At 37.9% G+C, this 72,089-nt stretch overlaps 1 protein-coding gene and 2 long non-coding RNA genes across 7 annotated transcripts; all 3 read left to right on the top strand.

Annotated features, from left to right (window-relative positions):
* The first annotated feature begins 20,283 nt into the window (after window positions 1-20,283).
* Window positions 20,284-22,671, top strand: LOC128077959 (uncharacterized). The gene is made up of 3 exons (XR_008205236.1): window positions 20,284-21,193; window positions 21,740-21,867; window positions 22,220-22,671. It is a non-coding gene; the product is annotated as an uncharacterized LOC128077959 (long non-coding RNA).
* A 1,044-nt stretch (window positions 22,672-23,715) lies between these two features.
* LOC128077954 (uncharacterized) lies at window positions 23,716-37,464 on the top strand. The gene is made up of 3 exons (XR_008205229.1): window positions 23,716-23,821; window positions 29,267-29,346; window positions 34,224-37,464. It is a non-coding gene; the product is annotated as an uncharacterized LOC128077954 (long non-coding RNA).
* Window positions 37,465-53,094: 15,630 nt separating this feature from the next.
* SFTPD (surfactant protein D) lies at window positions 53,095-62,715 on the top strand. Of its 5 annotated transcripts, XM_052677626.1 has the most exons (8): window positions 53,095-53,209; window positions 53,729-53,792; window positions 54,737-54,868; window positions 55,640-55,740; window positions 57,300-57,508; window positions 60,255-60,362; window positions 60,971-61,060; window positions 61,937-62,715. In XM_052677626.1, the coding sequence occupies exons 5-8, from the start codon at window positions 57,304-57,306 to the stop codon at window positions 62,308-62,310; spliced, it is 777 nt and encodes a 258-aa protein (XP_052533586.1). In that variant the 5' UTR covers window positions 53,095-53,209; window positions 53,729-53,792; window positions 54,737-54,868; window positions 55,640-55,740; window positions 57,300-57,303; the 3' UTR covers window positions 62,311-62,715. The 5 variants fall into 5 exon arrangements, with proteins under 5 accessions (XP_052533586.1, XP_052533587.1, XP_052533591.1 ...); XM_052677627.1 differs by lacking the exons at window positions 53,095-53,209; window positions 53,729-53,792 and adding an exon at window positions 56,082-56,189 and having other exon boundaries at window positions 54,659-54,868; XM_052677629.1 differs by lacking the exons at window positions 53,095-53,209; window positions 53,729-53,792 and having other exon boundaries at window positions 54,661-54,856.
* The last annotated feature ends 9,374 nt before the right edge of the window (window positions 62,716-72,089 follow it).

Here is a 72,089-nt window from a genome sequence, read left to right as displayed (position 1 = left end):
GGAAAAAAAAAAAGGCACAGATATTAGCTCTGCTTTCAAAGCATGCAGCAGTTTTTCAGGAAAGCCTCTGCAACAGTAACTCCAGAGACTTTGCTGCAAAACCTTATTTAAAACATGAACCAGCCTTTCAAGTTTTTGCTCTGCCTTTGTTCTTTGTTCATAAAGCTGAAGGAAAGGCTTAGAGCTCAGAATATGTATTTCTAATCTCTGCTCTATTATTGCCTTTCTGCTGACTGCAAACTCATTCAGAGGTGGACCCAACAACTGGCTTCATTAAAGTCCCACTCTCCAGATTTCTATTAGTTACTGTTACCCTGGCTTGGATTTGTATGGATGGCTCAGGTGGAAATTTTTCTAATCTCTCCCTTCTCTGAAAGAAAACTTGAAAACATCAAGTTCTTCCAGCTCAAAAGCATACTGGTGATGTTCTAACTGGAGTCAGACATAAGAAAGTTATGGAAAAGATGGAGAGCTGCAGAAGAGAAATACTAAGCCTCTGATGTTGTTTAAGGTACAATGAATTACATATACATGTCTTTTAAAGTCTGCTTCTGGTGCATATCTGGTACCTGTTCACTGACTTGGACTCATCTTTGAAGCTGTGCTGCAAAGTAAGAAGCATCTGGTAGCATCAGTCCCATTAAAAGAGTAGGAGGGTTGTTTTTTTTTTTTTTTTTTTTTGATAATGCCTTCATTTTCCATGATTTCTGCCTTGCAGTATGGTAACTTTTCTGTGGCTGAGTTGTTAGTGAGAGGGAGGGGCACACGTAGCACACAGGCCAGTCTGTAGGGCAGCTGCAACGTTCCCAGGCTGTTTCTCTTTGAATTTGTATATTGTTCAGTGGGTGTAAACTGACAGCAAGTACTATTTCTGGAGGAAATCAAAGTCAAATTACATAATACACAGATGTATAGCAACCTTCAAAAAAATATGTTAATTTCTTTCAAAACAAGAGAGTTGTACATGTGTTTAAACCTTCCACCTATTCAGACTGGTTGTGGCTCTGGGCAGCCTGATTGGTGGTTGGTGATCCTGCCCACAGCAGGGGGTTGGAACTGGGTAATCTTTGAGGCCCTTTTCAATCCAGGCCATTCTATGATTCTATGTGTGCTATTGTTCTTATGAAGGTGGACTAACCAGTGGTATTTAAAAGAAAGAGAGGTCGTTTAAAATCTGATTTCATAGCTCAAAAGGAACAAATTGTTAATTTGATCCATTTCCCTGTGGTGATGGTGGTCTTGCCCTTACACCACTGCAGCTTTTACTGTTCTGTTCAGTCTGATTGTCTGTTAATTTTTCTAAAGATATGTTTCTGAGGTTGTAAATGGGACACCTTTCAAAGCCCAAAGAGTTTAGTGACTGTTCAGTCAGTGGGTCAAATGAAAATGCTTCAGATAGCGAAGAGGAGATGATAAGGAAGAGCTGCAGACGTAATTTTTTTGGCAGGAAAGTTGTTCTGAAGCATCTTGTAGGTGGAATTTGTTTGCAAGAGGGGAGATTGAGAGCAAATCTAGTATGAGGTGGAGATCTCTAAGAAAGGGATGGAGATGGGGACAGGAGCAGGAGGCACAAACGTGTATTGTTTCACTCCAGTGTGAGAGACCCTCTATTGAGTTGTGTCTCTGCATGTGTGTAAGGTTTTTGAGTGTGTGGGTGTATGTGTATTTTATATGTACTCTATAGAAAGAGTACTAGCTCATTTCAGTCTATCAATATATAAATGTATATTTCAATATACAAATGTATATTTCAATGTATGAGTTTGCTTAAAAAATAAAAATTGAAATTAAAGATGGGAAACTCCTTATTAGGGTCGAAATATGTGTTACTTGTTAAACATTTCTCCAAGATACTTCTCTGGGCATCAATTTTTTTCTTAGCTGGTAATTTGTTTATGAATATTGACATTTTTATGTTACCAATCCACTGACAAGGAAGAAAAAGGAAGATCTTAAGGTATACTTTTATATCCCTGGGGCTTACAAATAATTCTTACTGAAAAGATTCGAGGGCGTTTGAAGGGATTTGATTCCACCTAGGGAAGGGAGACCATCCATTCTTCCATCAATCTGATAGATTAATTTTCATAAGGGGCCTGTGGGAGCTCCTCTGCATCTCTCTCCAGCGTATCAATTATGTGAAGGAACTGATCTTGCTAAATGAACTGGCAGCAGTCCTTTTTCACATGATCTGTCACACTGAAGTTCACTAGTGAAGTTGTATCTTGCAAGATTAAGCCTTCTGCCAGTGTTGTATAAGTCAAGGGGGAAAAAAAAATACTGAAAAGGAAAAGAAAAATGAAGTTTTAATTTGCTACTTTGCTAGTTCCATCTGCAGTGGAGTAGAGGCCATCTATCTAATTTTCAAAGAATTAGGAGGCAAAGTTTTGCCTAACACTTGTCTTAGAAGTCCCATTTGTGAGTAATTCCCCTTTTCTAACCAGGCAGTCTGGTATGTACAGGCACTTCATGTCTATCCACCCACACTTTGCCCTTTCTGTCTTCCTCAGAAATACACCACTCTGGGGCTCCACAATACAAAATTGATGAACAAATAATATGCTACATGTGGGAAAATACACTGCTGAGTACATGGGTTGGTTGCTGCTTCTTTCCAAATGCTGGAGCTGTATCCAGAGCTCTTAAAACCAGAGATTTTCAGTATCCTTTCTTTAAATATTTATCAGCTCTATTTGTTAAACACTAAGTACTCTCATTCAAGATAAAGTATTGGCATGGTAAAATAGTTTTATTCTGTTATTCTGAGAAAAATGGAAAACCTGTTACCAGTACATTATTAAAAATAAAACACAGACTTCACTGTTGCTGGAAGTGTTCAGCTTTCACCATCTATGCTGCAGTCTTAATCATAAAACACATTTGTGCGAGTGTTAATTATACATTTTGTTTTCTTGGCAGTTACCAGAGATTGGAAGATCATATAGTCTTAGATAGATCCTGATTAACAGCTGAGATATATCTCTGCCCAAGGCACATACCTCGTGTCTTTGGGCAATGACCTAATGAGTCAAACAGGAAAAATGTGGCACTCATTGCTAATGACGGTTGTTACAGCATGGCTATAGTTGGGTGTCCAAAGTTACCCTTTGCTATCACAGAATCACAGAATCACAGAATTGTAGGGGTTGGAAGGGACCTCCAGAGATCATCGAGTCCAACCCCCCGGATAATGATTTGCTATCATTAGTGACTTTATAAACACAGTTGTTACTCAGTGATATAGAGTCAGGCAGTTTCCTGATGCTGTAGGTACAGCAGAGGAAGGAGATCCATGTAATTGAGGTCGGGATAGGCTTTTCTGTGTTTCTGTGTGCTAAGTTTGTATTTGAAAACTATGGCAATTTTTTAGCTTAGTGATTAATTCGAGCCTCTAGTATGATTAGAAGTGGAAGCAGGAGACAGAAGGAAGGCTGGTGTGCTGAGGTTACTGAGGGAGGCATGTTTCAGTGCAGTGACAAAAATGGAAATCTGATGTTTCCAAGAATAGGTGAGGAAGAGAGGAGCGTTAGGGAAGTTAGGGAGGAACAGGTAACTTCAATCAAAATGGAAAATAGGCCTGGTCGAGAGGAGATGTCAGTGACAGATATGAGATCATTTATATTCTGAGTGATATTAATCATTCTGCATATTACATTATTGGAAACAGAGTCTCAGATGACCTCAGAGAGTTCCTGACCTCCCGTCTCCTTCCTTTTCCTACTTATTATCCCTCCTGAAGCAATTCTACTTGCTTAGCTGTTTTCTTCCACCTCTTTTTTGCAAAGTATTCCAATAGTCCCCAACTTAAGTGCCTTTATAGAGAAGAAAGCTATTGTGTGAATTGGCTGACACGCCTGAAGGCTGTGTTGCCATTCAGCAAGACCTTGGATAGGCTGGAGAGCTGGGCAGAAAAAAACCGGATGAGGTTTAACAAAAGCAAGTGTAGAGTCTTGCATCTGGGGAGGAATAATTCCATGCACCAGTACAGGTTGGGGGATGACCTGCTGGAGGGGAGCTCTGCAGAAAGGGACCTGGGTGTCCTGGTGGATGACAGGTTGGCCATGAGCCAGCAGTGTGCCCTTGTGGCCAAAAAGGCCAATGGCTTACTGGGGTGCATTAAAAAGAGTGTGTCCAGCAGGTCGAAGGAGGTGATCCTCCCCCTCTACTCTGCCCTGGTAAGACCTCATCTGGAGTACTGTGTCCAGTTCTGGGCTCCCCAGTACAAAAAAGACAAGGATCTCTTGGAAAGAGTCCAGCGGAGGGCCACGAAGATGGTGAAGGGCCTGGAGCATCTCTCCTATGAGGAAAGGCTGAGTGAACTGGGTCTGTTTAGCCTTGAGAAAAGGAGACTGAGAGGGGACCTGATCCAGGTCTATAAATATCTAAGGTGTGGGGGCCAGAATGGCGAGGCCAGACTGTTTTCAGTGGTGAGTGGAGACAGGACAAGGGGAAACGGCTGGAAACTGCAGCATAGGAAGTTCCGCACAAATGTGCGCAAGAACTTCTTTACAGTGAGGTGGCGGAGCACTGGAACAGGCTGCCCAGGGAGGTGGTGGAGTCTCCTTCTCTGGAGATGTTCAAGACCTGCCTGGATGCCTACCTGTGCGACCTGCTGTAGGGAACCTGCTTTGGCAGGGGGGTTGGACTCGATGATCTCTGGAGGTCCCTTCCAACCCCTACAATTCTGTGATTCTGTGATTCTGTAATACCCCCCAGCATCTGGGCCAGTTGTCAAAATTCACCGACAGATGGATGTTGTTTATCAAGCCTTTATTTCTTGTTTTTAGAATACTTCTTGTAATATAAAGGAGGCCAAATGAAATTCCCCAGGGAGGTCAAATGCTGCTTCCAGTTTATCTGGGTAGTCCCTGCAGAGATTACAGCTGGTTTTCGCACGGTACTCAGAGAGGAAAACCTGTTCCCAAAGCTGAAAAAACCTCCAAAGCTGAGAAATAAGTAGAATTAAGAGTTTTCCTAATTAGTATTACCTTCTACAGTCTATTTTAAGCTGTTTTCCTTCAGCCTTAACCATTTGATAGTTTCCCAAAATGTAATTTAATCATATCTGATTGCTTGCTGGAATCTGTAATTAACTTAGGTACAAGTGAATTAACAGTATTTACCAGGTGCTGCATAATTTAGCAGGAGAAACTTGTGACACATATGTGGGAAATATGTTTGCTCTTTGACTTTATTGGCTGCAACACTTGAAGTTTATGATCAGCTAAGTTTTATTACTGTATTTCTGTTCTGGGATGACTCACACGTGAAATACTATGAGAGTATATTTTCCCTATGACCAAACTGTCCCTTGCAATTATGCCACATGGTCATTGTTATTGCAAAAGATACAGAACTACCTGGACTGCTTAGGAAGTTATCATGGAGCTGCAATTGGTTGCTAGGGTGAAATTCAAGTCTGTAGTAATTCTAGACATGATATTGTATAAAGAGCTTAAATGAGCACATGGAAAAATTAATTAGTTCTCATCTCTGAAGATCTTGGAAACCCTTTTTTTTCCAAAATGTAAAAGTAGTTTAGATGTATTATTCTGCATATCTCACACTGCATTATTTACATTGAAACCAGTAAGTAAAATCCTCCCTTCCACTTCTCTGAATATATTTACAGCCTTTTTTTTTTTTGTTTTTACTTTTCATAAAGCCAGTTAATCATTTCACTGAAAAGACTTTAAATTTCCCAAGGAACATTACCTTCCAAGAAAGCTGTTACAGACACCAGAAAGTAAAACATACGAGGAAAATCAGGAAGACTTGGTGGCTGGTGATTAAGTGATCCAGTTGGTGTTGACTCTGTCATAGCAGAGACTTGCAGGTGTTTAGATAAGATGATATTTAAGACTGTAAAAGTAATACTTTCAGCAAGAGCCTTGCTAAATCTAATCCTTTCTGAAGCTTGGTGTACTCCCAGTGCAGTTGGAATTTTTAAAGATGACAAAAGGTTTGTTTATAGTCAGATACAGAGTGAACAGAAGTTATTAAAAGCTTTTTTGAGACTGTGAACTACTAATATCTGCCAACTTTTCTCCCAGAAATGGACTGCCACATGATTTGCACACGAGTGTGTTTGGGGACCCAGAATGGCCCATCTAGAAAGTCACATTTCATGTATTTTGTTTTTCTTCTAAAATCTATACAGTTCAGGGAGCAATTGTCCATAGAAACTTCACTTTGTAACCTTTCTGAAGAACCTGATCCTGACTTCTGAAGTAACCCCAGGAGACTAGAGAGCTGGAACACTGTACAGCAAACTGGTGTTAGTTGTGCATACATTTATGTTGAAAGAATCTTTATTTATGGAAAAGCAAGAAAAAGTAGTTATTCTCATATTTTTCTCTGAGTGTCCTTCCCATTTTTCTACTTTCTGCCTAACTTTACCTTCTCGTGGTTTTTTTTTGTTTGTTTGTTTGTTTTTTCTTGTTCTTTTTGCCTTCTAGTCTGCATGATGTTGCTTTTTTTTTTTTTTTTTTCTCCTCCTTCATTTCATCTCTGTATATTTCTGGTTATTATCACAAATTCAGTACAACGGCATTTTTCTTGACAGGCAGAGTCAGCTTGTTTGGAGGCACCGACTGTGGTGAGTGGTATCCAGAAATACTGACTCAGTGAAGTCTTGGAACGATAATGAAGGTTAACTGTCCAAAGGTAATTAGGAATCTTTCTACTGCTTTATTACCATGGAAATCATGTTCCTGCTGAAGATGTCGAGCTTCAAGGAGACAATTCATTAGTACAACAAGTCATGTATTAGTTTACTCTCAAGTAGAATATAGTAGATCAAAAAGCAGACAGCTCTTAATACCCTGCTTGAAGTAAGAGTTGGAAGACTGTGATCTTGCACCTCATGCAAAATATTAGAAACATTATCTTGTAAAGATGATCACAGAAATCTTAAGGGATGTCTTTTTACATTTGCAGATCCCAGTTTGCTGAAGTTCCTGCAAGTCAGTAAAAAGAACCAAGCGTTTGCTTTGTTAAGAGAAGCTCAGCATATCACAAATAAAAAAAGAAACACTATGCATAATGAAAATCAAGAGCATATATTTCAAATACCTTTATTATGAATTTGAATTCAGTTGCATTTGCAAAGTGTTGATGTATAACTCATTCAGCCAGTGCAACAAAGGATGAGAGAACAGCCTTGTCAGTGACTGAATCTGCTGGGAAACAAATATTGCACTGGGAACTTTGAATTCAGGTTTTCCTGTGAGTTGATACTCAATATGGTTTGTATACCTGTGTCTGCTGATGCAATTTTCCCAGGGTGTTTCAGAAAATTCATCACCATGTATTGTTTCAGATGATTATGTCGAGAACTTACCACCTTTCTTGAATCTCTTTTCTAATTTATTGCTTCGTGTTGGAAGTTGTCAGCATCTTTGGCAACTGCTTAAGATGATCATGAAGGAGCTGCACTTTTCTGGATGTGGTTAATTTTGGAACGGAAAAGGATAATCCCCAAAATATCAAACGAGCAGTGTTAGCATTTGTATTGCAGTGTAAGCAACTAACTTATTGCCAGCTGTCTTTCATCCTCTGTAATACTTCCAAGATAAATGGATACATATTTTTTAAAAAGTGAAGTCCTTCTGGGTCAGGGCAGGTGTGTAGTAATGTGGAACAAGTTCAGCAGTGATTGCGGAGGCTGTTGTGACAAAGATGCATTTTCCAAGAACAACTACCCATGGCTTCAGTACAACAATCTACACATCTCCTTTATATTCTGGGCATGAATTGTTTTGCTTTACATAATACTAACATTCTTGGAAATTGGGCCTTTGTGAAGAATCTTTTAGTAAGAACCATGAATGGGAGGACATGGCACTGTTGTGGTTTAAGAAACAATAATATGGATTTAAAGGAGAATTTCAATTCTGCTACCTCTGGCAAGCTTTCAGTTTAACGCTGATGAAGGGTACCAGCATGTTGTCCAGGGGTCTGAAATAGTGTTGGCTCCAAGGTTGCTGGAGGAGAGATGCCCTCCTGTTTTCTTTCTGTAGATATTAGGACTTTGAACAGTGGTTTGTTTTTACTTACAGTATTTGTTGCTGTGAAACTGACAAGTTAGATAGCTGCTGTAGGGTGAATTATTAGTTTCATCGAAGGTAGAAAGCTGGATTTTTGTTTCGTTTGATCATTTGTTCTTTGCTTTCTTTTTTCTTTTTATTTAAGTATTTTGGAACGAAATTAAATCTTCCAGTTCTTGAACCACGTTTTCATCTGAATAAGAAAATGTATATTGCGGAGTTTTTAGTTTACTCATAGATTTCAGGCAAACTAGAATGTGTTTTAGCAAGTCAATTATTAGATGCTTAAAATAATCAGTGTGGTGAGTTTTTTTTTCATGTTGTTACTGCATTTAAATAGGACTTTAAGTTAAGAATTTGAGTTTTTGTTGCTCAGTTATTCAAAGCCATTGGGATGCTGCATTCAGTTTTTTGTTGGCATTTCTAATACAGTTATTGGTTAGGAAAAATAGGCAGTTGTACATTTTAATGTTCTACACTGCCAGTGTTGAAGGAAGTCTCCCTCATCTTTTTTGTGCAGTTAGATGATTTGAGTGATAACCACTATATAGTTCAGGGACTTACTTCATTGCTTTCTAAATAGAGATTCTGGAGACTATAGATTTGGATTATGATGTGGAATGGCCATTGTGCCTTGGGGAAATACATTCTCATTAATGGACTTGCTAATGATTATCATTGAAGAGACTCTAATAGCATCAGATGTAAACGTTGTCACAGCCCTCTATCTTTATCATACAGATATGGAGATGCGTCATTAATTCACAGAGACTGATTCTCAGAGCTGTGCAAATTATGTCTGAAGGAAATTAAATGTTGTGCACTATCAGTTTAATATCTCAGATTTCTATTTCCAATTAATAGGGTCTAAGACTTCGGAGGAATTGAACCAAGGCAGTAGTATGGGTCATTCAAAAGAGGTCAGTGATACTTATGATGAGCAGATATATAGTTTCTCTGCTGACTGTACTCACTTCTGTTTCTATTTGGAATGTGCTATAAGAATGTTTTCGTGTCTGACTCTGAAACATAAATCAGATACAGCATTAATCTGCTACAAATTCTGAAATCTTGAGAGAATATTAGCAAGAAGTTTTTCAGGAATTGATGAAAGGAAATGCTACAAGTTCAACTTAGAAGAAATCCTATCTCAGTCCATGTGCCCAATACTTCTGCAAGTACAGCTTGCAGAAAGCAAGGTCTTGTAGATCCAGAGAAGATGTAAAAATGAGGGAATTTACACCAGAGACTTAATTTTCTTTCATGCAGGACAGCAACAAGGTAGTCACCTGTGAAAACAGATGATAGAAAATCACTGGCTAGAGCTGTGTTGCCAGCAGCCAGCATGGGAACATTGTTGTGGTAACTGCCCCAGCTGGCATCAGTCAGGAGAAGAGTTAAGTGCCACAGCAATGCTGCTTACTGCTGGCAGAGTGAGTGGGCAGGAGCTAAAATGCATAAAAAGGAAATTATCCTGTGACTCCACAAATACTGCAATGTGCCCAAATTTGGTAGGTTCATTTTGCTCCAGTTAGGAGGTGGGTCACAGCTGCAGTCATCCGCCTGTGTTGTTTAACTACCAAGCAGGCATGACCTTATCAGCTAATTTTCTTCTGAGAAATGATTATTCTCATATATTTTGAGACTTTGAGACAAAATTATTGAAAAATATTTGATGATTGTAAAAATTTGAAGGAATGCCTGTTTCAAACCCCTGAAATGTATCATTGAAGTCTTTTTGTCAAGCTAGAATTTCCTTCATAGAGTCATAGAATGGCCTGGGTTGAAAAGGACCACAATGACCATCTGATTCCAACCCCCTGCTATATGTGCAGGGTCGCCAACCACCAGACCAGGCTGCCCAGAGCCACATCTAGCCTGGGGCATCCACAACCTCCTTGGACAACCTGTTCCAGTGCCAAACCTCCACTGTCTCAGCTTAAAACCATTCCTCCTTGTCCTATTGCTATCATTCATAAATAGCCGTTCCCCCTCCTGTTTGTATGCTCCCTTCAAATATTGGAAGGCCACAATGAGGTCTCCTTGGAAACTTCTTCACTGGAGCTTTCCACGCTTCAAAATTCTTTTCTATTTTCTCAGTCTGAAGCTCCTACGTAAGATTTCAGTCAGTTCTTCTAGTTTCATAACAAAAATCCTGAAGAAAAGCTTTTTCTGCTCTTTCCTCACCACACTGATGTGCACTTGAGAGTCTCACGTTGCTTTTAAGTTATTGACAAATCTACAGAAGGAAATATTCTAGTTGCTTATCTGTAGTGAATAGAAGTGTGCAAATATGTGAGATTGTTCCACTGTCATTACAAAATGCCATTTATTTTTTCAGTGAGCCAATATGTGCTCTTTTTCTGCAGTCTTGTGTATTCCTCTAACATTGGTTCTGCTTTAATATTGTGCTTTCTCCTGAATCCCTGAGACTGAAGAATAATGGTTGCTCACTCTAAACTGTTTGGGCGTTGTCTTTTGTGGGTAGCTGTCAAGCCTTGCAGATTTTTGGCAATGTAGAGAATGCACTGTAAGATCTGTCATGATTACCTGGCTTGCTGCAGAAATTTGGCAAAGAGAAGCATGAGCATTTTTTTTGTGACACATGAACTGTACTTTCCACAAAGATAGTTCTCCTTTTTCTCTCATCTGTACTGATTTGATGTGGCTTTAATGTTGCAATCTGTGAAGCATAAAACTTGCTACCTATTCATCTCTATCTCTCTGTCACACTTCCCATCTGTTTAAATCCCCCCTTCAGGAAGTCGCTTTCTGTCCCCATTGCAAAGTTCTCATTTTATAATCCCAAAGAAGCAGCTCTCTGCACACATCACTTTCTGTGTTGCTACTTCTTGTTAGCATGCGGCATCAAGTTAGCACCTCCAGATAACCTTGATAAATTAAAAATTGGCTTATCAATATTCAATCGACCTCTCTCATTTATCCAAATGTCTGATTTCCTTTCTGTCAGAGCTGAGTTTAAATGGCACTGCAAAAGGAAATGGAATTAAAATTGCATATTTGCCTTTTAAACAGAAATCAAATCAGTTTGCTTCTGATGTGACCTTAAATGCTGTGTTTTGGTGACAGTGAAATAAATAATAAGATACAGTAGCAGCTGTAATGTTCCAAAAGGTTAGTTTTCATTACAGTGTTGTTTTTGGAACATTACATCAACATTAAATTAGCATAATTTGGGAAAGGAGGTTTGATCCAACCAGTTCTTTTCACTGCTATCAAGTGTTGCTGATTGTTCCATGTCACTTTTAAGTGTCCAGCTTTAAGTCTTCCTTTAACATATCAACAGCTGCATAATTTCCTAAATATGATCTCCCTTCGTCTTGTACTTTGTTGCCTTTGCAGTTTAGAAATCCTGAATCATCCCATTGTGTTCCCACAATTGTTATACAGTGATTTTCTGTAATTCTGTATCGCTCAGTCCATCAGACCCTCTTTGAAGCCAAAATGGCTCTTGACTTGAGCTGGGCTTTTTATGCCCATTGCCCATCATCCTGGTTTTGCAAATTACAAGATCTGTGGTTCAGAGGAAATGACAGGATTGCTTTAATGTTGTAACAAAAATAAAACAGTGCATCATGTGAAGGACGTGCTTACAGCAATTCATCTGGCCAAGGTTTTCAGAATTCGTAGTGATTTGGGGTGCCTGTGCAGTGAGGCCATATATAGATTGGATTTTCAGTCGCAGCAAAGGGGCAGCAGTGTTGTTACTCGAGAGGCTTCCTGGGTCTGTTTGCTTGAATACTGCTTTCTTTGATATTTTGGTTATCTGGGGTCCTGAAACATCCTGTGATACGTTCCTAAACACATCCAAGTGTTCATTTCTCCATGGCTTTCTGTTGATGAAAATTGTTTGTATTATTGGTCAACAGAAGGCAAAAAAGAGGCTGATCTTTTGTTACAGTACATAGACCTCATTAGTTTTTATGTGCCACGAACCCTGAAGGCCCTAACCCATAAAACCAAAGTTTCCTGGGTGTTTATCTTGTAGATAAATTTCTTGTGGTAGCAGCTGTCCTGGAAATGGAGGATTTCTGCAGTTCCCTGCCACACTTCTGTTCTCAGTGATTTCTGATTTGGTGGTGAAGATGAATTCCATATGAGGCTCCAAAATTATTGGGGTTTCTGGTTTGCTATCCCTATTGCCAAGCACTTAGCTGACCACTAGCTATTCTACTGAGGTCAATCTGCTGAGGTTTCTACACTAAGATAGTTAGAATTCTTTCAGTCCTGCCAAACGTAACCTAAGATCAAGCTATTTCTCTTTTAATTAATTTAAACAAAGCATTAATACAAAATCATTTGGGATTTTTTGTTTTTAGTTTAAAAACTTTTAAGTTGAAATATCGTTTTAAAAAGAAATAATAAAACAGCAGCCAAAGAATAAAAAATTACATAAAATATTCCTGATACAATTTTGTTTTCAGCAGGAATTTCATTATACCCCCTGCTGTAAGCTTTGCATTTCTCAGATTGAAACATAAAAAAATAAGTAAATGACTTACACAGTTCTGGTGACTTAGCTGAGAAACTGATTCAAGCAGCCAAGCACATTCTGTATCCCTGGTCTCTTCCATCACCTTATCACACAGCCTTACAACCCAACACAATATGGGAGTTGGAGATGATGAAAAGTTATTTTCAAGAAAGTTCTTAGAACATTTGAAAGATTATCTGGAAAATATGCAAAGGAATTACATATTTAATTCTAGAAAACCTAATATTAAAAAAAAGCCAGTTTCTGAATTTTATAGGTTCTTGAGAGTATGGATATTAGAATACTTACGGCTATTTTTTGTTACTTTGTTCTTGCATTGCAACTTGCAAATTGGTGCTTGGTGACTCCTCAATGTGAGTTTAATTAATGTCCCATGCTCTCATTGATTCTTCGGCTGTTCCTGCATTCTGCCTTCCACCTCAGGACAGTTACTTTAAAATTAAATAAGTATAAGAAGGATGTAATTAAATCCTGTCATGATTCAAAGGTTTGTTTTATTTTAAAAGCTGAGTATAATTGTTGCTAATTTTAGGGGTGCAAAAGAAGATGCTTAATGGCACATAAGAACTGTGGAGAAACAAAGCAAGAGGAGATACAGCCAAGAAACTGTAAGTCAAATATCTGCAAGGTGTAGCGTGGTTATTTTAAATAAATGTTCATGTCTATATAATATCTGGGAATGGCAGTAATTTTTTAAATGTGAGAATTGCGAAGCATATTGAATGGCTGGATGGCTGGGCCCAAAGAGTTGTGATCAGTGGAGTTAAATCCAGTTGGCTGCTGGTCCCGAGCCATGTCCCACAGGGCTCGGTACTGGGGCTACTTCTTTAACATCTTTACTAACAATCTTGACGAGGGGATTGAGTGCACTCTCAGTAACTTTGCAGACGACATGAAGTTGGGAGCTGGTGTTCATCTGTCTGAGGGGAGAAAGGCACTACAGAGGGACCTGGATAGACTGGATTGATGGGTTAACTGTATGAGTTTCAATAGGGCCAAGTGTCAGGTCCTGCATTTTGTCACAGCAACCCCAGGCAACCCTACAGGCCTGGGGAAGAGCAGCTGGAAAGCTGCCTGTAGGAAAGGGACCTTGGTGTTCTGATGGAGAGTCGGCTGAATATGAGCCAGCAGTGTGCCCAAGTGGTTGAGAAGGACAATGGCATCCTAGCTTGGATCAGGAATGGAGTGGTGAGCAGGACTATGGAAGTCATCCTGCCCCTGTGCTCGGCATTGGTGAGGCCTCACCTCGAGTACTGTGTTCAGTTTTGGGCACCTCAGTATAGAAAGGACATGGAGGTGCTGGAGCAGGTCCAAAGAAGGGCAGCAAGGCTTGTGAAGGGCATAGAGAATATGGCCTAGGAGGAGAGACTGGAGGAACTGGGGCTGTTTCGACTGGGGAAAAGGAGGCTGAGGGGAGACCTTATTGCTCTCTTTCAATAACTAAAAGGTGCTTACAGAGAGAGCAGGGCTGGTCTTTTCTCACTGGTGACAGGTGAAAGGATGAGGGGAAATGGCCTCAAGTTGCGCCAGGGTAAGTTTAAGTTGGATATCAGGAAACACTTCTTTACAGAAAGTGTTGTTAAACACTGGAATAGGCTCCCCAGGGAGGTGGTTGTGTCACCATCCCTGGATGTTTAAAAACCATTTGGTTGTGGTGCTCAGGGACAAGATGTAGCTGAGGGTTGTTAGGGTACTATGGTTATGCTGTGGTTGGATTTGATGATCTTGAAGGTCTTTTCCAACCTGAGCAGTTCTATGATTCTATGAATAACGGACTAGAATGGAGTGATTGAAAGCAACTGCAATAAACAGCAGGCAAAGAGGGGCTGTGTCCTGGACATTTTGAATAACAGCAGAGAGGAAGAAAAGCCAAATAGCTTTAACAGTGGGTTGAAATAGCCCAACTGGAACTCATCAGATCCAACTGGAACCTGCATTCAGCAGGTAGGAAGCTTTGGTAACCATAGTAAGAGGAGGCAATCTCAGCTGTCAAGTAAGTCATCTTTTAATCAGGCAGCAGGAATTTTAAGAGCAGTGGTTGGTTTTTGTGTTGGTCCCTTAGGAAAGACAAAACAAACTCTAGGGATGGCACTGGCTGGAAAGCTTTTTGTGTATGAATTTTAGCAGAAAACCTCAAGTTTCTGCACAGCTCACTGTCAGCACTCACAGAACTTAACAGTCTGTTTGAAGAAGACTTAAGAGAAGAAATCATTTTGCAGTTTTGTGTTAGCTCCGTTTGTTCTCTGATTCTTAGAGAAATAACTGCTGTTACTTCTTTAATGGTATTGCCTACCGTAAGTATGTGCAGGACTCGCATTCATATGAACACAGTTGGAGAAGGAGATTTTGATGTCTCCAATAGCTGCCAGGCTTGATAAGGTCATGTTAAGGAATGTATTCCATAGTGAACTTCCACGGGATTTCTAGAGTATCCTTTAAGCCTTCAAAGATGCTGAGCATAGTGTAAATTACAAGTGTTGCTTGTTTACAAGTTACAAGTTTTGATACCCAAATATGGTCCTGATAGAGAAATAACTGTGGTATTTGAACGTTACTGGCAATGCAGACTAAGAAAAAAGTAGTGAAGAATTTACGCTCTCCTATTTGTGTAACTAGTGTGTATTTATTCTTAATATTTTTTTATATTTTTAATATTAAAAATATAAAAATATATAAATATATATAAATATAAATATAAAAATATAAAAATATAAAAAATATTTTTATATTTTTAAAATATTCTCTTCTTTTATCTGTAAATTTTCTTCTGTAGAGTTCTTTCAGTGTAAGTGATGATAATGGTGGTCTGTTTTTCACCTTACGCAGTTCTAGGTTTTGTAAATGAATCATCACATTTCCTTGTATAATTACCTTTTCTGTCCTGTACCTCTTGCAATTGCTCTTCTTCTATCCTCATATGATCTGATCTCATTGGAGAAACAGAGAAGTCATTTACTTCAGTCTAGCAACTGATAAGGATTCCTAGGCTTTATTTCAGCCTGACTAAAACTTACAAAAAGATTTCATTGCAGTTTCTGAAGAAAATGGCCTGAGTGGAAGAAGTATTAATTCCTCTTGTACTTCTAACTCCTACTGACATTTATGGAAGCTGATAGAATTGATGTCCAAAAAGAGAGCTCCTAACAGAAGGATGAAATACAGCTTCTGTCTCTTTGCACAGACATAGACACTATCAGCAGGTAGATACGGGTCCTTCACCTTGAAAGCTGTCTTACAGATATAAATTATGTACCATTTTGTTTCTGTTTATAAGTTGCCAAACATTTGGTCATTTTTGTGCTGTATGATGAATCTTCGCTCCACTTCTGAGAAGAAGAACACATGGAGCCAACCATTTCTGTTGGGTAACCACATCTGAAATGATACCAATTAATGAAGTTTCACTGCCTTTCACAGGGAAAGCTGGCTTAAAGGTTTTATTAAGATTCTAATGCTTACTGAAGGAAAGTATTATCTAGTGAGGTAATTGGCACAGATATCTTTTTCTGTGGAATACTGGAAAACCAATACAGATTAATGTTTTGATGTTTTAATTCTTTTTTTTATTATTTTTGGTTGTGGCTGAATTCATATTTAAATGATCTTGCTACTGCTTGAAAGGTACACAAGTGAAAACACTGCATACTAAGCTTCCCTCGTGAAGCTGATTGTATTAGTTTGAATGTCAGACAGCATTAGGTTGGATGTGAGACTTGACTGTGAGGATACTTAGTAATGAATGCGAAGTCAAGCATAACTTTGTAATAAAGTAAGAAAAAGGAAAGCTTTGTTTTTAACACATCAGATTTCTTTTTATGATCATGTAGGCCATAAATCATGCCTGAAATAAAAGGCTTGTGGTTAATGATCTAAAAGGCAGTCATGGGCAAATATGGGAAAGTATGAAGATTTCGGGGGAATGCTCCACCAAAGTGGGATGGCAGTTGTCTTCCTGTCCTCTCTTTTGTATCTGAGCTCTTGCAGTGCCTCTTCTCTCCAGTGTCACTCAGCAGAGACCAGCCCCACAGTAGTGTGTTGCTTTTGGTGGTTAGGCAGTTCTGTGCAGGCTGTGCTGGGTGCTGATGTGCTAAGCCCCAGCATGTGCCTTGGTTCTTGTGCTCCCTGGGTCATCCTCAGTCTATCTCTCAGCAATAAGCATGCACATTTAAACACTCAATGATTTAAACTTTTTAAATACTCACAGTTAAGTACTGAAAAGTCTCTTTAGACCATTAATGTGTTTAGCTAATGTGGCCAGTCCGTGCTGGCACAGATTATTGGTGATTCTTATTTTAAAATCAGAAATCTAATAACTGAAACTTCTTTCTAGAATGAGAAAAACATTTCACTGCCTTAATATTGAATCATACGTATTTTTCCACTTCAGTGATAAGGGTAGCCAAAAAGCATGGAAAAAGGTTATAATTAGTTCCAGCTATACAAGTATAAATCCGTATGCTGGTTAGACTTTAGAAAAAAAGCCATTTGGCTCAAAATTCATTAAGATGTTCCCATTAAAAATTGAGCACCCATGAATTAGTTTGACAGAGAAAAGCTGCTGGAGCATTTGCTTCACTTGGACTTGGTGTGCTTCCGCCCTGCCTTTATTGCAAGCACTGCTGCCAGTTATTTCACCCAGCCACAGCCTTGGAGCCCCCTGTGATTTTGATAAATTATGTAAACTTCAACTATGGCTTGTAGATGAAGTCCCACTGCATTATTACTCCGAGTCTCAGCAGAGTTTGAATATTAAGCCTACTAGGCTGATTAGTTCAGGTCTGAAGCATTCCTTAAAATCAAGTTGGAGGCATCCGTAAAAGGATGGCAGGGTGACGTATAGAAAATACATAGGCTGATAGACTGAGTGATGACAGATGGCAGAAAGTATTGTGAAGTTGCTCAAATTTAAGCAGCACATCAGAAACATTCACAAAGCTGGAAATCAAATTCGGCTTGTGAGACCATTTGTATTCTGAGGTGTCTGAGAATACTGAAACACACTGCTGCTTTTTCTTCTATTTTCACTTGACGATTGCCATAACCAGCAGAACCACAAAGTACAGGCGCCACTGATGCTCAAATGGATGCTGAAATGTGGATAGAATATATACTTATAGCAGCCCTATTCTGCTGAGGCAGAGATCTCCATAATATCATACATTTCCAAGCCTACTTCAGAACCAATAACACCAAACCTAATTTACTGTTAGCTTTGCTTTGAAACAGATTCTACCTTGACTTGGATGATCTGATTAACTGAGTTATCTGCATGTTGGACTCTGCACAATTTGAGTAGGGAGATGCGTACGGTATTGCTCATTTGTCTCTGGGAGATATTCAGTTCTTCTGCTTTTTTTGCTGTTATTTTTAATTGAAGGCAAGCTTAGTCAGAGTTTAAATAATAATAATAATAATAATGAAAAATGCTATAGCATTGAAAAATAGTTATTTTTTTGATTAGTAGTTTTTGATAAATTCTTAACCAGTATTCTACACATCTTTCACATTGTTAATTTTTCTTGGTGTTGGCTAGTACACATTATTATTCTACGTTCTTTTCTCTAAAATTTGAATGCAGTTGAGTGAGAGCTTATGATTACTATCCTGTTCATTATTGCCCAAGCTCAGTTTGATTGAAAAATAAGACAGAAAGGGTAGGCAGGCTAGATTGGAGGGCACAAAAATTGGGTGGTATTGCGATAAATACCTTAAGATTCTTTCAGGAAGCACACAGAAATGAATTACATTACAAAGAATATTGTGTTTCCCGTGTATACTGTGGGTAAGCTCCTACTTTGTTTCCAAATCTATTTATAGTTCCAAGATTATTTGAAGTCTTGATGAAATCGTTTGGTACCCATGGTTAGCAAGCACGCTGCATGAACTAACGCAAATCTAGGGCTGTGATATATCAGCAATTCTGTCCTTTTTTAGCAGTTATTTTTTGTTACAAATCCTCACAGGTATAGACAGTAAAACTGAAGTTTATTTCTCGTCTTTGTAGTAAGCTGTATTTAACATTATTGCTTCTGACTGGCTTTACCTTCCACAAGGTATCGTGGTACTTGGGAAACATAGTCTTCATCTGCATTATATACCTCTGGAAACTGTCAATCTTTAGGACATACTGTTTCTGAGTAGATGAGAAACAGTTTACATGCTGAATGTTTATGGAGATCAAGCAGTGAGGTGGTGGGTGATGCATTTCAGCAGTGGTGACAACAACTAGCTACATTCCAAAAGGCCATGCAGGTTTTTATGACTGATATGCAGGCCCTTGTTCATCACTGGTAAAAATGCACCAGCTGATGGTGGTAACTGTGTTGAAAAAGTGCTTTGTAGCTGAGAATTTTCACTCTGAAGTAGTGCCGTTATGTTTTTTGCATCTGTTGTAGTTACCATGGAAATAAATAGGAGCGACCAACGTAATATTTACGAAGGCTGTTAGATTTATTTGCTCCTACCAATTTTCTTCTAACAATCCTTTCTTGAGTGCTACATATTAATTAAATCAGTTCTTAAAAGCCAACATGACAGCCATATGCATGGTAATTAGCAGGTACAGCCCAATTGCCACCAGAAGCAGTAATGTTTCAGTACTAATGGGCCATTACGGTGAGCGGGTTATGGTCTCAGCATTTCTTTTCTGTAATAACGTTGTCCTGGGCATCAGCTTTTCCTGCTGACAGCAGCTCGAAGTAGAACCACAGCTAAAAACAGGTAACAGTAATCCTCCTGATCCAAATGTGCTTGCTAATGAAAAGCTTTTGGGGGAGAGAAGAATTTGGAGTAGCATTAATATTTCAGACATATGTTTAAATCATCTAGGGCTTGTATTGTTTTCTGCTCTAATCACGCTACTTGTTTTTAAACAAAAGCTTACAGAAATCCATTCAATTCACAGGAGAGCTCTGAAATTGTAATGCTTATGTTCCTATAAAACATTTGTTATATTATTGCAATTCATCTCCCTGTGTTATACAGGAAACACAGCAAATGAAAACGTTTCTGAAATGCCTATTGCTCATGCTTGATTTCTGGACGGGGAAGAAGAAAAGTAAATTGCTCATGTAGAACAGAGACTCTCCTTTCATTTTCTTGTTCTCTCCTAAGCAGCGCACAGAGACTAGTAGGTGCAGTGTTATTATTTATCAGTGGATTAAAAAAACAGTCCTCTGTTCACTCGTGTCTTTTAGGCTGCCATCAGAGACTGGGAGACTGAGGCAAGCAGACTCACATCCTGATGAGAGGGAGCAGTTCCTCTGCTCGCAGCCTGGTCCTTGGCCCACCCCAGTTACTTTGCATGGGCTGTGGAGAGTGGTTTTCCAACACCCACTCGGTGTGTATGGAGTTACTTAGGGACTACTTGATCTTATTATGCTGCAACCCACATTATACCTGGACTAAGTCAAATTTTCCCTTCTCTCTTTAGCTCGGCTATGAGGCTTAACAGATGTGGCAGAACTGAAGCATGGAAAGTCTGTCCACAGGAGAAACGTTCAAGCTATCTTGAGACGTTGGATGCCAACAGCTATGAACCTCGCTTCTCATCTGATACCTGCCTTGGGAAAAGCATGTGAAAGCAGACTAAAGTTTTTAAGGTAAGTGTGTGAAATGCCAAAGTAGAGAGCAGGCAGCTGTTCAGTAAGTGAAACATGGTGAAAATGGGTACATCCAAACGGTGACATGGCGAGCTGCATTCCTCAGCCAACTGTGGCCTTCTTCAAGGAGTAAGCACTCACCAAGCCCATCGAAGAAGCCTCACCAAGGTGTGGTATGAGACTGAGAGGCAGGGATGGTAAACTTCCTCCTCCTTTTTTCTGGGTGCACCTGCATGAAGCTTTTGTCCTATTTCAGTGCAGCTGGGCACCTGAATCCAGCTAACCCCATCCCACGCGGACCTAACACACTAGCACAGGTAGAAACAGAACGTAATTTGAGAAAGTGCTCTTTTCTGTCTCCTGTCTAAATGTTGATTCTTCATGAAAAAAGATTCTAAATCATCCTATGCCTGAGATGCTTGTGTGTGAATTTGGGTGAATGTGTAAGATATGTAAAGCCAAGGCTAAGGTGACGGCGTTCACAATCCAAGTCTTGGTATGCTGTTGCAATCTGATCTCAGCATATATTGTGCGAGATAATTGGTGTAGCTTGGCTTCACATCTAGTGTTAGGCTGAGCAGAAAGATGAAGATACTGAGCAAATGAAGGTAAAGCCAAGAAGATTTCTGTTAATGTCACTGGAAGTACATTTGTGCATAGAATGACCATGCAAATGTGATGTTTCTCTCTGTCAATCATTTACTCTTATTCTTTCTAGGCATTAGAATTTTGTCTTTTGTTTCTTGTGATTCATGAGAAAAATATCTGTCATCAAACAGTTTACAATTACTGGACAATGTTCTCGTCACTGTCATCTGGGACATGGGAGATTACTCCTGTTGTGGACAGAGATGACTGAAAAGTCTTTTAACATTGTTTGATCTGTCTCTCCCAAAGGTAGAGTGAGTTCTTTTAACTGTACTACTATATATAAGCATATATTCAGAGAGCAGTAGAAGAAGGAGTAAGGAAACAACTGCTAGAGAAAACAAATAGGAAGAAAAGTGGATGATGCCCGCTTTGAGTAGGTAATTTTGGATCTATAGTGATTTATAGTTTAAAGTCCATGCAATGTCAGTGTAACCTACAATTGGATAAATTACTAATTGATGTTAAGGACCTGTTTGCCAACTTTAAAAAAAAGTACTGTGAATAACAGCAGGAGCAACTTCTGATGTGCAAAAGTGATATTTTGTATTTTACTAAATTATGTTCATTAGCTAAAATATTAAGTTTCTAGATGTTGTGGTTTTTTACATATATGTGACTTTCTCTTTTGTGAATCATTTCTGTCCGTATGCAGGCTCTACTCAGTAAGGCCTATACACTCTCAAAGTAAAGAGCAATCAATATTGTGGCCCTCGGAATTCTTCAAGCTATTCTTGAGGCCCATGTGCTCATTTGCAATTTCTGCAGTGATAGAATGGTTTGTGAACTACCTGCGAATCTAGTTGACCTTGCTGAATCTTTTTTTTTTTTTCTATAGTAGTCATTCTTTCTCCCTTGCTCTTCCCACTCTCTTTTTGTTCCTCCTCTCTTCCAAAAGAGAATCAATTTTAAAGTTTTTTTCCCAGTTCTACAGTGGGGAGAATGAGTCCTAAGACACTAAGGAGTTTAAACCTACTCTGCGTTATTTCTGGGCTCACTGCAAAGCCCATTTACAGCAGAGACTTTACATCAACTATAACACAGTTCAGACTGGGTATGTATGTTGTAACTGAGCAAAATTCTCATCTTCCCTCCTCCTTTCATCTCACTTTTCAGTCTCTCTCTGTTTTAGACTGAATACTCTTCACTTTGTGTCCATTCTGTCTCCTCCTCCTCAGTAGAGCTGAGGTTCAAGCTGAACTTCAACAAGTAAAATTTGACTGGGTAAATATATTAATTACAATAATGCATTTATTTATTACTAAATTGTTGAAGTAGAAATCTTAGTAACATCTTTTAAAGTGAAATTACCGTTTCTATATCATTCTAAGAGAAACAAAAGTAAAATACCTATAAGCTTGCCCTTGCAGGATTAACTTTGTTATTTTATTTTTGCCTTTTACTAGATTTTCAGTTAAAGGATTATGTATGGAAGTGTGAGATGTTGATCTTGTCAATAAAATCTCACAACCTCTGTGTGCAGCAGAGCATGACTTTGGATATCATCAGCAAAGAATGTGTGCTTCTCCCAAGAGGTGATTTGCTTTCCCACCATGAAAATGCAATGTTGGTAGTAGAAAATGGAAACTGTGAAAAATTACCAAGAATACAGGTGCATTGCAATAAAACCTCAGCAAACAGATGGGAGTTTTAAAAATCCTGATGTTAATGACACTCTTTGTTTCTTTTCATCTGCCAGAGCATCCTTGTGGCGCACCTTTTTAGTTCTATTGCAAATTTTTAACCACTTCTAATTAAGATTAGATTGAATCCCACCAGTTGTAAGTAAATCCTCAAGCTCACTGTCCAAGTGAACTCCATGAAGATGCCAAAACTTCTAGTGGTTAGGATTAATCTAATTGAGGGTGTTTTTGTGTGTTTACATTTATTGTTATTTATTATTGTTTGTGTCTGCGCGTGTGTACAAATGAATGCTTATAGATTAGAAATAAGAATAATTAAGCAGTAAGTAATTTTACTATTTCAGTATGTATGTGTTTTATCCCTCAGTAAAATTATTCTTGCTTTGAAAGCAATAGGAGGTTTGCTTTTGATTTGAATGATACTCAACTCTTTTAATGTCTGGCTTTTGCTATAATCTGGCATGATTTGATGGTCAAGCTTGATGACCTAGAAGGTCTTTTCCAACCTGAATCCTGTGTTTCTATAATTGCATGCTAGAGCTTTGAAAATCAAAGAACAAAGCTGCTGTTATTTTTTTAACTAAAATTTATTACAGAAGTTGCTGGTCAGAAATATTACCCTGTGTGCATCTCTTGTAAGGCTGGTAGATGAAACTTCAGTTGTGGATGCACTGCAGATTTGTGTTTCACTTTCCAGTGCTCTCTGTGAACAGTAGTTTCATTTTTCTTTTCTTTGGGGGTTCAACATGTTCTTTATTTGACAAGTATGATCCATACCTCTTTGTCGTAGTAGACATTGAATTTCTATCTTTCATGTAAGACCTTGGTGATAACACCTTCCAGCATGCTCCTGAGACTATATTACAGGTTTTAAATTAGTTGAATAATTTTTATTATTTTTCTTGTGTTATTGTTTTGTCAGCAGATTGATCAACCCCTTTTCATTGTTGTCCACATCACTGCAGTCATTTATTTAAAACATTTGTGGTCATTCTGCTTGCTGTTGGCACAAAACTGAAGAAATAGTGTTGTGGGATAAGTAGGGATTCGAAAACATTTCATCTTCCTTTTGTGGTAGTTTCCTCAGTCTGTTTAATTTTGTAATTCACATCTTATCACTTGTGCAGGAGATTAGTTGCTATTCTAACAGTATTGTACGGCACTGTCTCGTTATCATAACTCTTTGTGCTGTCAGATGCTAATCTTCCTGTCCTGAAAGCTTCCCACAGTCTGAGACATTAACTGCATGCTTTATGTTCCAGTTATCTTTACATTAACTAAACTCTGTGTATTGTTACAAATCTAGTGGATATTTGCCTCACATCTCTTCTGCCTGCAGAGAACAACACAACAAAGGGGAAGAAGGTATTTCAGTGAGAATGATTGTGGGTTTCTTCTTAATCTTTCTTCTTAAATCTTAAATCTCAATCTGAGATTAGCTATCTCAGAACATGCAAAACCTTTTCCTAAGAGGAAGTCTCACTGAAGAGGACTTCCTCACTTTGTTGCAGTCTCAATTCTTGTTCATCATGTGCTATATCTCCTATATTACACCATCTAAATATTTGACAGCAGAAGGGATTTTATTTTAATGTTTTATTTTTGGCATAAAGCAGTCTTTAATTAATACTGTCTAGCCAGTACAGGAGCAGTGTTTCTTCTGTTACTGCACACACTAGATAATTTCATATCAAGGACCCTCAGAATTACCAAGGAAAGAAACCTAGACTGATGTTAAGGAACAGACTGTCCATCAGCCCTGCCTGGTCAGGGCTGTCTTCAGAGCTGCAGTCTTGGAAGACTGAGCTATGGTGTCCTGAGGTGAGGCAGACCATTGCAGCACTTGGTATAAGCCCAATCTTTGTGAATCCTGGGCTTCGCTTGCTAATTTCTGTCCCTCTGATCTTCTGGCAAACCTGATATTTATCTCTTAGTCAAGAGATCCCTTCCTACATATCGGGAAATTTCAGTATTTGCTGAATCAGTATCGTTCTAATTTTACCACACCAATTTCCTTTTATTTGATTTATCATCTGGTCCTACGATGGGAAGCCTGAAATAAATATCCTCTGATTTATGTTGTACGTTCACTCAATTCTATAGCAGCTCCTTGTATTTTACTCCCCAGTCAGGTGAATCAGTATTTTCTTCTAAAATGAAACTTAAAGTAATTCTGATATAGAATTTGGGATACAGTTTATAGGAGGTGAAGGCTAAGTATATTCACACGCTTTTGTACACATAGATATGTATATATATGTATGCATACTTATCTACTTTATATATTAAAAAATTGATTTGGAAATTCTTTTGTACACTGTTTTCTACATTAAAAAATGTAGAAAATGTAAAAAATGTCCTCTTCCACAGAATTATTTTTCTCTGTATTTATCTTTGGTTTCTTGGAATTTTACTACATAGACTTCTAGTGTCTCATACAGTTTTCATTTCAGGGCCTGTATCTCTTGCAGTAGGCAGCTTGTTTCACACCAGATTGGATCCTTCTTTTCTTCTGCACAACAATTCTATGTTGCTGATTTTGTAAAAAGGCAATCATCTCCAGATGCTGCCAATGCAGGATTACAGCTTCACACCTGAAATAAACAGTAGAAGAGACTGATTGAAGGAATGAAGGTGTTTTCATACGTGTACAAATACTTAAAATGGAAGGGAAAAGAAAGAGAACTGTCCAATTTATTTTCCTGTAGGTGTTCTTTTCTTCTTGGAGCTTATAGCAGTGACTTTAATTCCACCTCAATTGTGGTGAGATATAATATAATCTGGAACGAGTCTGAAAGCATCCCAGACACATGGGCTGTCTAGAGAAAGCCAAGCAAGTGTCAAACTGAAGGTTCCTTTTTAAGAGATAAGGTGATTATATGCTGTTATAGAAGCCCACTGTGCAATTCCTTAACCTTCATAGTCACAGATTATAACTGAAATTCTCACATCTGATAGTATTTGATGAAGCAATTAGCATTTTGAATCACAGTAGACTAATGCAGTTCAGAATGACACCTGAATATTTTAAATGGCTTAGATGCATCTGATGATTTCTTGTCTCAACGTGCTATACTTTTTATTTCTAGAAAATCTAAGGCACTTTAAAAGTGTAGTATTGTGAAAAAAGTTGCTGTAGCAGGTGTTCTTTTTTTTTTTTAATATAAAGTGCTTTCCCTGGGGGCTTTGGCTTTTCTTTCCTGATCATAAAGTATGTATTAGCTCTTTGAAGCAGTAGTGCAGTCCTATTGTGGTGGGCACTGAAAAGCATAAAATCACAGGCAATCACTTTGCCATTGTATTTTGAGATTAAAAAACAGAGCCTAACAAATGAAGCATATCTTGAGCCAGAAGATGAGGTAACATCAAATAATACAGCATGTCTAGCACAGCTTAACTGTGAATAAATTCTTAGCCAGTCATCCCTTTGCCAATCTGTTTGCCAAGGCAAGGCCTTGATTTGCCTTTCAGGTATCACTGGTTTTTGTTTGTTTCCTTGCCTTTTTTATCTTGTTTGTAATATAGAATTTTAATTTAGGTTTCATTACATTCTTCCAGGAATTCACGAGGAGCATGCTGTTCTTCATAAAACTCAACCTGAACATGTACTTCTGTATTTATTCTCTTCACTCTCTTCCTGACACCTGAGTGACTGGATCCTGGCAGCACATATTTTTAGCAGATTATCCATTTTTTTTAATGTAGAAAACAGTGTACAAGGATTTATACAAAGGCCTTGAGATGACTCAACTATTGGCTTGTATCTCTGCAGCAGAAGGCTGTGGTTTCCATTTCCACCTCATGTACTAGGCTCGTACCCAATGCTTGGCACCGTATTTCAGTGACAGGGGGTGTCGCATCGTGGGAGATGTCATCCCAAAGATGACATGATGAACTCATCTCTATTGTTTCTCCATCTGGAAATGAAAACTCCAATACTTCAAAAAAAGCAGGAGTTTACTTTTGAGCCCCACCGGTCGTTCCTACAATTGTTCCCTGACAATGTGTGTGTCAGATGTTGCTCAGTACATGACAACTATGTTTCTGCCTGAAGAGTTTTTGCAGCATCACTGCCTACACCATTTCCATCAGTGTACTGCATCTGTTGTGCCATTTGTAAAACACTGAGATTTCTATTTACAGAGCAGGATTTTTTCTCAAGTGCTAGTAACAGCAATTGTAAGAAGTCAGGTTTGCTGTTGCTTCCTCTCCCTACTTCCGGAGAGGGAAGTTCTTCTGCTGCAGGGAAGGCACTTGGAGAAGTCAGTGTGTGGCACTGCTGGAGCATTTAATGCATCTGACAGAGGAAATGTAGCCAATTGCATATTTTTCAGTGATACAGAGACAGAAAATCTGTAACTATGGTGCTCGATAGAGGCAGTCACAAAGGGGCAGTTTTGACAAATTATAAATGTGTGTAGTGAAGGAGCCAGGGAAAATGGAGGATTTTAGTTCTTTAGTACATTTTGCTTTTAATTTGGACATGAAATAGTAATATTAATAGTAATGCTTTATCTTCTTGAAATCTACATAGTGGAGATTATCCACACCTGTCCTTCTTGCTCCTTGTTACCCCTATCATTTCATTACTTCTCTGCAGTCTTATAACAACTTTTTGCTCTTGTATTCTCTCCTTCCCCAAGAACTTATCTTCAGAAGGACAAAGAAAGGAGAAATGTTTCAAGTCCTTTCCCTTTTGTGTGCTTTTTTTACCCTTGGTTTGAGAAACATAGGACGTGCTTGACACTATCTGTATGTGATTGCAGATTGTGGGCTTCAGTCCTATGTTTTCATTCTCTTCAGCATCTTCTTAATCTGTTGTGATGAATCTGCATGGATCTTATCATAGACCATTAGTAAGCTCATTCTCAACCAGTTAATGGACTAGATTTCAGATGGATTTGGAGTTAGATACATACAAAGAAAATGCCACCTTGTTCAATACTTTTTAGTTTATCCACTTGTTATACAGTGGCATATTTAGTGCAATATGAGTGCATATTGAGTGCAACACACTCAAACAAAACAAACAAAGAAAAAACAACCAGACAGCCTTATCCAACCATGTTTAGAAATACAAGAAGATAACCAGAAACAGTAACTTGTCATCACTGCTGAGATGTACTGCCCACTGCCCCACTATGCTCACATGCACTGGTTGGTCTCCATCAACGTTCCGTCAATTCTGAAAGATTTAGTTGAGAAGTAAAAGATTAGGTATCAGCATGTTATTTTCTGTTGTGTAGATGGTCCTCTTCTCTACAGGTAGTATAACTTTTCAGTAATACCGTACTTGTCCCTGCGGTTCCCCTGACACAAAACTCAGTTGAAAACCCTAAATTAATTTGTCTTACTGTATGTAGAAAAGAGAGCGTACATCTGCAAGAGAGTCTCATGCGTGAGCAGAGCTGCATATAAAATAGGCTGTTGTTAGGGAATTTAAATCATTTTCCTCTTTAAGAAAAAATTGGCAGCTAGATGTTCTGCCAAACTTTTAGTGGGCTAAAACTCAAAGATCTCTATGGAGAACTGGAAAGAAGCCACTTTGGATCATAGTTTTTACCAACAGGGACTAAAAGGAACGATCAAAACAAATTTGAAGTTTTAATAAACAAACAAGTTTCCATCTTCACTACTTACATTACTGCTTCTCTCTCTTATGCTATGCAGGTATCACTAGGTTGCAGAAAGCAGATGGGGTTCTTATACTTGATTAGACTTTAATATCACTTCATATATATTTTAAAATGTATAAAAAGCCTCATGAATTCAAATGTCCACAGCTACAACCACAGTAATGGCTACACAGCTTATAGACAATAGCCAATGCCAGGTGTTAACTCATGAATATTTATGCACATCAGTCATCATGGAAGCAAAATCCAATTTGGACCTGAACTTACTCCCGGTACAGTGGAAAAAAAACACCTGGTACTCGAAGTGATCCTCCAGGGAACATCTTGGGAAAAAAAATAGTCTTCTCCCTCCCATCCCCATGTGTTTCTTTCCCCAGAAATGGGATGGGGAACAGGGATCACAACATAAAAACGTGATACAGTATTTCTTGATTAATTGATAGAGTTCGTAATTAATTGGAATATCTTTTTCCTCTGAAAAAAATAAATGTGAATAAACACTTTTTTACACACATTTTTTCAGTTGTGTCATGACGGTGGAACTTAAGCTCTGAATATTTATGCATTCTAAATTTCATGAGCTAAGGTAATTTTGAAGATGTCTGTGGAAGAAAAGTCTGTGCATAATTTTATTGTGTTTTATTTAAGTCAGTAAAAATTTTCTTCTAGTTTTATATAACTGGATATAACTGGAAGGCAGCAGAAAGCATTTTTATCACTTAAAAAAACAAAACAAAACAAAACAAAACAAAAAAAACAACTCATTTGAGCTTGGAAAGCTTCAATTCCAAAATAAGATTTTTTTTCCTGAGTTCTGGAGAAGAAAAAAAAAAAAAAAAAAAGTATGGAATTGAAATGGAACAAACATTTAATGCATGTTAAGATACGAGCTGCAGGCCAACCTGGCAGTCTGTACTGATCAGGAAAGCAGGACTGAAATCAGACTTCATCTGGAACTTAAATTTTCACTCTTGCCTTACTTCTCAATTTTCCTCCTGAAAACAGAACCCCATAAACTAAAGATTTAGCGTAAGGGTTGGGAGAGAATATTTGTGACAATAAAAATGCACAAAGCCACATAAAAGTGAATGAGATGCATCTTATATCAATTTGAAATTTAGATAAATGCAGTTAATGAAATAACAGAAAGACCCAGATCTGTTCTTCTTCCTAGTGACCATGGATGAGGAAGTCCTACAGTACCCGTGTGTGTACTCCTTTTCCCAGAGATCTGCCATTTTTCTGCACTAGCAGGTAAGATATTAAAGACCTGATGGTTGTACTGATTTTGAAGGAGAATAAGGCAAACATGAGTGATGTAGACAGCTGGCTGTGCTGCAGCTGGTTGAAAAATGTCTGCTTGAAATGTTGCAGTTACTATAAGCCACTGTATGAGAGCTGAGCTTGGCAGCGTACCCAGCATAAATGATTCTGAAGGATGCAGTTCTACATTTTGCTGATATATTTGTAGATTAATTATTCCTCTTTTCAGCTCCCGAGTTTCCTTTATTTTTTTCTCGACATCTACTATTCCTAGACTGCCAGTGGTTGTACTGGGCCAGAAGAATCCTGACAGTGACAATATTCTTTTGCATGGCCTTAGTGCAGGCTGTGCACCTGCATACCCCTCCAGACAGCCTGCCACAGATTGCAGTGTTGTCTACATCATTTCCAGAAAGGCTGAGAGATCCCTGTGTGTGCCAAGCATTGCACTGGGAGACTGGCTTCATAAACAGCATTCTAAGATTTTCATGGAAAAAGAACTACCTTGGGAATTATTTGTGATGTGCAGCAGAGCCAAGAAAATATCACTGAAGCTCAGTTTTAAAGGAAATGTAAGAGGGCATAAGTTAAAAGATGCAGCCAAGCTAGCATCAATTGCACATCTAAGGTTTGCATCAAGTGGCAGCGAGCAGTTAGATGGCTGTTTGCAAACCAAGATCATGATGGATCCTCATCTGGCTTTGGTTATCAAAGCAGAAGCATGCAGTGGCAAAAGCTACAGCCATCATTGCATCACTAGGGAACATTTTTTATATTTGCTCTGTAGCTGTAACAGCTAACAGAAGTCTGCAGTATCTAGAGAAACAGCTCAGAATGTACTTTCTAAGGAATTGCCTTTACAAAGCTCAGTCCATTTTCTATGGACTCAAACAGCAATTCAGACAGATGCAAATAAGTTAAAAACATGTATCTGTACTTGGAAAAAGGATGAGGACTTAGATGTAACAACCTAATACTCAGCTATACGTGCAGTTTGGAGCTTGTGGTATGTAATGTTTAGAATTCTGCAGAAGTATTTCTTATAGGAAAGATGCTAACTCATATCTTCTAATTAATTTTCAACTGAACATGATGGAATAGAGAAAATATCAAGGGGAGAAAGGAGTAGGAGTCATCAGATCTTAGAGCCATAAGAAATATTTTTTCCTCTTTAGTTACAGTTTCATATCTTGGTAATGCTGCAATTGGTAATTTACAGTACAAAAGAGCGCTGGGCTTATGTGGAATGTAGTTAGTCATTCAGATGTAAGATTTTCTTTCAGAGAAGCCATAATGGCCTGACAGAAAGTTTAACCAGAATGTGCCAGCAGTACACTTCACCAGAACTGTGATGCTGGAGACTGGTACATTCCATAGTCCTAAAGCAGATGGATACACATGGGGAAAAGAGCCATGTCCTGTCCCCAGCAGCGTGTTCCAACTCTGAAGTGAGATGTCCATGCCTGCAGTAACAACTTTGCGCCAGCAGCATAACTGCATTTGATGAAACATCGGTTTAAGCAAGACATTACTGTGGGTTGTACCTAATGGTGAGGTTGGAGGGCCCTGTGTGCTTTGGAGCTGTGAAGTCAAAGCACAGGCAGGCTGATCCCAACTCCTTTCCACCCCAAGCAAAGCTCTGCTGTGTCCAATGGTGACTGGAGGCCTGAGGGGCCAGGAAGCTATGGGCACTCAGCAGCTGCATATAAACCCTCATAAATTAGCACGTTAGAAATTCACATGAATGTAATGTGTTCTTGTCTGCACTTTTGCTCCTCTAGTGGCAGCTATGAGATAAATTGTTTCAAAGGGAAAGCATCTTATATTTAATATTAAATATATTTAATATTAAAGAAAAGTATGAAAAAAGAACACTAGAAAAGCATTACAATCTGCCAAAAATGCAAGAGGGTGGAGTGGGAAAATTGTGGAAATGCATGGACAGTATCCCAAAATGGAGATCTGAAAGAACTGCAGAGAATTCAGGCCAGTAAATGAAAAACGTGCTAGAAAAGTTTTGGTGATCTGACTTCACTGTCAGCAACTGCTATTCAGGTTACTTGTTAAGTAGAAATTACAATTTTTCCTTATTTATTCAGCTGTTTATCTAGTTTATGTCTCAGCATGTTTGACTTCAGGTACTACTGGTGGAAAAAAAAAAAAAAAAAAAAGAGGAATATCAACATAATAATTCCCATTTGCTTTTGAAATGTAATTTCCTCCCTATTTTCTCAGTGACCTGGAGCTAGTCCTTTAAACACGTTCGGCTCCAAAATGTAAGACAATTTATTTTTCTGTCGAGATAGTGAGGGATTCAGATATGAAGTAATGCATCCTTACGCTTTGCAGCTAATACCAATTTTCTGCTTTCTGCTGATATTTTGATATCTCTGCTTACCGTGGTCATCTCTGTATGTGAGTTACAAAACACAGAAGCAAAAAAAGACAAATTCTAACAGAGCAATAGCACGTTAGATAGAGCAAGTCACAAAAACAATGCCAGGCTCTGAGAAGTCTCTATTTACAGAGCTTTCCTATGGTCCTTTCTGAAACAATAAACAGATTCTAGGGCAACAGATACAGCTCCTTCCAACTGATACCAGCCCTTCTCTCAGTTATGCAGCCATACTACTTTTATCTGCATATGTGACACTACATGTGCACACACATTTACTTTACTGAACACAACAGAAAGGGGAAATAGGTTCCAAAGACTTTTAAGCAATGTTCAATAGGAAGGAGAAAATGAAGTGCTTCTGAATGTGTGCAATATTGTATTATTATTCCATTATTATTTGAATGTTTCTAGTTGTTGCTTGGCCTTTGAAATTGTACAAAAAAAAAAATTAAAAATCATCAAAGATGGCGAAGAGAACATGTCAGAAAATATATCCATAGGTCTTTGCAGGGTTTGTTAGTATACGTATGTAGGTTGTTTTATATGCAAAGGCATGGAGATGCATTTTCCTTCACTTTTATCTGTGTATCAGTTTTCTAGTTAATGTGTTGCTTTCAATTAAGTATAAAACAATAAGAAGTAGAAGGTGACTTTGTTGTCTAAGTGACAAGAATGATGGCTGAAATCCGGCAGCTGCACCATTTCTTTCTAAACCAATCCCAAATTCAATTAAAATTCTATTCTGGGGGCACAAGTAATAATCTGTGATAATTGCATTACAGTAATTTAAACTACATACTTTTTAATCTCATGTAATTTAAATGCATCCAAGGAAGACAGCTTGAACTACAAATTTTTGTTTCCTAATATTGGAAGTAATGTATGTAAATGGAAACTAAATTATAAAACTTTGCTTCACATTACTTTTATGGCTATGTAATGCTCTCAGATTGTTATTACTTGAACTATACTAAGAATTTATGAAATTGCCATTTAACATGATTAGTACTGTTATTTGTTTGAGTCCTCATAATTCTAGAAACATTTAGGTTTTTATTTTGTCTATCAATTAAAAGAAGAATAATAAATATTAGGGAAAACAGTGCATTTGCAATGAGATCTTGCTCAGGAAGCAGGGAGAATGATATGTTCTCAGGTCACAGACTCCATATTCTCAGTAGGATCACATTGCAAATCAAGGCTAGGACAAGACAGCAGAACGAAATAACTGTATCAAACTGAACATGTTATTTCTGTGATTAAACAAACACAGCACATTAGGAAATGATGAAGAGAATACATACTACAAAGTTGAGTAATTTGACCTTATTGGCTTCTGCTAGATTGCATGCCCTTGGGTAGGGATTGAAGTCAAAAGTACATGGAAGGTCTCCAAGGAAAATGTGGAGTCCAAGACATTCCTCAGTCAGACACTGCTTACCTTAAAATGGCTGTGATCAATTTGTCAGTAAGGAGATCCTGCATAACAATAACAACATAGCAGAGCAGGTCTGTTAGATTTGAGTTTCAAGGAATTGATGCAAGTTATTATTTTCCTTATTTTGTTTCCGTACCCGGCAGGTTGGTTGGTTGGTTTCTCAGATTTCAACAAATGTTAAAATTTTTAACAAATTCTGATCTGTTTGAGTCTCCTTACATCTGAGTAACTGGAAGGCTGATGTGGGGATACAGTATGCACATAGCTGGTTATCTCAGTAGAGTACAGATAAGAATTTCGTAATAGACAAATTATCTGATATTCTTAAATAACTTCTGTTCAGTTTTCCACATACTGTTAAAATTTGTATTGGTAGAGTTATGGTTCTGCTTGGTCTTGATTAAATATGTATGTATACCATAAAAAAAAAAGTCTCCTACAAAATATAAATGCAAGTGCTTACGTAAAAACACCTCTGTGCAGTATGACAGGTACAGGCAGAGCCTTGCTAACAGAGAAATAACTGTTGTTTCCTTTGCATTAGATCATTTACTCCATGACTTGAATTTCAGGGAGCTTAGTAATAACTTTTTCATTTCTTTCCTTGTCAACTAGAAATCCAGTAATTACAATTACATTTTTTGAAACTGACAATATATATTGTCATAAATATTGCACCACTTTACATTTTTTGTATCAAAGTAAAAGGGTTCAAGGGTTTCTGTGTATTCATCTCATCTGCCAACTATACCTCAGAAAGTGCAGGAACTAAAGTTTTTAAATTACTCCCTATGCAAATGTAGAAACATGGAAAATGTTTCACTTAATTTTCTCAGCTAAGGTCAACTTCATTTGGTGAATGCAACAAGTCAGCCTGTAGCAGTAAGCAATCATCTATCAGCTTACTGAAAAGGCAGCTGTATGTCCTTGGCATTTGTGTTAGAGACAACTGAGTTTCCTGCTATTTGTACTGAAAATGTAAACACAAGTCAACAGATTTGAGATATGAGTCCTTTCTTATTTCTGTTTCAGATGTAACATGGTGAAGTCACAAGATTTTGCATTAAGTTTTCTTTAGAGAATTCAACAAGACAGAATTTCTTTTATAAGAGATCTGTGTCAGTGAGTTTCTTCAGTAACTTCCAGACATAAAAACATCTCCTTGATTAAGGAAAAATCTGACTGGTGCGTTGCTTTTTTGTTTGTTTTTCAATTCAAAATCCACAGTTCGTTGATTCTCTGAAAATGTAGACTCAAATTGCAAAGATATTGCATTACATGCACTTCATCCAAATTTCTCAGAGGACAGAATAGAAGCAGACACTACTCATCTGAGATACTATCTTATATATTATTTTGAAACAGGTTTGGTATAAAAAGCAGAAAGATAGGGACGATGTGAAAATTGAGACCCCCGAGTTTGACATTTTCAAATGTTCACAGCTTCCAGTGTGATGTTAAGTTAAATGAATGACACTCGAGTAATCTGGCAGTTTCCAGAGGCCAAGATGAGCATGTGTGAGGACTGATTCTTTATTACACATAACTTCTTTAAGCCTTACTGAAGCAAGCACAGCTCCCTAGTGGTCATCTAGGAGAGTTCATAATAAGAGTGAGTGAAAAGGAAGATATTTTAACTTAATAGTCAAAAAACATTGTGAGAGGGTAGTACAGTAAACCAGAAATCCTCACCTTCTGAACTCCTTGTATAAAGAACTGTAATTGAGGATTGTGTCACACACTGAAGCTCCCCTATGAGTTTGATCATAACTGATACATAATGTGCAGTTTTAGGGAAAAGTTAATTTTAAAATGTTAGAATAGCATGCTCCAAACAGTTGTCTCCATATGTTTGCAGATGTAAATGTATAGAAGAACAGTGGTTCCTTCATCCATGTGCTATGTTATCTACATGTGTATATATAGCTTTAGCATATATGCATCTTTTTATTATCACACTCACTTGTACTTGTGGTACCTATTATGCTGTGTACAGATTTTATCCTCTGTAATCCTTTTATTATCTCTGTGAATTTGTAAACGTTTCCTTTGAAGATTAATCCCATAATTAAAGGGCATATTTAAGTAATGAAACTCTGGATTGCTCGTACTTAAGTGGCGTGTGCAATCTTCAACAATGACAATACATCTAAACATGCATTTTGGTAGAAGTAACCAAGTGCAAGCTGATATTTCCAAAAGAAGGACTTGGAACTGCTGATACACGACACACCAGGTAAGTGTGAATATTTTATTGTTCATTATGCTTTGGTTGGAACAGACTTCGTTTAAGCAGTTACATTTAATTCATGTCTACTGATGTCGTATGACGCCTTTCTTGTGTATTAAACAGAAAAAGGCTCAGTTTTACCAGTACACAAGAGTAATATTCCACAACTGACGGAAGAAGCAACAATATATGCTGAATCAAAGTCTAAATATCCTACATCACAAATTACTCCATTTTCTGTTTCATGCCTTGTCTGCCTGTGGGTAAGCAGGTCATCAGCTCATTCTAGTGGAGTCCTATTTCTTTGGTTACTAATTTGTTCTGAAAGCTACCTTCATTTGTGAAAGCTGTCCCACATTTCCTGCCATAACAAAGTCTTCCTGCTGGCTGAACAAGAATAGACTAAATAATCCTGCCTGCTGCCAGAATTCAACAAGGCACAGATGGAAGTTGCAGTCATCAGATGTTTGAGCAGCAGATTACGCTGCTTCTAGTCATTGGTGCTGAAGTGTTTCACCAGGGGGATAAGTTTGTTCACTTGATCTCTTCAGTTTGGGCTTGAAATGGAACCCCTGGTGGTGACTTACTGTAATTAATGGACCATCATATTAGGATTTCCCTTAATTTGCAATTGTCGGGGGGAAGAAATGGTGTATTAAGATCAAAATATGAATTATTATTATTTTTTTTAACAAAAAGCCACATCTGATAAAGTTTTATAGAAATACTGAGCAAGCTTCTCTGTCCTTCAAGTAAAACCCTGAGGCTAGAACTGACTGGATCATAACAAATGTCTCACTAACTGCCAAAAATATGTATGGGAAGCACAGCCTTGTTGGGTAACTGAGCACATGTAATTTTGAATAAATACAGCAATTGTCATGTATTATTTGAAAAAGATGGAATAGAAAGTTGTAATCTATTGACCTTGTTCAGGTAATGAAGACTAAGGAGTTTCAAGCAAATATGAGGGGGAAAAAGAAAGAACAATGAAGTGTTCTGTAGAAATGTTTTTATTGAGTCTGGGGCCTTGGCTGGGTAAAAGGAGATCACAAGACAGTTAAAAAGCTGCAGGAGATAAAACTGCTGAATGACCAAAGGATTAGAGACCTCACTAAAAGTTCTTCTCCTCAATATCACTTAGTGAGCCAACACTAATGAGATATTTTGCAAGGATGAACATCCATAAAGAAACTTCTGCAGGTGGTGTTCTTTTATCTCTTTCTCTTACTCTACCTGGAAGAAAAAACACCCTTATAGTTGGCCTGTGTAATTATTTTTCTTTTGACAGTCTGTCATAAAGGAAAATAAAGAATTAAGTAACAGCATCCTTTCCATGTGATGAGTAGCAACAGTTCTGTAATCCTTATCTGAAATCTGTTGGCAGTTGGAAGTAGGAAATTTAATGATTTTTTTCTTTGAGTTTTATAAAGGGTACTGGACTGCCAACATTAACATGTGACATTAGCATTTGTTCCTTATAAAATATATATTTCAAGGGAATTCCTGTTAGAGTAAGCTCAGCTTTCTCATTTCCTGATTTCATCTCCAAACTTTCTTTGGACTTTTTTTTCTGTATTGTTAATTTCTTTGTGTGGTACTTTCTTTGCTCGTTGCATAGGCAGAGCTTTTGGTTACTGGCAGCCTTGACAAAATTTTCAGATTGTAGGCATGATTTTTTTAATAACTGCAAATAAAAATGGGTTTTTCAAACCTGTATTTTCTGAATTTGGTCTATGTTTTTTTTGCTGGAGGGGTATTAAATTAATTTGAGTTAAAGCTTCCAAGAATGTATAACCTTACTCTGTATCATATGGTAAACAGCTTTGTCACCCAAAAAAACTCAGTCCAACTTGTGAAAGTTAATAATCAAGCTATGCTTCATCACTCCTTCATGCAAGATAAGTGATTAGTTTTCTCTACAATACAGCGTAGATAACCAGAACTTGGCACATGTGCTTGTCTGATAGCAGTGAAAAACAAACAAGAAGCCAATAACTGAAGTCTGAAAAGATGATGAACAGGAATTTGCATGAAAATTTGTTTGAGGAATATTTTGTCTGATGTATGAATTTTGTATTCTAGATTCCCAGATATTGTAATCAAAGTAATTGCTCTAGTTAATCTACTGCATATGGTGATCTAACTCATTTATTTCAATTCACCACCCCAGTAGCATACTTTTATCTAAATTATACTTTATTCAGTTCAGACTATGAAGAATCCTGTATTTTCTTTTCAAATAACTTTTTTTTTTTTTTTTTTTTTTTTTTTTTTTTTTTTGCTGCTTCACTTTCCAGCTTTTTTGTTTCAGGTAGAGTAGAGATGTTTGTACGATTTTCCAGTAAAAAAGCTCTCTTATTTTAAAGTTAAGTTTGTATGAGTGTATTCAGATTAACCCTTATTTTAAAAAATGTTTTGTACTGAATTTTATGATTTCTTTACAATCTTGACTTCAGTACCTAAAGTAATTTTCAAACAGAGCACCTGGATCTCATAGTATCCCTAGTCTGAGAGGATGCACTAGCATTGGCAACAGTGAGCTCCCTGATCAGTTAGAAAGACTACAGCAAGTCTTTTGCAATGTCACAGTCTAGCTGGGTTCACTTTTCTTAGCTCTTGTACTTGTTTGATCCATGTGTAATCTAGGTTTTATGTGGGAAGGGAATAGCGAAAAAAAAAAAAAAAAAAGAGCTCATTTAAGATGAGAGTAGGAAAAAAACCCCACTATTTTGAAGTACATTGTACTGAGAGTGCTTTTTTTTAGGAGAATCTGTGGCCTTTGGAAATGAATCACCTTTAAAAAGGAATGACCAGGATGACCTGAAGGAGGTGAAGAGGCAGGCAGTCAGCCCAGCTCACTTTTTCCTTCTGTGCAGTGTCATCACAAAACTCTTCGCTATTTTTCATCTGTTGTGACCACAATGTTAAGAAAGGTAGGTGCAAGTCCTACTTATTTTAAAATGGTACAACTGAGAAGCCAATGTTGCTGTCTCTTAACCCATAGAGCAGATGTGTATGTTTAAAGTGCCAGATTCTAATGGAAGGTTTAATATTAAAAAACCTCCAAAACACAGAACCATAGAATTCCTCAGGTTGGAAAAGACCTTAAAGATCATCAGGTCCAACCACAGCCTAACCTTACTATCATGGCCCTGAGCACCACATCCAAATGGTTTTTAAACACATCCAGGGATGGTGATTTAACCACCTCCTTGGGGGAGCCTATTCCAGTGTTTAACACTTTCTGTAAAGAAGTGTTTCGTGATATCCAATCTAAACCTGCCCTGGTGCAACTTGAGGCCGTTTCCCCTCATCCTTTCACCTGTCACTAATGAGAAGCGACCAACCCCGCTCTGCTGTAAGCACCTTTCAGTTATTGGAAGAGAGCAATAAGGTCTCCCCTCAGCCTCCTTAGTTCCTGTTAGTGCAGGAAACTTTTAGCATAATTGAGTACAGTTTTTGATGTGTCAAGGAGGCACTTCATAGAAGAATCATAGAATGTCCTGGGTTGAAAAGCACCACAATGACCATCTGGTTCCAACCCCCTGCTATGTGCAGGGTCACCAATCAGCAGACCAGGCTGCCCAGAGCCACATCCAGCCTGGCCTTGAATGCCTCCAGGGATGGGACATCCACAGCCTCCTTGGGCAACCTGTTCCACTTGTGATTGTAGAGTATAAAAATTGCAAGAATGGTAATTTTAAAGCATGCACATGAGGATGCAAATACAGCAGTCACTTTTCTTAAAAACCATTGCTCACCTGAAGGTTGTGATTGCAAAAATAGCTCTGTGGCACTGAAATGACAGGATTTAAATATAAGTAATCGAATGTTAAGCATGCAGCTACTGCAAATTGTGAATGCCTTGGAGGAAAAATTCTACAAATTGACTCTTTGTACGGATGTGAAGTAAGGAACATCCAAGCACGAGCAACTGTTTGAAGATTTATAATTAAACAGGATGTGTCTGAAAGACCAAAAATTAATAACACGGTTTTAAGAATGCTGGAATTTATGTATGCATATATTTGTGCAACTGCATTCTGTTGTAGATGTTTAGCGTGTATTTAGGCTTTTTATAGTATTGGAAAATGTGTAGTTTACTTGGCATCAAGATAACATCATTGCAACTGAGCTGATAAACAATTGCACTGGTTTCACATCCTCCTGTTCAGGTGTAGTTCTTGAATGATAACAGCTAGCTCTAATCCAATTCACAATTTCCAAAAATAGGAACCAAATATATGTCTAATAATTCTAAAATGAAGGAATGGGGAAGATGTCCTTAAAGGAGGAAAAAAATGGATCAAGATGTGCATTTATTAACTTAATGTTTATTATTGAGTCTAGTTTATTTTTCAGTTGATCCACAAAGTACTGTTTTTTATCATGTAGTGCATAAGTCTGCTTTAAGTGATTGCAAGAATGAAAGATTATTGTACACTTAAATTATAATATACATATGGGCATATCTTTAGAACATCTTCCTCAGCAGCCTATAATTAGATACCAGTTTCCTACAGTAGACAGTAAAGTGACAGCTGGGAGTATGGAAACAACACTAGAAATTCCAGATGTGATTTGAAGAATATGTAGTCGGGGAAAAAGAAGCCCTTTCCATTTGAATTTTCAGGTTTTGGTTTTGCTGCTAAGTTCAGCATGACTCAAATTGACTCTGACAGAGGCATGATTCAAAGTCATTATGGTCCATGGAGCTATTGGCATTGCTTTTATAAGACTTTTGATTGGTCTTGAATGTAGTATTTGCATTAGTTTAAGTATTAGCCTGCAGTAATTTGCACATTGTTTCTGTTATTAGCCGTTACTCTGGAAGTCAGCTAATGACACACGCTTGGTTTCTATTACACAACGTTGTATCTGTATCAGTTAATTAGCTATCAGCTGAAATTCCCTTGCTTTTCTAGCATAGTTGTTCACCATTTTTAGATTATTCATTTAGATTAATTATTTAAGTGTATCCAAAGTAAAGTGTTCTGGGGAGAAATTAGAGATCATTTTAACAAATGCTTATCAGGCTGATGGGATGTTGCACTTAGCTCAGCTACGACTTGTGCAAAATAAGAAAAATTACTGAGTAAATAACCAAAAGTTCTGTCTCTAGTTTTCATTTTGTCATTTATCAATGACTCTGTGTTCAGAAAAGTTAGTATGTATTTCCAGTATTTGAAGGGAGCATATAAACAGGAGGGGGAACAGCTGTTTACAAGGGTGGATAGTGGTAGGACAAGGGGGAATGGTTTTAAACTGAGACAGGGGAGGTTTATGTTAGATATGAGGAGGAAGTTATTCACACAGAGGGTGGTGAGGCATTGGAACAGGTTGCCCAAGGAGGTTGTGGATGCCCCATCCCTGCAGGCCAGGCTGGATGTGGCTCTGGGCATCCTTGGTCTGCTGGTTGGCAACCCTGCACACAGCAGGGGGTTGGAACTGGATGGTCACTGTGGTCCTTTTCAACCCAGGCCATTCTGTGATTGTGTGATTTCCTTTTGACTTAGTTTGTATTTATGTAGATTATTGTGTCTTCTAAAATGATGCTGAGTTTAGCATAACATATGACACCATGTTAAACACATATGAAGCAATCCATATTCCTGGTCTTCTATTTTACAGAAAGCATGTTAATGTACTATCTCTTATTATTGAGATTTTACAATACTAGGCTTGGTTTACATTGTTGTTATTCTCACAATACAGCTTATCTGTGCACCTCTTTTCACAGTTGGGTAGATAAATGTATGTTCAACTAATTCAGCATGTCTGTTTCTTGGCAGCTGATTGCAAAGCCCTAAGTTTAGTAAATTGAATGTTAGTGCAGCTTTGAATGAACTCCATGAATTCAGAGCAACTGTGAGCTCAGTTGCCACTGGGCATTCACTCTAGCTAATGAGTCAAACAGCAAAACAGGATATAAAGATACAGAATTACAGGGGCTGAATTTTGCAGTTTTAATGGCTTAACAGAAATATTCCCATAATTACCAGGCTTGTCAGCCCACGCCAAGCCCATCACCTAGCACTCGAGGAATAAAGGCTTCCAAGCATTTTGGACACCTGCCCCATTTCTGTAGGCCTCATTTTGAAGGGACAGTGCAGACGCCTAACTATGAGCAAGGAGGAATACATCTGGGAGTACATATGTGCCAAGGCTCTGGCAGGGAGATGAAGCCTACATTTGCCACATTTGGTTTCCAAAATGTAAGTGATTTTTGAAACATAACGCAAATTTTTAAAAGTGCTTCTTACTTAAAGGAGTAACTTAAGAGCTGTCCACGAGTATTCATGCTATGTATTAAATAGCAGCAAATCAGAATGAAAAGTGGTAATCAAGACATCTTGATTTAGTATAGACACATTATGTAGCATGAGCAGCTGAGGAGAGCCAACAGCTCTGACAGTGGCTTTCACTGCCTCTTCCAGAGCAGATGACTGAGCAGTGCAACTGCATTCAGTGCTGGCATGGCAGTCTCAGGAATGAAAAGAAGCTCCTGGTGACAGCTCCAGCACTGCAAACTGCCAGTCTGCGGGCCTGGTGAGAACAGACAGCCAGACAAAAACAGCAATAGGATATGGGGGAAAAGAATGGATCCAGATACAGAAAAATTGATTTCTCTAATTTCTCCTGCTTGTAACCGTGTTCAACTATTGTTCTTTAAAGCAATGTGTAATACAGCTGTTTACCAAGAGGACCACTGAGCACAGCTATCTAGGAGGTTTATAACTGATTTCCTATGGGTAACTAGTGAAAGGTTAGAGGAACGCAAAAACACCACACAACTAGTGAGTGGATATTTCCCTTTTAAGTATTGTTCTAAGGAGCTTTCAATTCTAGGTTATTGTGTCTAAATCTGTTCCAATCTCGTAGTGAATGTAGTCTGTTCCTGGTGGAGATGTTTCAGAAAAAAATTCTGATGAACTGTTCATGCCTTTTTTCTTCAAGGAAAATAATGGGGCTGTATAATCCATGACTTAGCTCAATATTTTACACTAAAACTGGAAACATTTATACGCATGTCAAATTTTTCTTTTTCCATAATACTAACAAGCAGGAAAGAAGAAAATAAGGGAAAATATGCAGACGTAAGAACTCTTCTCAGTATAAATTGTTGCTAGTAATGAGGGAGACGTTAATTAACTATCTGGGAATTCTCAGCCAACATCCTTAGCAAGCACAGTCAAAACATTAGGGAAAAAAAGTGCATCGTTTTCATCTGGATATATGGCTTAATGGCTTAAAGTTGAAGAATTTTTCTTCATTATTAAAACAATATAAAGTGCTTACGCTAAAACTCACACTATTTGATATGAAAATTAAAATCTGTCTGGACCTATTGGAAGAATTGTCATTGTGACTCCTGTCCAATTCTGCAGAAATCTGAAGTTTCTAGGGGCTGGAAAAAAGAAATTGAATTTTAACTTTAGGGAATGTCTGAAAATTCTCCACTACCAAGTTAATAAAGTGCTGTAACTCTAATGCAAGTTGTTGTGTTGTGAGAGATAGAGTGCTCATGAAATGAAGCAGCTAATTAGAAAATACTATTAAGGTATTAAGCCAATGAAAAAACAGCAGTATAGAAGAGAGGGCTGCTTGAATGCTGTGAAAGGTCATATAATCCAACTCTTTTTCTGAAGAAAGGATAAGAGAATAATGCTATTTGGGGCTAATCCTTAAGTCATTGTGCTTGTACATCTTCACTGAAATTAGGCAGAAAAATTTAAACCTCTGATTCTAGCATGCAAGACTTTCCCCCCATTTATCACCTTTTTAACACTGGCAATGACTTAATTGCTCATCTGTTACAAGCAGCTGAAAAGGACATCATGGAAGAGAAAGGAGCCACTGGTCACAAACAAGCAGCCTTGTTCATCAACAGCATGGCTGCAGTGGCATGAGTCAAGGCAGGCTTACATTTTCTGGCCCACAAACTAATCACTGTCTAATAAGTCTTCACCAAAGTCTTCACTAATTAGTCTTCACCAAAAAAATATCTCCCACAATTATATACTCTACCTTAGTCTTTCTGAATATTGGGGTTTTCTTAGGATATCTTCTAACATACTTTTCTACCAAATATCTTGAGTTTCTCCATGGCTTTGCATAGGTACTTGTCATAGTCTCACCATAAGCAGCCTGCAGAGGATGGCAGATATGCCTCTCAAGAAGTATTTAACAAGTACGCCATGCTGGCACACAATTCTTTTCTTGTTATTGTCTTTTCAGGATATACAGTGAAGTCCTTCTCTTGCTTTCCACATTTTGTCACTTAGAAATGTCATTGGCAAGAGTATTTAATGCCACTCTATACAAACATAAGGCAAAAAGAATTTTTTTGCACTTCTATTCCTGAGAGCAGAAGTGTCAAGGAGGATACTACAGAAAGACAGAGACTAAGATATAACTGTAGCAATTTTCCAGCCAGAGTAGCCTTCCAGCTTAGCTAGTCATAAAAGCAGAAGTCTAGACATACCTCTAATAAGGCCAGTATTAACACACTGTAATTATTTTACCTTAAGGTAATGCTCATTCATCATCATGACACTGCTATAATTAGAATATGATCACTTCACATTTTCCAGTACGTCCAATGCATTCGGAAATTAGGTAAGGTAGTAAAGTTTGTCATTTCACACTGCAACACGTAGCAATTGCTATTGAGAAGTTTCAGAAGAGGCAGTTTCCCCTGAAATTGTAATTAATATGCTTTCAGTATATTTAAGTCAGCACAGCTGCTTAGTCTAAAATGAGATTTGCCTACTGTCCGAATTATCCTACCTGTAAAGAAGAAATCCACTACACAGCACAGCACATAACAACATTTTTGTTATTATGCCTCCTCCTATCAGGTAATTTTACAAAGCATGATTGGGCAAATTTGCACAGAAAGCAATATCTCCTTTCCACCTAAAAAAATGATCTCATTAAAGCCAAAAGGAAGACTTGAAAAGATACTGCTCAGGGAAGTGTAGGAATTTGTTTAAGGTTATCATCTTATAATTTATATCACTCATCCAAAAGTTTTAAACGTATTCAAGTTTGGAATTCCAGTTAAGGTCCATAAAGTAGAAATTTTGTGTTTTACATCTGCAGTAAAAGATTAGAGATTCCTTCTAATTGTTAAGATCAATGTCTAATGATTTTGAGAGCAATCTGTAAGTGTTTACAATGCCCTGGAATGACAGTATAGATTTGCTTTATTTGTACTGCATCTCTTCAACTTATTCAACTTGATTAAACTACTCGTTGGATCATGGAAAACTACAGGCTTTGTGGTCCTTTTTAAAAAAGACAGTTTTTAAAATGAATGTTTTGAATGATGACAGTTTTGAATGAAAAACACAGTTGAAGACTTTAGAAGAACTGAGCACCATTGTTCAGCCTTCTCTTAAAGGAAACAAAAGACAAAAGGAGTAACTTTAGACAGACGCCTCATAGGGTAAGCAAATATGTTTTAAAAATAGGAACTTTCTGTTTTCAGGGTGAGAGATGCAGATAAGGTCCTTGTTTACATAAGAGAAGCTGGTGTAGCAGATGTACAATAGCTTCCACTGGCTACTTCCCCCATATAGATAAATCTTAACAGATTAATCAGAGTAAGAGATTTGTTTTGCAAGTGATGTGGATACCCAAGGGGTTGCAGGTTTTGTTCTGTCCACAGCTGAGCTACTCAACCAAGCTATTGCATGGCTTATGGTGATACACTGGTGACATAAATCACAGCTGATTACTGCATACAAGAGATGGAATATTCCTTCAAGATATAATGTTTCTCAGAGTTAAATCTGCTTCCTCCAAGATCTTATTGAAGTCATTCTCCAAGATCTTAGTAACACTGTAATATAAACACCATCTCAAAGGGATCCTTTTTCCAGGACCTCTTTAATACTCATCCACCTTTGCAAGAACTTGCAGAGCTAGAAACCCATTTAAACTTTTCATTTGGAGCAGCAGTACTTAGCTGAGCTGCCATCTAAGTAAATTGGTAAATTAGCTGTGAATTTGTATGCTTTGCTCTCACATGTTGATTACTCGGGGAAATAGCACGGACAGGAGCATAAGTGAAAAGTTGGATACTGTTAAAATTTCTGACTCTGATCTATCTGCTCCTTGGTAATTTGTCAAAGGTATGAACGTGCATGTTGCTTAATATACTGTCTGCGTTTCAGATATAAGTAACATTTCGAACTGTGTTACTTGAATGATGTTCCCATTATGGTTTTACTGCAGCATGGTAACAAATTCAGTGTCTTAGCAGTCCTGCTTGGATTCCATACTGTAGTTTGTCGTCCACATGACTTTGTTCCATCATTTGTTTTGTTATCAGTGAAAATTAATTTTCTTGTCTTCTGCCCTTCTTACCGCTTTTAGAAAAACAGACAACATCTGCTTTGCAGAGAATCACAAAAAGAAATGAGCATTCTTTCTTACTGGAGGATGACATTAATGACAATAAATCCTCCCGAGACCTTCTTTATCTATGGTTTAACAGTCATTTCACAGTTATGTATGAAGAGGTGTGAAGTATAGTATGATTATCTAAGCATTGGTTAGAAAACATTGGCAGAAAAAGGTAGTCATATTTAAGAGCTTCTCTTGTATATACGAAGGTTTGGGGGGATCAATTGTGCATTTTTCAGAATAATTTCTGCATTTAGATGTGCCATTCAAACTAATATATTAAAATTAGACTTTAAAAAGAAAAAAAAAGGTATGTTTTCCAAAATTCTGGAAACCGCAGCTCTCATTGAAATCTGTAAAAATTTTGGGGTGCCAGGCATTTGTGAAAGATGATAAATGTCTTTTAAATGCTCCAGTGAAAAGATGCTCTGGAGTGCAGGCATTGCTTATTTACTGTAACCATTACTGACAGAAACAATGCTGTGCTAGTAGATCATAAGAAGTACCTTTTCTATACTAATACATACTTCCCTTTGCATTAAAGATATTCAAACCACTGCTCGTATGAGAGGGTTGCTCAAAAGTAATGCCTCCTGTTTCATTATCTTTGCCCATGACATCAGAGGCAGATGTTGACAGTATAGCATTAGAGGCTGAACCCTTTTGCTGGTGTCCCATTACATTTTGTTGCTGTGTGACAGAGGAGCAGCCTGACGATATGGCATCTGACATGGAAGTGTGTATGAAGCAAAGGTTTGTCATTGAATTGCTCCATTTGGAAAAGGCGGCACCCACTGACATTCTCTGATGCTTGCTGAACGCTGATGGAGACCAAACAGTGGATGTGAGCACAGTGAGACAGTGGGTGCCACTGTCACAGTGGTGACAGTGACGTGGGTCATCTCCATTGGTGCAGATTTTTAGAAGCACAGCCTGCGGGCTCCTCTTTGTTGCGGGCAAAAATACGAACCTAATGGTAATGGCTGGTTGAAAAATAATGTTCTGTAGCTGAGAATTTGCTCTCATATAGTGTTTTTGTGTTCTTTGTATCTGTTGTAGTTTCCATGGAAATAAATGTGAGGCATTCATTTTGGAGCAACTTACATAATATTAATCAGACAATAAAGGGAAAGGTCTAAAAGAATGACAGTCATTCGTATTATACTGAAGGTAGAAAACTCTCATTTGATGAGACATGACTGAGAAGTACTTGAGAATTTGGGAGCTCTGTCATAGTAAATAAACCTGTTTTTGCATCTGTTATCACATTGGTATACATTTGGCTCACTCTCTTTCTAAAAATCTAATGTTTTAAAATCCCGGGTTTGAAAAATCTTGAAAACTTCCTTATTTTTGGCAACTGCCTTTTAAGGCTAGTTAGTATTCATTAGCAATTTTCAAAGACTATGATGCACATTATAGAAATGCAGCAAGTTTGATATATAATGAGGAGCAATGCTATCAAGGACTAATGACAAAAGCTAGTTATTTAGCTGCTGGGATAAGCGAGCCGAATAGTAGAGAGGGTGTTTTGTGTTTTTTTTTTAATAAACATTTTGGCGTAGACTATCACATGGGGAAACTGTGTATGGTATTTATAAAGGACAGAACGTCAACAGTGTCATCCTTGTATATGAGAATCAGATACAGAGGAACAGCTCATGTTGCATAACTGCCCATCTGCTACGTAGCAACCAATGAGTGTGGTTCAGACAAATGAGTACAGCTTCTCTAAGCAGGTTCAATCCACAAAATGGAATCTGCCATGACAAGCCATGAGTCTGTTCCTAAACCAATCACAACCCTCTAATAGAAGAAATTAAAGAATAAGGAATGAAATATATTGTAGAATAGAACACCAAAGATCTTAAAGGAGTTGTTAATAGAATGGCATGGAATGGAAGTAAATTTGGAGTGGAAATCCAGATATTTTAAATCTACCCATAAGTTCTGTAAATATTAAGCAATTTAAAATCACTGAAAGAGACCACAAAAAATTGAGAGTGATGCTAGCTCCTGTTTTATTGTATTGTTTTTATTCAAATTGCAAAATCATGTATTACGTACTCTTTAAATAAATCACGTTCCCTTAATATTGCTTCAGCACAACTTGTTTGTGTCTGACCTAAACTAAAAGTTTAGATGAGAGTTACTGCAGAAGAGCATGAAATGTATGCAAATCAGGTCTAGGCACTTTGCTCTCCTGTTGCTGGTGCTGAGCTCAGAGAAGCTGTGGACTGAGATGCAAGCACAGCCACTCAGCTACATGGACTTGTGATCATGCTTTTCCTGTACCCACATGGGAGATAGTTTGCCAATCAGTTATGGGAAGGGATGGAGAAAGAGATCCCTGGTGTATAAAAAAGTCTTTTGAGAGACTGTATTTATTGTTTGTGCATCCATCTAGCTGCTAATAATACCTGTCTGTTTTCTTGTTGAATTTTTACAGAAAATGACACAGTCCTGTCATGGTGCGAGCGAAAAATTTTTAAGACATCTGACTAAAAGGCATGTGAAATGTGAATTTCCCAATTGCTTATTGTCACTAAAAAGCACAGTGTGCTATATCAATCCAGACTGTGCAGATGTGCTACACTACACTGCAATACCTCTTAATATGAGATATTCATTTCTAAAGTCTGTGTGCAAAGTGACACAGCAGTGGTCAGTGGACCTACTTCAGCAGATGGAAAACATATGTTTCTCCTCTTTATTTGTTTACTAAAAAGTGTGTAAATATTGATTCTAGATTAGAAATTTCAGTGCCTAGAGCAAAGCTACAATGAGGTCATATCACTATTGAACCTTAATTACTTTAAGAACTCCTCAAAAGCAATTGTTTCTTCTTTTGCTTAGCAAGAGCTTCAAAAGGCAGCGAGTGTCATTATCTCAGTGTTATAAGGCTTAGCTGCTAATAGAAATGTTGGAATTTATGCTGAAGGAAACATATGGCTTTGCAACTCAGAAAAGGATTTATTTAGTAGTAAAATTTTATTTAGAGATTGCTCATTAATTCTTAAATCAGCTTTTGGTTACAAGTATTTACTTAAGTTTATGCAACATAAATTGCATACAACTAACGCTCAAATTATTCATTATGAATAATGTATTTGAACAAATATAGGCCTTTAATGTGTTTGCAGCTGATTTGTAGTCAGTTGGTATTTTCTATGCCTGTGCTTACTTTTTTCCAAGTTGTTTACTAGTTTAGGTTAGAAGTGGAATTTCACATAGCTGCAGGTATTTACTATGCAGTTGCAAACTGTGTGATTTATTACTGCTGGTGCTTTTTTTTCCCCTTTCCTTGAAAGTCTCTGGGAGTCCACCTGCCCAACAGTCTCCTAGAATGTTTACTGTGCAGGTAATGGAAAAAAAAGTTGAAAGCTGATTTTAAAAGTTATTCTGCTTCAAATCTCCTTCTGCAAATATTAGTTCATGCAATGGCTGTGGTACCACCTAATAAATTATTGCTCATTCCACCTGTATGAAAGTGTGTGTCCAAATATTCACGACTGAATAATTTCATGCATAGATAATCTTAGTTCATATCAAAGAATTAGAATGAACTGTGAGAAGTGTTCCAGAAGAAAATGCTTTTACGGAAAGAATAGGATTGTTTTTTTCAGATCAGTTTGTGAGACATGGCTGGAACAGCTGCTAATCCTGGACCTGTGGGTCCTGTTGCAGCTCTGTTCATCTTTACCCTCGTGGTGGACCTTTGAAACCTGAATGGACCCAGGTAGTTCTCTTGATTCTTTTAATGGATGGGTTTCAAATTGTGGTAGTTGAAGTTTTTGCTCACTGCTCAACCCTTTGCTTGTTTAATCAATGAATGCTAAATATATGCTGTGCAGATGAAAGAGCTGTGCTTAATATTGCATGTCTTTTGTCCTAGAGTGATATAAACTCGCAGTAATGACTCTTGAGCAGAAAGCAATCAAGTGGTAACAGCTGGGCAGAGGTGAGCATGAATGCACTGTCAAGAACTTGCAGGTCAAATTCCTTCTGTAGATCTGATGCATGCATCCATCTTTGTCTGAGCACAGATCAGTGCCTGTGCCACTCTCTGTGAAAGGTGTGAAATCCAAAGTTATGCAACTCTTCAAAGCTTTCACATCAATTTCTAAAGAGTTTATACAGAAATGTGCTCTGCTGTTTCTTTCCCTTCTTTGCTTAGTGCTATCATGGCTGTCTTGTATTTGAATGTGATTTTCCAGTGCAGTTTTCCTCTCCTAGTGAAAAGCTACGCCATTCCTGCCCAAAGGAAGGAAGGCAAAAATAAAAAATAAAAAATCCCTGTGTGGTAGAATACTGCTGCCTGATGATATTATTAACAAGTTAATATTATTAATACTCCCTGGATCCATAGCAAAGAGACAGAATTTCAGTTAATTTCTGTGGCTCTTGGCAGTTCTCTCACAACTTGAGCTGAGGGAAAAGCAAAATGGTGGGGGGCTATCAGCCATTTTCCCTGGCCCTGAGAAAAATGACTCATGGATTGCTTTCCGTGGATCAGTGGCCATGATGCTCTGCTAGGAGACTTTGTTTCCAAGACAACTGTTGCCAAGAAAGACTGGTTTTCCTTGGGAACAATTTCAGTTTGTTATTTCTGTGCAGCAAACCTTCTTCTGTATCCACTGTTAGAACTGTGAGAGAAGCTCTTGGGGTTCCAACTCCTGGTGGAAGCGGAGGAACAGTACAAAGAGGAAGCCATTCTAATCACCAAGAGGGAGTTTTCAGTCTTACATGGACCTGCACAAAGTTCATGATCTCTCAGAACATGTAGGCACTCTGCAAATACAGGCCCTGAAATAGGGCACTTGTGAGACTCTTCAGGACGTGGTATCGAAGGTATTCCAAAGCTTACAGTTCTCTTCAACAATACTTAGTTGGGAATGGATGGGGTCTTGAGGGATATTCAGTATTTTAATACATCTGTACAAAAATCTTACAATTTAGTACAGAGGCTGTTATTTGCAACTTGTGCGTGCTGAAAGCAGCAGATTCCCCCACCTCACACTAATGTGAAAATCTCATGTTTCTTAAAGTAATGCTTTCCAGACATGCTCTCAAAGGATCATTCTGTTTCCTTTAACATTTCTCTTGATTTTTAGATCATCTGAAAGATTGCCTTTGCTTCACTTTATTAAAGGTATAGTGATAATGTGTGTCAAGTCAATAATCCCTTTTGTTACAGAGGTTTCTAAAGTTTGTGATGAATATCTTTACTGTCCTAGCATTGGCTTCCCATTTTTTGCATTGAATAGTTCTATTTCAATTGGAAAGTTTCTTTGATTATGTCATAATATTAGGTCATATTCACCTCAGTGGATTTAATGTAGTTAAGTGAATAAGCTATTCTGGTAAGTACATACACCTACTGACCACCTAGCATCCACCAGAGGTCACTTCCTGGCCACATAATCCATTATCAACTGTGCTTTCAGTTCAGCTGTTAGCTGCTTTTGTTTTGCCCTCAAAAGCCTCCTAATTACTTCGAATCCTGTCTAGAATCATTAAGACACAGAAAAAGAAGATCCTGATGAAACATTAAAAATGTAGGGATTTGATTGATCCCCTTTTAGTGAGGTGAATTTAGTAGAATTTTAGTGGCTAACGATCCCATGCTTTGCAAGATATTAAAGATATATTATTAAAGACATTAAGATATATTATTTGTAGATATTAAAGAATTTTAAGTACAACCTGACTCTGCCTTGTATAATCTTATCTGGATTCTCATCTTCTTAATCATCACAAAATCTTTTTCAGTATGCACTTAAATTGAAAAGTGAAATGTATTTATAGCTTCTGAAACATCAGTAGCATCTGAGCCTCTCTTGTTTATTGGAGAGGCCTGTTTTTGACTATTTTTTCTTGCAATATGAAGAAAGCCCTCTAGAATTCTTTATTGACTAGTCAATTGAAAGACACGAACAACTCATCTTATTTTGGAAAATGTGCCATTCTACATCTTTTGTAGCTGAAGTGAAAATCTGGAAATCAGACGTGATGTTTCATGAGATGTTATTTTCCTCCAGCATCTCATGTTCTTAAAGCTTACATGTCTGTTAGCTCAACCTACTCATTTTCAAGGAGATGGAGGAACTTGTTATATGTGTTCATGGCAGTCTGTTCCTAAAATGAGGAAACTCTTTGTGAATTGTGAACTCTGTTTGAAATCTCAAGCAAACCCAAACTTCTTCACTTCTTCTCAGTTAAGAAAACGTGTGTTTTGTTTTCTTTTGTTTTTTTGGTCTGGTCTGCTTCAGATTTATCTCACTTTCATCTCCTACATCAGTCTCAGTTTCACGAACTCCAAACCATAAATCAGTATCTCTTTTGAGACTGTAATAAGAATCAGGAATATTTTTTGGTTGTAAGTGTAGTTCCAGACTAAAGTGCAATCATTTTAAGTTTAAGAGAGGAGGAGGTGGCATTTGTACCTAGTTTATCATCTATCTGATTATTAACACCCACTGAAAATTTGCTGGGATGTGCTTGTTTAGGTCTCTTATGAACATACTTCAGTAACATAAACTCGGAGTTTTATACTTTCTGATGCTTATACTAACTTCTACAATAACTGCTGAGACGAATAATAATTACAATATTACAATATTATTCCTATACCTTCTTTTTTATTATGGTATTCTTGCTAGCATGTTCTACTGTAGAAATTTCGACCTCTTTCACAAGTAATGGACAAGTTTAAATTATTCTTTATGTGGACAGTGAGTACAGGAAATCCTAAGATTTTATCATTGGTGAGGATTGCCTCAAGGTAGGAACCCAGCACCAGAAACAACTATCCATGTAGTCTTTGTGCCTGGCTGACAACTGAAAATAAAGAGAACTTCAGCTCTGCTCCATCCTTCTCACTGTGCAGAAGTACAGATGCATAGGAGGTTACACAGGCAAGGGATAAATCACTATTAATTCAGAAGAACAGAACAGCTTGCACTTCAGATTTTTTGAAAAGGTTCTAATTATACTCACTGTATGAGCACCTATTAGGAATTGTGCTCCATAATGCCTGGACTCAGATTTTTTTCTGAAATAAGGTTATTCCTAGGGTCTTGTTCTTCAGAACTCTTTGATCCTACCTCTGATTGCCTCAGTGAAAGGTTTGAAATACTTTGTAAGCTCCTGGTTTGGAGATAAGAGCACACTGTTGGTCTGACATCAAAGTGAATCGATGAGCTAGCTGTGCATTTCTATCCACTGCTTTAGACATACACTCCTTTGCAAACCTCTAGAAGCTGTCACTCTGTTATGCTATGATGAAAATAATTGGATGTAGCTCCCACTTCTGTTATTGCCATATACTGTTGCTGCTGGTGAAGAGGACTCAAAACTGATGGCTCCAAAGGTAACTTCGAGGCTTCAAAAGCCAGGTTTTCTCACATGCTGGGCTGCTTGCTTCTCCAAGAAAATTTGAAGAGCTGCACTTTATGGCAAAGAGCAGACAGACATAAGACAGTTCCTACAACCAAATGACATGCAGAAAGAAATTATATTTGAGCATCTAAGCAGAGAACAAATCAGTACTGAAACTAAATATTTCTAGAGGAAGGGACGGCTTTATAGAAATGAGGAGGAAAAAAAATGAAATGAGAAATCCAGTGAAGAAAACCTTCTAATAATTTTGAATACTGAACCACCTGCTCTCATGATTTTTACATGTCATTTGACTCAGGAATTTATAATAATCCTGAAGGCTTGGATAAATGCATTGATGTGCTGCTGCTTTGTAAAATTTCTGTGTGATAAATACATCTCTACAAGATGCTTCACATGATATGTTTAGTGTTCTGAGCTGTACTAGGTGAGTACTAGGAGTAGGATAATCTCTGAGAACCCTGTCTAATTCATACTTTCTCTTTTGCAGGCAGGAAACATTCAGAGAAGTTCAATGGGGGAAAAATAAACCAGAAGTTTCTGTGGATTACAAGGTGACAGTATAGCCGTGCGTTGACAGCATATGGATAGCACATTCTAGTTCTTAGTCAAGATAGCCAATTTTCCAGCTTCTTATTTAAAGAATTAGACCTCTAATTCCAGATCTTTTCTTTATGGTGTTGGCTTTCAAATGTTTTTATCAAATCATGGCTGAAAGAGTTTGAATTGATATTTTCAGCTGGAGATGTCTATCAGAGCTTCCTCTGGGCAAGGAAGTTTTCCACAAGCAGAGTTGCTAGAGCCATCTATTCCTCAGAACAGCATTTTATACTACTCTTATTTCAGAGCTATCCTTGGCAATATATACACAAAGACAAACTATTCCTATTACTCTACTTTCCATGCAGGCTCTATTGAGAATTTTGGCCTGCTCACTGTGTCACAGTCTTTACAGGAAGAGAAGTAGAGGTGACTTATTTAAATGTTTTATTTCTTCACGCAATGTTGTCTTTTCTCATCTACACACAAATGTACATGTTTGACTTGGCCAATTTTTTTCCATGGATAATGCAGAGTACATTGCAGGAAAAACACCCACTGCAGTCAAGCAGGATCCAAGTCTTTATTTGAAGATTGTTCCACTGACTGAATAAAGGGGAAAAGCAATACAGTCAAAATGAATACCTTTCAGATAGCCTGTTTTTTTGTTGGTTTTTTCTCTTTTCTTTTCTTTTTTTTTTCTGTGTGCGTGGGGGGCTGTTCTGTTTTGTTCTTCATTTGTACTTTAACAAAGTCAATATACATCCAAGGCCAGGCAAAGAGCAAAGGGTTTACTCGCAGAATGTCATACGCAATTCCTGTAAATAGGGGTGGTAAGGTTGAAGTAGATGATCTCTAGGATTGTGCAAGACAGAGATAAGCCAGAAAACTCCAAATAAAGCTCAAAATTATAGCTTTAGTGGAAACTAAAGGACTTTATTTTTTTTTCTCTTGGCAGGCTGGTCCTTCAGATAAAAATCCAGCTATCTTCTGTTTCAATTCTTCTCTACTACGTTCTGTCACACTGGCTGTCAGGAAAGCCAATGAAGTGATAAGATTTTCACTGTGCACTAAGCAGGTAAAGGTGCTGGTGAGTAAAACTCTTTTTGCTGTAAAAAGTATTTGACCATATGGAGGCCTTGCAACCCTTGCAAGTTCAAGCATGCCACTTAGAAAGTGGCTGCCCTAGCAGTGCACAGTAAGCTGATGAAGATGACTTTGAGCAGGACGTGTCTGTCCATTTAACAGCATTCTGTCCCTTAGTATTCTCTATACTAACATACTATTTACTTTTGAAGAGCAGTTTCCCCAGTATTTGACTCGAAAGGGCTGTCCTTTTCTGTCAAATTTAGGCTTCAGGGCTGATGACTCAGAGCTGTCAGCTCCATGATTAGGACTGTTTTGCCTCCTGGCTGCCTCTTCCAGGATCATTTGCCTGATTTTTACCTTCATGGGGTGAGGCATGTCATAATATACTCTTTATGGAGGAATGCAAGAATTTTCTGAGATATATCTCTTGAAATAGCTGTACCAATATCACTTCCAGAACTAGCTACCTTCGAAGTATTAAAGAAGCTTCATTTCAGGGCCTGATTCTGATCCTTCTGCTTAAATATTCTGCAGTTGTGTAAGCCTTGCAACTCACAGAGTGTTACTGCACCCACACTTGGCATGACTCTCCATGTTGAAATCTCCATCTTCTCTAAATTTAAATATGGATTGCAAAATCTATGTTTCCTATTTTAGGAAATCCCTGAGATTTTTCTGATACAGTGGGAATATTTTGCTTTTTTGTTTTGTTTTGTTTTGTTTTTAATCCAAACTAATGTTGATATAAACTGTCATTAATGTCTTTTTGAAGTGATAAAGCTTCCAGGAAACTCTGCCATCAATTTCTTAGAGGGGAAAGAGACCCTTTGGTTTTCCTAGAACAAAGAGCGTTCATCTTGGAAAACTTTAGAGGTAAGCAGGTGGTAGCTTCAGAAGGCCAGCAGCCAAAAACAACACCAGTCTGTGTGTTAGGGACTTTGTAGTGACAGTATTCTCTGCGAGCTTTTGTTTTTAAATTTTATTTTGTTGGATCATTATTATGAACTTTTTCATACTGCCTTCATGAAAGACAGAAGTGGTATTTTCCCTGGTACCAAATAATGAGCCAAGTATAAATATCTAACAGAAAAAGCCCTTGGGTGGGTAAGAAGAGCTGTCTTTTGTCCGTGATGCTGGATAGGAAAAATAAATTGGATTCAAGCTCTATTATTACTGGTTAGCTAAGTAATTTCCCTTGTTTTGTTTTGGTATAGGCAGTTGCTCCAGATTTGGATGTGAGCCTACAGAGAAGTATAGAAAAAAGTGGTGCTTCTTTAACTGCTTTCTTTTCCTACTGATCATATTCTCTCAGTAATAAGCTAGTGAGTGCATTTTATATTGCACTTTATCAGATGAATCAAGACAGAACAGGATGTTCTCCATAGGGAATTTTTCCTGAGGCTTAAAATGAAAAGTGATTAGCAAAATTCATGCTGGATATGATTGTGCCTCCTTATCCATGCTTAAGACAATATTTCCTTAAACATGTTTCCTACTTTAGGCTGATCAGTAGAACCGAGAGAAAACAATGCCAGTTGACTTAGTACTTATTTACCCTTCAGGTTTGTCAGATCATGTTTGTGGTAGTTTCATTTTGTTGTTTGTTTCTTTGCTTTTGTTTTCAGTTAGACACAAAATATATTGGACATATTTATACCAAATTTGACCATCATATTAAAATTGAGAATAATTATTTTTGTGCAGTTCATCAGAACATAATGCAGAGCTTTGTCTTACGATGTTATTGCCTGTCACTGTTCTGCTCAGAGAGGGCAGCAAAGTATTGCAGTTCTGAGATCCAAGAGAACATCAGCTCTGAGGCATAATACTGAAAAAGTAATGTATCTTTATTAATATACAAGGTGTGAAAGGAGAAATTGAGAGGCAATCAGATGATGATTATCTAAGCATACCTGAAATTTTTGTCCTTTAAGCTATCAGTGTTTGCTAGTACTGAAGATATTAGCAAAAGAAATATCTTAATCACTCTTAGTTTCAATGTACAGTAATCCTCATAGCTGTAGAGAGAAGAGTCCCTGCAGAGATTAAATAGCTGGAAAGTTTAGGATTCATTGCAAACTGTCATTCTGTATGAATCATTTGGCATAAAGAGAAATTATTTAAGTTTAAACTTGCTATGAAAAAATACATTAAAATAAATTAGCAGCATGGTGAAATGGATGATATATTCTTTATACCTTGACATTTTTGGATTTTTGTAAGCTTCGTTGTTTTTCTTCTGATTTCCATACGTAAGTATACAATCAGAGGCTGGGTTATATGGTTTATACGCTACCCCCTGTTCTTGCCCTTTGGAACAAAGATTGAAGTATATTTCCTGGGTAACGCAGGCAAATTTTTCCTAGACAATCCTTTAAAATGATCATGTGAATGGATAAATTTGTGATGTGACTCTGCTTTATTTCTCACAGACCCATGGACTTAGCAATGACTATTCTTCAGCCTTTCAGTGCTTTGCTGCTTTGTCTATCACTGATGATGGCAACAAGTTCACTTACCACAGATAAACCTGAAGAGAAAATGTATTCATGTCCCATCATTCAGTGTAGTGCTCCTGCAGTCAACGGATTACCAGGCAGAGATGGAAGAGATGGTCCCAAAGGTGAAAAGGGAGACCCAGGTACAGAGCGTTTATCAGTAGTGTATTTTTGATGCTCCTTTTCATCCCTTTAGTCTTATTTTATGCCTTTTCTATTATTCCATTTTTCTACTTCTTCTCTGCCATATTAACCTTGTATAGTTTCTGTAAATTTGCAGAAAGCTGTCTATAAAGCACTTGCTCCATTTTTAATTCTATTCTAGATACTTGGATTTAATAAATATTTTTTTTTAAAAAACATACAAACATAAAATCCCATTTTCACAGCAGCCCATAGAACGGAGATAAAATGAGATTTTAATCTCAATGTACCATTTGTATTCTGAGCCATTTACAGAGTTTCCTACGTACCATACTAAATTGTGTCTGCTTTCCAGTGGCCAGCTCTCAAAACCAGAAATCATGTTTGCTGAAGTTGGCTACTAACCTAATGATAATAATTGGATTGCTTCAAATTAACTAAGTCCCAGCAACTGAATTTCCCTCAAGACATGATTTGACAAACAGTTGCTGCAAACAAACAGATTAGAAAGTGCTTTCTGTCACACAGTACAACGGAGTTATCACCTTTCCCAAGATATAAAATTGTTTCTGAGAAAATTAAGTACATACAGAACTGTATACCTTCTTACTAAATCCTATGCTGTAAGAATGTTTTTCCTCATATTCATATGGAATTTCTTGTTCTGTCACTGGGCATCACTGAAAAGATCCTGCCCCTACTTGACTCCCACACCTTATCTATTTATAAGCTTTGATAAGATCCTCTCTCAGTTTCCTCTACTGCCAGCTGAACAGTCCCAGGTTTCTCAGTCTTTCCTCATATGAGATGCTCCAGGCCCTTAATCATCTTTGTGGTCTTCCACTGGACTCTTTCTAGGAGATCCCTGACTTTTTTTGAACTAGGCATCCCAGAGCTGAACACAGTACTCCAAATCTGGTCTCACTAAGGTAGAGTAGACAGTGAGGATTATCTCCTTTGACCTGCTTGTCGCACTCTTTTTATTTCACCCTAGGATATACCATTGGCCTTTCTGGCCACAGAGGCACACTGCTGGCTCACAGCCAACCTGCTGTCCATCAGGACACCCAGATCCTTATTCTCAGAGTTAATTTCCAGCAGGTGAGCCCCTAACTTGCACTGACATGCAGTTATTCCTTCCCCAGTGTAGGATTCTACACTTGCCCTTGTGGAACCCCATAAGGTTCCTTTCCATCCAACTCTCCAGTCTGTCCAGGTATTGCTGAATATCCGGACAGCCTTCTAGTGTGCCAATCACTCATCCTAGCTTTATATCATCTTGTCATGTGTATAGTACTCCTCCTGGAGTTAGTTAATTACTTTTCAATATCCAAGCAAATTCCTATCAGTATGAATATAGCTTGATATGTATTTAAATATTCAAGTTGCCCAGAGAAGCTGTGGATGCTCCATCCCCAGAGGCGTTCAGGCCTGGGTTGAATGGAGCTTTGGGCTTCCTGATGTAATGGGTGGCAACCCTGTCTGCAGTAGGGAGTGGAACTGGATGATCTTTAAGGTCTCATCCAATACAATGATTTAATGATATGACATAAGATGTAAAATTTATCTGGAGTATACAAATGTTCAGTATAGACATTTTCAGTATCACGTATCCTCAGATATGCTCTCTGTTGTTTCGTGGCTGAAATATATAAAGCCAGCACTGCCTGATTAAATAACCACTTCAGAGGTATGCTTGACCTTTATTACATTTTACCTAATTTTCTAAATAACATAAGGTTAGATTACATGTAACGGCTTTCTGATTTTAGAGCATGTGTATCTCTGCAATAACAAAGTGTTTATTACATTGGAATTTCATTTTCATAAATAGATATAATAATGAATTTTGTGTCACAGTGATTTTTCATCCAAGTAATGCAGTTCCTAGCAAATGAATATTTTGACAGGAACAATTTTCAGGTGGAAGTAGGAGTGGTTTTTGACACAATGAGTGGTTGGAAGATTTCAGCAACGGCAAAATGAAATGATATCGACCATTGGAAGTTAATATAGTATTGTAACACCTTGAGGATATTTTTGTTAGATGTCTCATTCCTCTCCTTTCTACTGAGTTAGGATTTCTGGCCATGCTCTATTTCTTGGTTCTTTGCTGTTCAAGATGTATATTACCAATTATTATTCTTTTGAGATAAAATGCATTTACTGAGTGGGGTGTTTTTTGTTTTTATTTTTTTCAGCAATTGTTTCTACAATTAGTATTCACATAAAATTTGAGGATATGTTGTGTTTAATGTACAAACCTCAAATACTGAGTATTTCTCAAAAGAATTTCATCATTCATAAAGTGCAGGGTAACCTTACACTGCATCAGAGAAAACTTAAAATGATGAGTGAGTATTAGGAAATCATGGGTAAACAAGAAGTTGTCTGATGCTGTGAATTATCTCCTTTTCTGATTGGTATAAATGCAGGGACTTTGTTTTGTTGTTGAAAAGCTTTCTCAAAGCAGAAATACAGATAGCTCCACCAACGTTATCTATTTCCTGTTCACTTACCAATTTCATCCCTTTCTTCTGAGTGAATTCATCTCTTTACCTCCTATCCTCAGCTGGGTTTGCAAACATCTGCTTAAGAGAGTCTTTGGTGTTTATGTCTTCTGCATACAGTTGCTAGTTGTTAAACTGTTTCTCAGTTCAGGACTCTCTCCAAACACTAAGGGAACATGGTGGGAGAATACTCTCAGAAAACATTAGAACTATTTTCTCTCAAATCAAACTCTAGGGGAAGGATTGAGAGGTCTGCAGGGTTTGCCTGGAAAAGCAGGACCTCCAGGATTAAAAGGAGAGGTGGGACCACAAGGAGAAAAAGGTCAAAAAGGAGAACGTGGAAGTAAGTAGTAAAGCTCTCGTGTTTCTATAATCTATTTTTCAACCTGTTAGTGTATTATCTTTAAAATATTTGTTATCATGTCTCGTGTTCTGATTACATCATTTGAAGAAAGGTGTGAAGGTGTGACTTCCAGAAGTGTAATGAGCAAACAAATAAAACACCTGTTACTTAGGGGATGAGTTGCCCAGCATAACTTGGGAAAAAAAGTGTCTGGAGTCACTAGTTCTTTGTTGTTTGTGTCTAAAATTACAAATCCTTTCACTCAGATCACAAAGGCATTTCCCTTTAATTCTTTGTCTGTTCATGTATTTTCCTCTTTAATTCATTTAAAATGCTTACATTTGTGTTTTACCTTTGAGATCTGGGCTTTTCCAGATGAATTGATGAGCTTGTCAGCTCTGAGAATTCAAAGCCCACCCAAATATTCGTCTGAGTTAGAAATGTGGCTCTCTCACTGGCACAATTTCCCAGAGAGTGATTCTGCAATGTGCCCTATGGTTTCTGCTCTGGAAACCGAATGTCTCTCACACAGATTGACATCAGATGAAAGACAGCAGTGGTGTAGTTATTTTTAAGATAAATTACTAAGCAATACCCTTAATTCTTAGTTGTTGTAACTGATGACCTGCAACGACAAGTAACTGCTTTGGAAGCAAAAATAAGGGTATTGGAAGATGATTTAAACAGATACAAAAAAGGTAAGATACAATCATATCAATTTTCTTTTTGGAGTTTCCTTACAATTATTATAAGATGGTAGACTCCCTTGACACTAATCATGGATACCTGTTGAAGGCAGTATGGTAAAATAAATGTCTGTCAAAGAAAGCAAATGCATTTCAAAAGGGTTGTTCCAAGCCCAGTCTTATCTATTCAGTGAACAAGAGGCTCACTTTACACTGGGGGCTTTTTGTTTGTTTGTTTCATGAAAACCTGGCAGGCATGTGAACTATAGATATGTATATTTCTCCTAAGATCATTAATGTTTTCAAGGTAAATATTCAGTTTCCCAGACTCACTAAAGCTGTCCGTTTATTTCTTGTTTGCGCTCCCTGGTTTGAAACTCTGAATTTCATTACAGTCTCTTAGCTTTAGGTATGAAAGATCTCCTAATGGCAGCTCAGTTCCTCTGCATGAATTTTAATTAGTCTCTGATTTTTGCATTGAGACCTGACAAGCTTTTTTTTTTTTGTCCTGTGTGCAATTTGATTTAGGGAGCAAGTTCCTTCAGGTCTTGATTCAAGAGCAGTAATAAGATGCAAACAAAAAAATATATAATAAAAAATATATAAATATATATTAAAAATAAAAAATAAAAATAAAAAATAATATGGGAACAAAAAAATATATGTTAAAAATTACTTGTGATCCAAGCCTTGTGAAAGTCCTGTTTTATTAAAATGTGGATTTGGTATAGTCAGGTGTTAATTTTGTTTGATTTCTGTTGGTTTCTGCCTACTATTACAAGTAGTCTCCTTGTACTAAAACAGTAATAATTGAGATATTATGGATAAATTACTTTAGAATCTTCAATTTATGGTGTAATTCAACATGGTGTTTGCTTTTTCTTCTAGCCATGATTTTAAAGGACATTGTGAATGTTGCTAAAAAAATGTTTGTCTCAACTGGAAAGAAAGATAATTTTGAAAAGGGAAAATCCCTTTGTGCAAAAGCTGGAGGTGTGCTTGCCTCTCCAAGGAATGAGGCTGAGAATACAGCTTTAAAAGACTTAGTTAGCCCTTCAACCCAAGCTTATATTGGGATATCTGATGCACAAACTGAGGGCAGATTCGTGTACCTGAGTGGTGGGCCTTTAACTTACAGCAACTGGAAACCCGGAGAACCAAATAATATGAAAAATGAAGACTGTGCAGTGATAGAAGGCTCTGGAAAATGGAATGATTTAGACTGTTCAAATTCAAATATCTTCATTATTTGTGAATTGTGAACAGCTAATAAAAAGAAAAAATAAATCCAACTTTCTTCTCTCAGTTATGTGATTTTGTAGAAGTCTGTTACTATATTGCTGAATAGAATAATCAGAACCAGATTGTATTTACATTGGTTTTCTCTTTGACATACAGTTTTGAATCTCCTAATGAAACAGACCTATTTGTTCACTCGTGAATTGTTTAGCACGTGATATGCTGAGGACGTTACATTTATGCTGTAGGCTTCAGAAAGGTTTAACTCCATGTCAGCTCTAGTATAATGCCCTGGACAAGGTGCCTACTAACATTTGAAATGTATTTTCCATTTCATGTCCAAGCACAATCTGGCTTTGTATCTTTATCTGCATTTTATGAATTGCTGAACTTAAAATGTGAACTAAAATAAATTTTGAACATTTAAACCATGCATCTCATTTGAAAACATGGAAATGTTTGGCTAAGAGAGCATTTTGAATCTAGTTTACGGAATATAATGAGCTATTTTTATACAAATTACTATTATTAGGTGATTAAGCTAATAAATGGTATTTCTGCTCGATTGCACTCATAAATTCCAAGACTAACATACCAGTCGAACAGGTGTTCATAATGAGGAATTGTAGTTCAGAGACCATCATCTGAGCCATATTACTGTCACACACGGGAACGCAGTTTCTCCAGAGTCTGAGAAGAAAAGCACGTCATGTTTTCCCTCTGCATTTCTGATGATGACGGCTGGAAATAATAATTGATGCATTCTCTTCTGCTGGTAAAAATTAAGTGTCTGTCTATGGCCTATGTGATTTGGAACTCAGCCTTCACAGAAGACTTGTCCTATTTCTCTCTCTCCACAAGTCTGTTTATAACTTTTCCACCTTCTTCTGCTCCTGTGACAAGTACTGTAACCTTGTAGGTGACTGACAACCCAAAGCCTCTTCCTGAAGTGTATCTGAAAGACCCTGGTTGTGCTCTCTGCACACCAGCAAGTGCACAGGGACGAGTACTCTGGTTTGTTTGGTTGGTTTGTTTTGTGGGTTGTTGGTTTGATATTTTTTTTTAATTTAGTTTTGTGGAGGCAAAGCCAAAAGCTGCAGTATACATCTAGATTACCTGGTCGGCCTCACAACTGAAATGGAAATTCAGAGTTGCTATAGAGTCTGTTGTTATGGAGATACATTTAACTGTTGTCATGCTTGCAAGCAGTAACGAGTAGAGCTTTTTTATTTGGTCAGATACTAAGCTCTCACCCTGCTCAGTACAGAGGCTTGAGATGGAGCATGAAGAAACCGTGGCTCTAATATATTCTCCAGAAGTTGTCAAGTGTAAAATAGTCTTAACTGACCTTAGTTTACAACAGCTCTGAAGTTAAAATAATATCATACTTTGTCACAAGAGACATTTTAGATGGCAGAAAAGAAAAATAATTACAGGTTGTTGAAGGATGTGAGTTTTCTAGAGCATGAAATAGATGCTAATCTGCATCACATTTTCCTTGTTAGTAACAATGTCAACTGCATTCCTTTCCTACACTAATTGGTGTCCTGCAGCTATGGAAACAAGAACTTGTAACATTCTGCCTGGGAGTTTGTAATCAATATTTATTATATGAAAATGCAGGATAAGGCTCAATATTTAAAAGACTGATTTGGGTTAATTTAGGGCAAAAAAAAAGATATATTCTGGAGAGTTGAGTACAATCTTGTCATGCTTCCGTGTTTAGAGATCTGTGGTAATTCAGTCTCCAGTGTATTTACTTGGAAAGAGTAAGTCTGTCTGCTTTCAGATCATCTTCAAAACCACTTTGGTATGCTTTGTGACCATTTCGTTTGATGCTGAGTTAAGAGCAATGCCTCCAGTAGGTCAGCTGGTAAGTCACTGTGTTAGCTGCTGATTTGAAAAGAATTTGGAGTAATATTTTGCAGATGTAAATTGCTCTGCTTTCCTGCTGTCATTTTGAAAAATTAATTTCACCTCATAATGCTAAAAATGAACTGTCAAAATCTTACAGCTATGTGAGAATTTCTCTTTTAACCTGCATCTACAGCTTCAATCGTACTGAGAGAAACAATTATTAAATGATAATATAAGCTTTTGGGATCTGTAGTAGTTTGGAGACAGTGATGAGAAGAATAAATATAATAGTACTTGTATATACATTTTTGGTATATCTTTACATACCGTGATTTTAAAATAAAAATATTCAAAGTAAATGAAAGCTGGGGATGTTTAGGTTAGGTATTAGGAGGAAGTTTTTCGCACAGAGGGTGGTGACGCACTGGCAGAGGTTGCCCAAGGAGGTTGTGGATGCCCCATCCCTGCAGGCATTCAAGGCCAGGCTGGATGTGACTCTGGGCAGCCTGATCTGATGGTTGGCCCTGCACACAGCAGGGGGTTGGAACCATATGGTCATTGTGGTCCTTTTCAACCCAGGCCATTCTGGGGTTCTATGTCTTTATCAGAAAATATTTAATAAATACTATTCCTAATTGCCATGTCAGTGTTTCAAGAGTCCAGCTCTGAATTGTAGGTTAGACTAATTTTTACATGATTTTCCCCATGGAATACACCTTTCTGAACTTTGTGATACTTCTTGCAAACTTACGTTGAGACTGTTTGCATTTGGAGAACACTGTGCATCATTTGGATGGAATCTACACAGATTGAAAAGCCCTTTGCAGGTGAGTGCAAATATTTTCTTATGCTAAAAATACTGGAAGTGAAGCATGTGAACATTTATGTTGTAAGCTTAGTTTCATACAGTCCAAATTTTCTAGATAGCTATGTTTTTGTGCCTGATTTTGCACAGGAAAGCAAGAACAACATATAGAGGAAGTTTGAGCTATTTTTTGAAGTCTTTTTCTTGAAGTAGACACCTTGTCTTTTGAGTTCTTGAGATCTCTGACTTAAGTCATATTTTTTAACTCGGTAAGGTATTCTTGGTGCCCAAAGTTATGACCTTTCTCACCACCCACGTTAGGGACAACATTCACTCTTTAGTGACTCTGTTTTTTAATAGATGAACAACAGAAAGTGAGAGATTGAAATTGTTTTTCAAGAGGCTTAGATCAGCATCCCTGATGACCACTTAATTTTACATTAATTAGAAACTAATCTCTATTTGCTGTTATACCCCTGATTAGAACCTCTCATGTGGTGTTAATATGACCTTCACAGAGCTTCTGAGCAATTCAGGATGAGAGCAGCGTCTGTTAATCAGCTGCTGAATTCATCTTTCTAAACCACAACGCAATTTCAGGCTGAGTACAGGCTTAGGAAGAGCTGTTCTGTCACCTGTGAACAAGCTATTATTTCTGAGAAGCTCTTTTCCTTCTTTTCATTTTTGAAGTGTCATTTTTCAGTGGGAACTACAAGACGGAAACGGGAAACTATTTCAATCAGTAGCACCTTGTACTTACTGTTTTATTTATTAATCATAGAATCTAAATATGGGGGAGAGGTTGATAATTTATGCTCAGACTAGAGGAGAAACATGCCCTTTACTCTGGCTTATTTTCTACTCTCAAAGAAGGCATTGTCTTCATGAGTGAAATGAGCAGAGTAGTGTTATGCAGGGGAGGTTGTAGCTTTAGTACTACCAAGGTGGCTCTACCTTATGGCCTGGGAAAGAAAAATAATTCTTAGATTGTAATTTGGCCAATAATGTCCAGGAAAAAAAAAGTAAGGCAGGAGGATCTGGAAACAGAAGTGCAGTCTTAAATCTCTTTTAAGCTTTGCCATATTTCTCTGTACTTGCAGCAGGATTGGATCCTCTGTCTTCTCTCTAGGGAATGATTTTATCCTGAGACACCTGCAGTTAACATCCCTTTTTATGTATGGTCTGTGACCTTACTGATGTTTTGGGCACTGTAGCTTGAGCTGTTTAGATCAGTGCTTCGGGGCAAACTGTTGCAAGACCTATTTCTTGGCTCTGTTTTATTCTAGTTTGTTTATGTCTAAAGCTGGCAGCACAATCTATCCCACAGAGCCGAGCTTGTACTTTAATCCTGCATGAGGCATCCTTGCAGTGGAAGGAAGGCTGGCATCCTCCTCCAGCCCTGGAGAGTCTCTGTACAGATAAAACTTCAGTCAGTGGAGAAATTTACACTGGGCGAAGTAAATTAAATGTGAGAGAAATGGTCACCCCCCTTTTTTGATGTGTGGTTTCAGAGAGACTGTGCTTGAAGGTGTTTCAGAGATGTCCCTAAAGAAATGAGTAAGGAGCTTTCTGTGCTCTCTCAGGGACAGAGCTCTACATCTCTCCCATCAGATGAGAGCATCTGCACTGTGTGACTGCAGCTCTTGGCCACTTCACCTTGTGCAAAGGTATGCCCAAGAAAAGGCTCTGTGCAACTCCACCCATTCCAGAGACAACTCCAAAGCGTGCTTTTTGTTCAAAAAAGAGATACTGTAACTGCTACAAACTATTTTAGCTGAGTTGGACACAGCACTTCACCAAATTTACTTGGAAGTCTTGAAATCACTGAAGCAAATCAGGAATACTTTGGTTTTGGTTATCTCCTACATTACCCTTTGCAGATCCAGTAGTATCTATTCAAGGGTGTCCCACTCAGAAGTTGTTCAATCAATGCTGTTTTGCTTACAGACCACAAAATTTTAACTCCTCTACTTCCCCTTTATGCACTCTCTACCCTACATATACAGCTATATGTATATACAAAAGCAAAGTGAAGGTGGGAAAAGAGAAATGTGGAAGGAAATATGTTTTCACCACTGTACTTTTTATTAAAGAGGCACACAGCAACTAAAATGGAAACAAAGGTCCCTTTCAGCCTAAATCATTCTGTGATTATATTCTGTGATTCTATTATATGATCTTAATATTACTTCCTAACCTTGCTAAGAAAATCATATATTTTTGCATCAAAAATTAGCAAAATAAACATTAACTTGAAGAGTCAAATTGCCCTCTGTGTGCTGCTGTTCTCTAGTACCTGTTATTTAGGTTTTCTTTGGGATAAATAGCTTAAAATTGAAAAGGCTTTCAATTGAAAAGTTTTACAAGCAAGCTGAAAATGTTTTCTTTTTAATCTCATGTTTTAAAGTGTAGATTAAGACATAACCTGTATTTTTTGCGACACAGTATATTGATCATACAGCTGTAGAGTGAGCAAAGCTGCCACTCATCAAATAATAGCAGTTGTAAAAGCTATTAAATATGTTTCTAATGTCTCTAAGTGCTCAAGTGCATTATGTGTCTGTTCACTGAAAATTGTACACTGTTCTCCATCTCACGTTACTAGGAGCTCTCCTGTGGTTTAGATCGCTGCAACCCTGAAGGTTATCTTTATCTCATGCTCTCAGAATAGCTCTGAATTTGGTCTTTACTTTAGCAAATTGTGTGAATTGTTGAAAATTTAATAGTTTACATCACGTGTCTCTGTTACAGTGGTTCAGTATGTTATTTTGGAAAGGTAGAAGGACATAAAAGGTGGAAGTTACTGAACAGACGAGCCCCTGGTTAACTGGAAACAATTGGGAAAAATAGATGCTAGAGAAAAGCAGTGTACCACTTTGGTTGGGATCCCAGTTCTCTGCGGATTTGAAAAAGTGATATTTAGAAATAGTGAAAAAAAATAGTGAAAAATCCACTTCAAGTTGAGATGATTGCCCAAGATAACAGCAGAAAGGGACTGACCTTGTGAAAGGGGCACTCTGTGTGCACAGCTGGCTGGCCCTCTCACCAGGCTGTGTCACAGGGAGGAGGCTAACCCCATGCAAAGTGCCATTAAGACTTCATGCTCAGGGGCTGCACCCTCTCTTCAGTCCGGAGATATTTCTTCCTTTGTGCAATACACACACAATTGCACAAACTGCAATTGCACAGCCCAACCTTTAGAGCATGTGAACAAACCTCTGAAAAGGCACGGTTAAGAAAAGACTTGTGCTGAGCTCATTTTCTAGCTGGATACCCTAAGACAGTCTGGTAAGATGGACAAGCAATGAGACTACCAGTAAGTAAGCATGTTTGAAACTCTTTCATGTAGGTTCCCATTCCTAACAAATGATCATGTTCCTGCCTGACAACTGCTGATGTTGTCTCTGTCACAGTGCATTCTCTCACAAACTTGAGGTTATCAGATATCATAGAACCACAGAATTACCAAGTTTGAAGACCTCTAAGTTTGTCCTATCCAGCCATCCACCTATCACCAATATTTCCCACTAAACCATGTCCCTCAGTACAACACCTAAATGTTTCTTTAACACTTCCAGAGTTGGTGTCTCCACCACCTCCCTGGGCAGCCCATTCCTCTACCTGACCACTCTATTGGAGAGCGATTATTTCCTAACGTCCAACCTGAATCTCCCTTGGTGCAACTTGAGGCCATTCCCTGTAGTTCTATTGCTAGTTACATGGGAGAAGAGGCCAGCTTTTACATCACCATAGCCTTCCATCAAGTAGTTGCAGAAAGCAATAAGGTCACCCCTTAGCCTCCTCTTCTGCACGCTGAACAATCCCAGCTCCTTTAGCTGCTCCTCATAAGGCTTGTGCTCCAGACCCCACACATCTCCTTTACAGGGCGAATACTACAACCTACTTCCCCCTCATAATTCATAATTGTGCAGAAGAATGTTAAAGAACAAGCAAGGAAATGATTGGCAATAGCTGTGTGAAACCACGGAAAATAGAAAATTGGAAATATTCTTAGCGGTACAGTAGCTGCTTTCAGAGACTTTTGTATATGTATCTGACAATATCTGCCCACTCCCTGGAAGCATTCAAGGCCAGGTTGGATGAGGCTGTGAGCAACCTGGTCTAGAGGGAGGTTTTCCTACCTATAGCAGAGGGTTGGAACTACATAATCTTAAAGGTCTCTTCCAACCCAAAACATTCTATGATTTTATATTGGTCTAGACTCCAAGTAGACTTCACTGTACTCATGGCATATGTGCTTTGATTAGTGTGAAAAGGGTTGATTTCATCCAGCATATGTTTGACAGCTCCAATCTCTGCTTATATTTCCTGAACAGTACAGGTAGATCAGCAATCTGTAGCATCTTGTATAGTCACTGCTGCAGAGATAATATTTGAACAAGATAATGATTATGCAGCTGCATGGCATGTGCATACTTTGGGATCTGAGGCAACAAGAACAGAAGTTGCTGGTTGTGCTTTGCATTTCAAATGGAAAAGGTATTGAGATATACACAGTCTATTGCGAAGGTGTGCATATATTTGTCATGCTTAGCAGAATGGAGCTGTACAAACCACCTAGTGATGTGTTTATGCGTTGTCCCACCTCTGGAGACTTTCATGGCAAGGCTGCATAAGGACCTGGGCAACCTGATCTAGCTATGGTGTCCCTGTTCATTGCAGGAGAGATGGACTGGATGACCTTCAAAGGTCTCTTCCAATTCTAAGGGATATGATTCTAAGAAATCTGCAGGGCAGGCTGTAGGTCAGATTGCTCCATTAAGAACACAGCAGATAACTGAGATGGCTGTTAATAATTTCATTGGGATTCTGTTGTCTTACTAAGAAAAACAATATTTAATATTCAAGATCTCGTATAAGGCTGTGATACGGGCTGTAAGGAGTGACCCTCTTGGAATAAAAAAATTATATTAGTTAAGTAGTCGACATTCATGGTTATTATATTTCTCAGGGTTATTAAACATTCTATCTGATTTGTCATGCAAGCTAAGTCTGCTGTGTTTTAAGAACATACTGAGCAGTTTAGTTTGTACTGGCCTCAGGCAATATTCAACATTCCCCACTTCTCTAGAAAGAATGTGAAGTTATGGGACTGTTTGTTCTCTTTTGTTTTCTTTCTGTGTCTCTGGGTCTTCATCTGTTCCTTCTTTCTATTGCTTACATAGATGAACTCCAGGAGACTTTAATTAGCTTGCTGAAAAAGACAGAATTGAAAGAAAACAGATGGGAATGTGTTTTCTAATGCAGCTTGCACTACAGGTTGCAACGGTTTGTGTCTCGGCACCAGGGAAATACTATCAGTGTCTGTTACCCTGTTCAGTGATTTAATGCCCACCTTTTCCTCTCTCAGTGTCTGACTGGAGAAAATAATTTCTCTAATTTCTCAAAGCTTTTTCCTCTGAATTTTCTCTTTCCTTATATATATTGTCTTTCCCCACAGCTCGTTACATACCTAAGGAAGTTTCTAAAGGACAGAAAAGTATCCAATTCCCAGTGAAGGTCCCTGGAACTTCAGTTTACGTGCAGGTATTACATTTAGACTAAAAGTAATTCGCCTATTCCTACATCATTATATGGGAGGTGTGCCCTAAATCATTCTGTCCAGTACAAAAATACCTTTCTGTGTTTGAAAACTAAAAATTCAAGACATTGGCACTGTTTTGTTCTGTTCCCAGTGGCTGCTTCACTGAAATACAGGAGTAAACAACAACAACAAAAAAAAACTACTGGGCGTTGCGTTGTTTAAAGTGTCATATTTTCAGCAGCTTCAATTTCAATTGCATTGTCTTCTATTTGTCTTCAGTTGCAGTCTTCTAATCCTCACAAATGAATATATGTGGTTCGTTGTGTTAATCTTTCTGATTCTGGGGTCAGTGTTAACATTTTATAATCCAAACAAAATATTTTGGTATAGCACAGACTATATTAATAGCTGAATAACAATCAAAATTATATAACAGGAGTGTGACTTCAGCATTGATGATCTAAGGGTGTGATCATGACACGTGTTCAGGAGAAGGTCATGCTTTTTGTTTGGGCACCAGGCAGAGGTTTCAAGTTTCTGTTTGCAGCATGCAAAATTCTGTGCTTTAATTTAAATAAGTCATCCTGTTCTTGAGAGAATCAGTTCAGTTTAAAGCTATTTACTTAGCCAACTGCATCTTTATTATCTGTTAGTAGATGAGTAGTCTTGTCATGCCAAGTCTTGGTGAACTCTCTGTCATAATTCTTCCTTACGTAGTTTCAAGTCAGTTCAGCTGTCCTCAAACACAAGGAAATCAATGTGTTTCCTCGGGCACTGACTTTTATGGTCTTTGGCATGGAGCTCTGGCTGTCCTGACAGCAGTGCCTTCTGCCAGGGATTCATTAGTGGAAGATACAGTCGCTAGGAGCAGGCCGTGTGCCTGCACTGTGTTAGAGTTCTGCACTAAGGCAGGGAGTAATGGAGCCCTGAGGCATCACTTGCTGCCTCTGTTACACCCCTGCTGGCCCTGGGAAGAGAGATCTGGGCTTCCTGAGGGGAAGCACAAAGCCACCACGCAGGATCTGGCTGGGCTCGCAGCCATGTGTCACTAGCCTGGCCAGGTGCTCTGCAGCTCTGCACATCAGGGAAGCTGAAATAATTAAGTGCCTTAATATCTACCTCTAATTTAAAAAAAAAAAAGGAAATTCAGTGTTCCTCTGTACTTCTGCACTAATCACAATCTAAAACATACAGTTACATATATTAACTGTTCTATGCTTCAAACCACACAATTAGCTAAAACAAAGCTTTGTGTTCAATCTCTTCAAAAGTTCTGTGCAAAAATGAAGACCTGTGATGTCTATTTTGTCTTCATTTTCAGCTCATAATGGAATATCAACCATGAAAAATGGGATTTCCTGGGAATTCATCAGCAGTTGGGATCCCCTCAGTAAAATGCAAAGCTTCATTTTACTGTCACCATCAGGCCCGAGGAGCAGCTCGGTGAGTTTATTTTCTTTCATAACTCTTTATTTTCTGCCATGTGCATTCAATAACGTGTTTCTCTGAGGGACTTGGACTTTCAATTGCAATGTTCGCAATGCTTTTGGATATATGTGTTGTAACATTTAGCAGTGAGGCATTAGATGGGCCAT

The sequence above is a fragment of the Tympanuchus pallidicinctus genome, unplaced genomic scaffold (genome assembly GCF_026119805.1).
Source record: "Tympanuchus pallidicinctus isolate F22 unplaced genomic scaffold, pur_lepc_1.0 scaffold16, whole genome shotgun sequence".
Taxonomy (NCBI): Eukaryota; Metazoa; Chordata; class Aves; order Galliformes; family Phasianidae; genus Tympanuchus; species Tympanuchus pallidicinctus.
Note: the sequence above shows the minus strand (reverse complement) of the source record. Positions and strands in the feature narration are given on the sequence as shown.

Bases quoted from the DNA above. Each gene is read 5' to 3' on its own strand.
- SFTPD (XM_052677626.1), top strand. From the start codon at position 57,304: ATGGACTTAGCAATGACTATTCTTCAGCCTTTCAGTGCTTTGCTGCTT. The intron at 60,363-60,970 runs GTAAGTAGTAAA...CTTAATTCTTAG, and splicing joins TCAAAAAGGAGAACGTGGAA to TTGTTGTAACTGATGACCTG. The intron at 61,061-61,936 runs GTAAGATACAAT...TTTTTCTTCTAG, and splicing joins TTTAAACAGATACAAAAAAG to CCATGATTTTAAAGGACATT.